Genomic DNA, 70,002 nt, shown 5'->3' with positions numbered 1-70,002 from the left:
TAGAAGCCGTTTTTTATTTTTCTCCTTTTCCTTTAATTACTGCTTCATTCTGAAAAGAGTTATAGATATAAAAATACCACAATATTGTAGCTAAAACACCAGGAAATTTGACAAAATCAGCACTATAAAAATACCGGCAGCAATGAAAACAACAGCATCTGCCTGTAGCGAGTGCAGACGAAACCAAGTATTGTAATTGTAACTGAGTAATAATTTCAGCTCTGACAGGAGCACATTAGAAGATTCAAAAGTAAATTAGCACATAACATGGCACAAATTTGCCACCTTGGACTACAGTCACCAAGGAACACAGACACAGAGTACTAGAAGGTGACTCCACAGAGCTCCCAACAGGAGACAGAATACCCAGGAACCAGGAATACACACTTCCACCCTTCTTCCCTGTAAGTGGCCTCCAACACTTACCAACAGGCCACCGTCTCTCAGCTGGAGAGACATGAGCTCACTACCACCTGGATTTCCCATCTTGGATCTCAGCCACCAAGGACCGTGAACAGGGAGTACAGGAAGGCAACTTCAAGAACCTCCCAACAGGAGACAGTGCACCTGGCCCTCACTGCCTCCGCCACTTCCTGACTGGCTGTGCCTTGCCACATGGTGAGAAAGACATCAGTATGCTCCCACCTCAATTCTACCACATCCCAAACAGCAGGCTCCCCAAACACCATATTTATCTTGTTATTGCTGTTTTTATTTTATTTTTGTTTGTTGATTTCTTCTCTCTCTTTCCCCTCTTGCCTTTCCCAGCCCTTTGAACCATCTACACCCCTTTTTTTTTTATTGAGCTTCAAGTGAATGTTTACAAATCAAGTCAGTCTGTCACATATAAGTTTATATACACCTTACTCCATACTCCCACTTGCTCTCCCCCTAATGAGTCAGCCCTTCCAGTCTCTCCTTTCGTGACAATTTTGCCAGCTTCCAACCCTCTCTACCCACCCATCCCCTCTCCAGACAGGAGATGCCAACACAGTCTCAAGTCTCTATCTGATACAAATAGCTCACTCTTCATCAGCATCTCTCTCCTACCCACTGTCCAATCCCTGCCATGTCTGATGAGTTGTCTTCGGGAATGGTTCCTGTCCTGGGCCAACGGAAGGTTTGGGGACCATGACCGCCGGGATTCCTCTAGTCTCAGTCAGACCATTAAGTATGGTCTTTTTGTGAGAATTTGGGGTGTGCATCTTTTTTATCCCACTGATCTCCTGCTCCCTCAGGGGTTCTCCGTTGTGCTCCCTGTCAGGGCAGTCATCGGTTGTGGCCGGGCACCAACTAGTTCTTCTGGTCTCAGGGTGATGTAAGTCTCTGGTTCATGTAGCCCTTTCTGTCTCTTGGGCTCGTAGTTATCGTGTGACCTTGGAGTTCTTCATTCTCCTTTGATCCAGGTGGGTTGAGACCAATTGATGCATCTTAGATGGTCGCTTGTTAGCATTTAAGACCCCAGACGCCACATTTCAAAGTGGGATCCAGAATGTTTTCATAATAGAATTATTTTGCCAATTGACTTAGAAGTCCCCTCAAATCTTGGTCCCCAAACCCCCGCCCTTGCTCCGCTGACTTTTGAAGCATTCAGTTTATCCCGGAAGCTTCTTTGCTTTTGGTCCAGTCCAGTTGAGCTGACCTTCCGTGTATTGAGTATTGTCCTTCCCTTCACCCAAAGTAGTTCTTATCTACTAACTAATCAGTAAATAACCCTCTCCCACCCTCCCTCCCTTCCCACCTCATAACCACAAAAGTATGTATTCTTCTCAGTTGATACTATTTCTCAAGATCTTATAATAGTGGTCTTATATAATATTTGTCCTTTTGCCTCTAACTAATTTCATTCAGCATAATGCCTTCCAGGTTCCTCCATGTTACGAAATGTTTCACATATTCGTCACTGTTCTTTATTGATGCGTAGTATTCCATTGTGTGAATATACCACAATTTATTTAACCATTCATCCGTTGATGGACACCTTGGTTGCTTCCAGCTTTTTGCTATTGTAAACAGAGCTGCAATAAACACGGGTGTGCATATATCTGTTCGTGTGAAGGCTCTTATTTCTCTAGGGTATATTCCGAGGAGTGGGATTTCTAGGTTGTATGGTAGTTCTATTTCTAACTGTTTAAGATAATGCCAGATAGATTTCCAAAGTGGTTGTACCATTTGACATTCCCACCAACAGTGTATAAGAGTTCCAATCTCTCCACAGCCTCTTCAACATTTATTATTTTGTGGTTTTTGGATTAATGCCAGCCTTGTTGGAGTGAGATGGAATCTCATCATAGTTTTAATTTGCATTTCTCTAATGGCTAATGATCAAGAGCATTTTCTCATGTACTTGTTAGCTGCCTGAATATCTTCTTTAGTGAAGTGTGTGTTCATATCCTTTGCCCACTTCTTGATTGGGTTGTTTGTCTTTTTGTGGTTGAGTTTTGACAGAATCATATAGATTTTAGAGATCAGGTGCTGGTCTGAGATGTCATAGCTGAAAATTCTTTCCCAGTCTGTAGGTGGTCTTTTTACTCTTTTGGTGAAGTCTTTAGATGAGCATAGGTGTTTGATTTTTAGGAGCTCCCAGTTATCTGGTTTCTCTTTGTCATTTTTGGTAATGTTTTGTATTCTGTTTATGCCTTGTATTAGGGCTCCTAACATTGTCCTTATTTTTTCTTCCATGATCTTTATCGTTTTAGTCTTTATGTTTGGGTCTTTGATCCACTTGGAGTTAGTTTTTGTGCATGGTGTGAGGTATGGGTCCTGTTTCATTTTTTTGCAAATGGATATCCAGTTATGCCAGCACCATTTGTTAAAAAGACTATCTTTTCCCCAATTAAATGACCCTGGGCCTTTGTCAAATATCAACTGCTCATATGGGGATGGATTTATATCTGGGTTCTCAATTCTGTTCCATTGGTCTATGTGCCTGTTGTTGTACCAGTACCAGGCTGTTTTGACTACTGTGGCTGTATAATAGGTTCTGAAATCAGGTAGAGTGAGGCCTCCCACTTTCTTCTTCTTTTTCAGTAATGCTTTACTTATCCAAGGCTTCTTTCCCTTCCATATGAAGTTGGTGATTTGTTCCTCCATCACATTAAAAAATTACATTGGAATTTGGATTGGAAGTGCATTGTATGTATAGATCGATTTTGGCAGAATAGATATTTTTACTATGTTAAGTCTTCCTATCCATGAGCAAGGTATGTTTTTCCACTTATGTAGGTCCTTTTTAGTTTCTTGTAGTAGTACTTTGTAGTTTTCTTTGTATAGGTCTTTTACATCTTTGGTAAGATTTATTCCTAAGTATTTTATCTTCTTGGGGGCTACTGTGAATGGTATTGATTTGGTGATTTCCTCTTCGATGTTCTTTTTGTTGATGTAGAGGAATCCAAGTGATTTTCGTGTGTTTATCTTATAACCTGAGACTCTGCCAAACTCTTCTATTAGTATCAGTAGTTTTCTGGAGGATTTCTTAGGGTTTTCTTTGTATAAGATCATGTCATCTGCAAATAGAGATAATTTTACTTCCTCCTTGCCAATCTGGATGCCCTTTTTGCCTAATTGCTCTAGCTAGGACCTCTAGCACAATGTTGAATAAGAGCGGTGATAAAGGGCATCCTTGTCTGGTTCCCGTTCTCAAGGGAAATGCTTTCAGGCTCTCTCCATTTAGAGTGATGTTGGCTGTTGGCTTTCTATAAAAAAGATGCCCTTTATTATGTTGAGGAATTTTCCTTCAATTCCTATTTTGGTGAGAGTTTTTATCATAAATGGGTGTTGGACTTTGTCAAATGCCTTTTCTGCATCTATTGATAAGATCGTGTGGTTTTTGTCTTTTGTTTTATTTATATCGTGGATTACATTAATGGTTTTTCTAATATTAAACCAGCCTTGCATACCTGGTATAAATCCCACTTGATCGTGGTGGATTATTTTTTTGATATGTTGTTGCTGAATTCTATTGGCTAGAATTTTGTTGAGGATTTTTGCATCTAAGTTCATGAGGGATATAGGTCTGTAATTTTCTTTTCTTGTGATATCTTTACCTGGTTTTGGTATCAGGGATATGGTGGCTTCATAGAATGAGTTAGGTAGTATTCCAACATCTTCTATGCTTTGAAATACCTTTAGTAGTAGTGGTGTTAACTCTTCTCTGAAAGTTTGGTAGAACTCTGCAGAAAAGCGATCCGGGCCAGGGCTCTTTTTTTGTTGGGAGTTTTTTGATTACCGTTTCAATCTCTTTTTTTGTTATGGGTCTATTTAGTTGTTCTACTTCTGATTGTGTTAGTTTAGGTAGGTAGTGTTTTTCCAGGAATTCATCCATTTCTTCTAGGTTTTCAAATTTGTTAGAGTACAATTTTTCATAATAATCTGATATGATTCTTTTAATTTCAGTTGGGTTTGTTGTGCTGCAGCCCATCTCGTTTCTTATTCGGGTTATTTGTTTCCTTTCCTGTATTTCTTTAGTCAGTCTGGCCAATGGTTTATCAATTTTGTTAATTTTTTCAAAGAACCAGCTTTTGGCTTTGTAAATTCTTTCAATTGTTTTTCTGTTCTCTATTTCATTTAGTTCAGCTCTAATTTTTATTATTTGTTTTCTTCTGGTGCCTGATGGATTCTTTTGTTGCTCACTTTCTATTTGTTCAAGTTGTAGGGACAGTTCTCTGATTTTCGCTCATTCTTCTTTTTGTGTGTGTGCATTTATCGATATAAATTGGCCTCTGAGCACTGCTTTTGCTGTGTCCCAGAGGTTTTGATAGGAAGTGTTTTCATTCTCACTGCATTCTATGAATTTCTTTATTCCCTCCTTAATGTCTTCTATAACCCAGGCTTTTTTCAGGAGGATATTATTGAGTTTCCAAGTATTTGATTTCTTTTCCCTAGTTTTTCTGTTATTGATCTCTAGTTTTATTGCCTTGTGGTCTGAGAAGATGCTTTGTAATATTTCGATGTTTTGGACTCTGCAAAGGTTTGTTTTATGACCTAATATGTGGTCTATTCTAGAGAATGTTCCATGTGCGCTAGGAAAAAAGTATACTTTGCAGCAGTTGGGTGGAGAGTTCTGTATAAGTCAATGAGGTCAAGTTGGTTGATTGTTGTAAGTAGGTCTTCCGTGTCTCTATTGAGCTTCTTACTGGATGTCCTGTCCTTCTCCGAAAGTGGCGTGTTGAAGTCTCCTACTATAATTGTGGAGGTGTCTATCTCACTTTTCAGTTCTGTTGAAGTTTGTTTTATGTATCTTGCAGCCCTGTCATTGGGTGCATAAATATTTAATATGGTTATATCTTCCTGGTCAATTGTCCCTTTTATCATTATGTAGTGTCCTTCTTTATCTTTTGTGGTGGATTTAACTTTAAAGCCTACTTTGTCAGAAATTAATATTGCTTCTCCTGCTCTTTTTTGCTTATTGTTTGCTTGATATATTTTTTTTCATCCTTTGAGTTTTAGTTTGTTTGTGTCTCTAAGTCTAAGGTGTGTCTCTTGTAGGCAGCCTGTAGACGGATCGCGTTTCTTTATCCAGTCTGAGATTCTCTGTCTCTTTATTGGTGTGTTTAGTCCATTTACATTCAGCGTAATTATAGATAAGTATGAGTTTTTTTATGAGTTTAGTGCTGTCATTTTGATGCCTTTTTATGTGTGTTGTTGACAATTTCATTTTTCCACTTACTTTTTTGTGCTGAGACATTTTTCTTTGTACATTGTGTGTTCCTCATTTTCATAGTATTTGACTTTATGTTTCCTGAGTCATTATGTTTTTCTTGGTTTTTATTTTGAGTTATGGAGTTGTTATACCTCTTTGTGGTTACCTTAATATTAACCCTATTTTTCTAAGTAAAAACCTAACTTGTAATGTCCTATATCGCTTTGTATCCCTCTCCATATGGCAGTTCTATGCCACCTATATTTAGTCCCTCTTTTTGATTATTGTGATCTTTTACCTATTGACTTCAATGATTCCCTGTTTTCAGCTTTTTTTTTTTTTTTAATCTTAATTTGTTTTTGTGATTTCCCTATTTGAGTTGATATCAGGATGTTCTGTTCTGTGACCTTGTGTTGTGCTGGTATCTGATATTATTGGTTTTCTGACCAAACAATTTCCTTTAGTATTTCTTGTAGCTTTGGTTTGGTTTTTGCAAATTTTCTAAGCTTGTGTTTATCTGTAAATATCTTGATTTCGCCTTCATATTTGAGAGAGAGTTTTGCTGGATATATGATCCTTGGTTGGCAGTTTTTCTCCTTCTGTGCTCTGTATATGTCATCCCATTGCCTTCTTGCCTGCATGGTTTCTGCCAAGTAGTCTGAACTTATTCTTATTGATTCTTCTTTGTAGGAGACCTTTCTTTTATCCCTGGATGCTTTTAAAATTTTCTCTTTATCTTTGGTTTTGGCAAGTTTGATGATACTATGTCTTGGTGTTTTTCTTTTTGGATCAATCTTAAATGGGGTTCAATGAGCATCTTGGATAGGTATCCTTTCGTCTTTCATGATGTCAGGGAAGTTTTCTGCCATCAGATCTTCGACTATTCTCTCCGTGTTTTCTGTTATCCCTCCCTGTTCTGGGATTCCAATCACATGCAAGTTATTCTTCTGGATAGAGTCCTACATGATTCTTAGGGTTTCTTCATTTTTTTTAATTCTTTTATCTGATTTTTTTTCAGCTATATTGGTGTTAATTTCCTGGTCCTCCAGATTTCCCACTCTGCATTCTAATTGCTCGAGTCTGCTCCTCTGACTTCCTATTGCATTGTCTAATTCTGTAATTTTATTGTTAATCTTTTGGATTTCTGAATGCTGTCTCTCTATGGATTCTTGCAACTTACTAATTTTTCCACTATTCTCTTGAATAATCTTTTTGATTTCTTCAACTGCTTTATCGGTGTGTTCGGTGGCTTTTTCTGTAGCTTGCCTTATTTCATTTCTGAGATCATCCCTGATGTCTTGAAGCATTCTGTAAATTAGTTTTTTATATTCTGTATCTGGCAATTCCAGGATTGTATCTTCATTTGGGAAAGATTTTGATTCTTTAGTTTGGGGGGTTGTAGAAGCAAACATGGTCTGCTTCTTTATGTGGTTTGATATCGACTGCTGTCTCCAAGCCATCACTAAGATATTGTAGTGATTTATTCTATATTTGCTCACTGAGTCTTATCTTGTTTTGTTTTCTTTCAATATACATAGATGGGCTACTAGATTGCGCTGTCTTGATTGTTGTAGCCCTTGACTCACTTATGACCTATTACCAGCTGGTTTGGGCTGTTACCAGATATATATGCCTGAGTCCATTCACTATTCTTGAGTAGAATCTGATTTTGGGTCATCAAATATGTGATGCAGACTGTCACCTATCCACCTAGAGAAGTAGTGGTGATAGTTGTGTGCACCAGATTCTAGTAGCAGCTGGGGTTCACACTCCGGAGGGGAGGGGTGCAGGATGTTGACAGGCTTCCCCCAAGTGTCAGTGAGGTAGATGTGTCTCTATTCCTAAAGCACCTTGGTGGGTGGGCTCTGCAGCTGTACCTTAGGCCCCCAATGCAAGTACCTCTACAGATTGGTAGGTGTCACCCTCCTTAGACCCCTAAGGCAGGAGGCTAGGTGTTCTGGGGGGAGCTTCAGCCCTCAGTTCCCTGTTGTGGGTCAGTGAGGGCTCTGTTGAATACGCAGAGATAACAGACCTGGGAAACTTGTCTTTCCAGTAAATCTGCTAAAACAATTGCAGTCAGGTCCCTTTCAGAAATGCCTTTGCATTATAATAGCCACCTTGTTCCCTGTAGGGATGAAGCCTGAGACCGTGGATCACATATGCTTGGCTGGAGCTGGTTCTGTGTTTTTAGTCCAATTAGGGAAGGATTCTTGGTCCCTGGGTTTTTTGTGGTTGCTTCTCTCAGGCCAGAAGAATGGGTTAGGAAAAGACCAAAGAAAAATGGAAAAGAAAAACAGCAGAGCAGTTCTCTCTCTGGCTCAGGAAATTCCAATGTTAATGAAGCTGCCTGGGAAGGGGAGGGGAGAGTTCAGATAAACAGGAGAGAGTAGCACCCCTTAATATAGACAAAGTTACTTATCTTGCTTGGGATGATTGTTTTATCTGAGATTCCTGAGGGGCGCGTCATCTGTGTGCACTGGCTGGGTAAAGATTGCCCCCGAGTGTCAGGCCCGTGTCCCGTGCTTGCGCTGTCTCAGGAGCTGAGGTCAGTTCCTCCGCTGCCAGTCCAAAGCCCAGCGTCAAGGTTCCCCAGCTGGGACGCTGTACTCCTGGCTCCAAAACCAGTTGCTGCCTCCCAGTGATTTCTCCTCCCGTCAGCCGTGTCTCTGCGCCGCCTGTGTGCACTGGCTGGGCTTCCCCCGGGGTCAGTTCAGGGGGCTGGGGCTGCACCCTATGTTTGCACCGTCACAGGACGCCATGCTCAGCTCCCCTACACCCAGCCCAAAGCCCTGCACCAAGGTTCCCCAGCTGGGACCCCACACTCCCGGCTCCAACACCAGTCGCTGCTTCCCGGGGACTTCTCCTTCCGCCAGCCACATCACCACGCCACCCACGAGGACCGGCTGGGCCCCCTCCCGAGGTCAGTTCAGGGAGGTAGGGCTAAGCCCCATGTTTGCACCATCACAGGATGCTGTGCTCAGCTCCCCTGCACTCAGTCCAAAGCCCAGCGCCAAGGTTTCCTGACTGGGATGCTAGCTCCAGGCTCTGAAAACAGTCGCTGCTTCCCCGTAGTTGTTCATTCTCGGTCTCTGTCACTCAGGTCAACTCTTTAAATCTGTGTTTGTTGGTAAGGGTTCGTAGATTGTCATGTATGTGATCAATTCACTAGTTTTTCCAAGTGTTGCAAGAGGGATCCGAGGTAGCATCTACCTAGTCAGCCATCTTGGCCCCCTACACCCCTTCTTGACAGGCTGAGCCACACTGCTTGGCTAAAGAGTAACAGGCACATGGCCTCGCTGGGTATCCCCCCCCCCGACCAACCAAATCCTATGGTGCCTTTTTATTTACTTATTATTTTTTCTTTTTCCTTCATTTTTTCTTTTCTTTTTTTTTTCTTGCTCTTATTTCTCTCTCTTCTTTCTCTTCTTTCACTCACTCATGTAACTACACACATCACATCCTCTCCCTTCCCTCCTATCTGCACCATGCTCTGAATGCCATGACCCCAAGTGGCACCAATGTGGTCCCTCCAACCCACCCTGCACTGACCCAAAGCCCAACCTCATCAGACCCAGTTGGTGCCACAAACTACCCAGCCACACCGCTCACCCACAGACAAACTCATCCTACTGCACCATAGTTAAGTGGCCGGTCTTGCCTACCTGGCAAGGTGGTGAGAAGTGTCATGCCCACAGACGAGCAAGCAATAAAACACAACCAACCAACCTGCCCACACATAACCAAATAAAACAAAACTGCAGGATGAAACAAATCTACAAGCAATAAACTAAGAAAATATTTCCTGAATATCCCAGAGATGGCAGACAATATGAAAACAGTAAAAAAAAAAAAAAAAAAAAAAAAAAAGACAGGATGGCTCCAGGAAGCCACCAAAATAAAATACCAGATGACTTTATGGTTGAAGAAAGGGTTCTGGAACTACCTGATAGAGAATTCAAAACTCTAATGTTCAAGTTCTCCAAAAGATGAGGGAAAATGCAGACAAAAATAAGGAAAAAAGTAGACAAAATCATGGAAAATACAGGTAAAATAAGGGAAAACACAACAAAGCAATGGCAGAATTCAGGAAAATAATACAGGAACAAATTGTCAAAATAAACTCACAACTAGAAATCGTTAAAAACAGCAATTAGAAATTCAAAAGATAAATAACAATATTTCAGAAAGGGCCAGTGTAACAGAAGGTTTTAAGAGCAAATTTGAAACAATGGAAGACAGAATCAGCAAAAATGAGGACAAATCCTTAGATACCGCTATGTTTGAGGAAAAATCAGAGAAAAGAATGAAGAAAAATAAAAAAATCCTAAGAACATTATCAAAGTGTTGCATGTGATCAGAGCTACAAAACAGGGGAAGAAAACAGAAAATGTAGAGAGGGTCATTGAAGATTTGCTGACAGAAAGTTTTCCTAATATCATGAAAGATGAAGCTCAAAGAACCTCATATAGAATAGACCCCAAAAGAAAACCACCAAGATATATCATAATCACACTCTCTAAAACCAAAAACAAAGAAAAAATCCCTACAGCAGTTCAAGAAAAATGAAAAGTCATGTACAGAGGGGAAACAATAAGACTAAGCTCTGATTACTCAGCAGAAATCATGCAGGTAAGAAAAAACTGTCAACCAAGAATAATATACCTTATAAAACTCTCACTCAAATATGATGGCGAAATTAGGGCATTTCCAGATGAACAGAAATTGAGGGAATATGTAGAAACCAAACCATGCTTGCAAGAATTATTAAAGAGAGGCCTTCCGTTAGAGAACCAACAACATCAGACAACAACCTGAATCTTGGATGCAAGACAGCATCAGGCAGATACCAACTTAGGTAATGAACTCTCAAGAATAGAACAAAACTAAAATATTTACAACAGGATACCAGAAAGGTCAATCTGTAAATGACAAGAATGTCAGAACAATAAAAGAAGGAATAAAGTGTGTAGGTATAGAACTTTCCCAAAAGGAGAGGAAATCAAGGCAATATCAAGTAATAAAAGACTGGTTTAAACTTAGGAAGATGGTGGTAAATTTCAAGGAAACCAAAAGAAATTTAACAAACCTGCTCATCAAAATAAAGAAGAAAAACAAAGTCTCAGTAAGCACAAAATCTAAAAAAAAGAAAGAATGAAAAAAAAAAGTAATTCAACACAGAAGAGTAGGAGGAAAAAAGAAAACAGCATCACAAAAAAACACACAAAATGACAGCAATAAACTCACACCTACCAATAATCACACCGAATGTAAACAGCTTAAATGCACTCGTAGACAGTGACAGAATGGATGAAAAAAAAAAAAAAAGGGACCCATCAGTATGCTGTCTACAAGAGATACACCTTAGAAACAAACACATGAATATACTAAAAATCAAAGAATGGAAAAAAATATATCAAGCAAACAGCAACCAAAAAGAACAGGAGTGGCAATACTGATCTCAGATAAAGCAGACTTTAAAACAAAATCAACCATAAAAAGGAAGGAAAGGCATTACATAATGATTAAAGGGACAATCCACCATGAGGATATAACAGTAGTAAATATCTACACACCCAGTGAGAGGGCTCTAAAATACATAAAACAAACTCTTAACAGCATTGAAAAGAGAAGTTGACAGTTCCACAATAGTAGCAGGAGATTTCAACACACCACTCTCAGTAAAGGACAGAACATCTAGAAAGAAACTCAACAAAGATACAGAAGATCTAAATGCCACAATCAAGCAACAGGAACTCACAGACATATATAGAACACCCCATTCAACAGCAGCAAAGTACACATTCTTTTCCAACACACATGGAAGGTTCCCCAGACTAGACCACATCTTAGGCCACAAGGAAACCCTCAACAAAATCTAAAACCGTGAGATAATAAAAAGCATCTTCTCTGACTACAACACCATAAAAGTAGAAATTAATAACAGGAAGAGCAGGGAAAAAAATCAAATACATGGAAACTGAATAACACCCAAAGGACTCCACAGAAAAACTACTGGAAAGATTCAGCAGCATAGCAGGATACAAGATAAACAAAAATCGGTTAGATTCCTATACACCAATAAAAAGAACTATGAAAAGGAATTCAGGAAAGCAATACCATTTATAATAGCCCCTAAAAAATAAAATACTTATATATAAATCTAACCAGGGACATAAAAGACCTATACAAAGAAAACTACAAAACACTACTGCAAGGAAACAAATGAGACCTATGTAAATGGAAAAATATACTAGGCCCGTGGATAGCTAGACTCAACACTGTGAAAATGTCCATCCAACCCAAAGCAATCTATAAATGCAATGCAATCCTGATCCAATACCAACAACATTCTTTAAAGAGAAGGAAAAACTAATCATTAACTTTTTATGGAAAGGAAATAGTCACTGGATTAAGTAAAGCACTGTTGAAGAAGAATAAAGTAGGAGAACACCCATTACCTGACCTCAGAACCTACTATACAGCTTCAATAGTCAAAACAGCCTGCTAGCGGTACAACAGACACAGTGACCAATGGAACAGAATCGAGAACCCAGATGCAAATCCATCCACCTACCATCCCCTGATCTTTGACAAAGGCCCAAATTCCATTAAATGGGCAAAGTACAGCCTTTTTAACAAACAGTGCTGGCAAAACTGGATGTTCATCTGGAAAAAAATGAAACAGGACCCATGCCTCACAGCATACACAAAAACTAATTCCAAATGGATCAAAGACCTAAATATAAAACCAAAAACTATAAAGATCACAGAAGAAAAAATAGGATCAATGCTAGAGGCCCTAATACATGGCATTAACAGGATATAAAACATAACTAACAACACATAAACTCCAGAAGATAAGCTAGATAACTAGGGTCTTCTAAAAATTAAACTTTTGCTCATCAAAAGTCTTCAAAAGAGAACCTACAGGCTGGAAAAAAAAAAAAAAATTGGCTATGACGAATTCGATAAAAGTCTGATTTCTAAAATGTATAGGAAAATCCAACACCTCTACAACAAAAAGACAAATAATCCAATTTAAAAAAATGGGCAAAGGATATGAACAGACACTTCACCAAAGAAGCCACATTAGGTGGCTAACAGCCACATAAGAATGTTCACAACCACTAGCCATTAGAGAAACACAAATCAAAACTACAGTGAGATGCCATCTCACCCCAACATTACTAGCACGAATTAAAAAAAAAGCAAAGTAACAAATATTGGAGAGGCTACAGGGAACTTGGAACTCTTATGTACTGCTACTGGAAATAAAAAATAGTATAACCATTTTGGAAAACAATATGATGCTTCCTTAAGAAGCTAGAAATATAAATACCATATGATCCAGCAATCCCAGTCCTAGGAATGTATCTTAGAGAAGTAAAAACCCACACACAAATAGATGTATGCACACCCATGTTCGTTGCAGCATTATTCACAACAGCAAAAGGATGGAAACAACCTATGCGCCCGTCAACAGATGAGTGGATAAACTATGGTGTGCACACACAGGGGAATACTATGCAAGGATAAAGAACATTGATGAATCTGTGAAACATGTCACAACATGGATGAATCTGGAGGGCATTATGCTCAGTGAAATAACAATCACAAAAGGACAAATGCTGTATGAGACCACTATTATAAAAATACATGAAAAGGATTACGTACAGAAATAAACCATCTTTGATGGTTACAAGGGTATGGAGAGTTAGGGAGGGAAAAACACTAACTGGGCGATAGGTAAGTGGTAACTTTGGTGTGGGATAAAACAGTACATAATACTGGGGAAGTCAGCACAACTTGACAAAGGCAAGGTCTTGGAAGCTTCATAGACACCTGAGGGACCAAATTATTGGCCTGAGGGCTGAGGAGTAAGGTCTGGAGGGGACATCTAGCTCAATTTGCATAAGATAGTTTATGAAGAAAGCATTCTACATCCTACTTTGGTGAGTAGCGTCTGGGGTCTTAATAGCTTGTGAGTGGCCATCGAAGATACTCCACTGGTCCCACTCTGTCCAGAGCAAAAGCAAATGAAGAAAGCCAAAGACGTAAGGGAAAGATTAGCCCAAAGGTCTAATGGACCACAACTACCACAGTCTCCACCAGATTGAGTCTAGCACAACTAGATGGCGCCCAGCTACCACTCACTGATTATTTTGACAGGGATCCCAGTAGAGAGTCCCGGACAGAGCTGGAGAAAAATGTAGAACAAAATTCTAACTCACACACACACACACACACACACACAGACAAAAGACCAGATATACTGGTTTGACAGAGACTAGAGAAACCCTGAGAGTATGGCCCCCAGACACTCTTTTAAACCAGTACTGAAGTCACTCCTGAGGTTCACCTCAGGATTAGACAGGCCCATAAAATAAAATAAGGCTAAATGGGCACATCAGCTCAGGGGAAAACAAGAAAGCAGGAAGGGAGAGGAAAGCTGGTAATGGAGTACTCAAGGTCGAGAAGGGAAGAATGTTGACATGTTGTGGGGTTGGCAACCAATGTCACAAAATAATACGTGTATTATTTATTTAGTGAGAAACTGATTTGCTCTGTAAATCTTCACCTAAAGTACAATTAAAAAAAATAAATTAGCATAGAGTTTTAGCCTTGTAGGTATATTGATACAAGTAAGCTGGGCTTACAAAAAATGTTTTTGTTGTTATAACCAACTGCGGGGATATTTTTTATAAAAAATAATAAATTTCTGCTGAAACACTGCGCAAAAATTTTGTAGATAGTCACTTTGGTGTCACCACTTCTGACACTGTCACCTGGTGTGTTCTGCACCCCACACACCTCCATAATGAGGCCACTGGACCTAGTAAGCTAGCCCTAGCTTAATAGCATTATCATTTTATATATTGCTAAAGTTTTTGGTACGTTTTAACTTTTGTTTTCTTTCACCTGGCCCCAAAGCATTTGTGTGTGTGTGTATGTATAAGACAGTGAGGGAGAGAGAGAAACAGAGAGGCAGTGAGAGACATGAACTGGAACTGAACCTGCTGCCATCGAGCCAATTCCGACTCACAGTGACCCTATAGGACAGGACAGAACTGCACCAAGGAGCAGCTGGTGGATTCCAACTGCCGACCTATTAGTTAGCAGTCAAGCTCTTAACCACTGAACCACCATGGCTCCATGAGAGACACAGAGAGAGAGAAAGAGGGAGAAAGAGTAGTTTTTTGTGGTCATTTCTGTAGCTGAAGTTTAAAGTATAGCTTCATTTCATCTCTTTTAAGATGGCTTTTGTTTTCTTAGCACAAGATAATTATGTCCTAATTCTTGGAGCATGAATTTTAATTAATGTCCTTTTCTATGGCTCTGAAAGAATACTAGTGAGGTACCTCTCCTCGGAGGATTAAAAAAAAAACAGTCAGTTGAAGAATTTTGTGTTCTGTAGTTCAGATGAGGATCCCTAGAAGAGAAAATAAGAATATATGCTTGCTCATTCTCATATTTTGGTTGGTATTTTACTGAACTTCCTGCCTTACCATCAAACATTGCTTTTTTTTTTCCCCCCCACAAGAAGAAAACTTGTGGTAAAGTCTGCGTCACGTGATTACGTGTGTATTCAGAAAGGTTGCAGTTTAAAAGCTTGTGTCGCTCTTCTAAAGTTGCATAACTCTAGTTTGGAGCTGCATTGTAAAAACAATAGTAATATTTGCATTCTAAAGTTAAAGAAAGCTAAAACTCTGGAGAATTAATTTGGAAGATATAAATCAAAGTATCCAGTTACCAGCACTGGCTAAAAGGGTGCCAACCACTGATAACAGCAACCAAGGAACAGGTGAAAAGAAGAAAGGTAAGTCCATTTCCAATTCCTCAAAATGAATGTAACTTATCAAATATGTTAAACAAAAGCCTTTGAAGATAACCATTGGGTTTTGTGGTTTCTTCCATCAAGCCAGAAAAAAAAAAATCATTTTTATTTAGGTATCATTCACATAAGAGAAAATTATATCAAAAAAAATTTAATTTATAAATGACTGTTTCACCCTTGAAAATTTAGATTTACTTTATCTTACCTTTAATTATAATGGAGAGAGGCTTAATGTTTAAAAACTTTTAAATTAGCCATTGCTTCTAATATTTTAAAAAATTGTTTTATGGAGTGGCAGTGGAGTAGACTTTAGGGGTAGCTAACTAAGGAAAAAAAAAATTTTTTTTTTTTTTTAACTACGGAAAGCGTATTTCCCTACAACACTCTTACCTAAACAACCTTGCTACCTTGGCTCCCGGAAGATACCTCCCGCAACGCTAAGAAGGGTAGGGTAGCTAATCTCTCTTCTATGTGATGACAGCTGAAACATCTGAAGGTGCAAAATGACCTTAAGTTGGAGGCCTCTGTGGTTGGATGTTAGCTGGAGCACTTTTGGTTATCTTCCACATGATCTCTATCTATCTCTCTCCCTCTGTGTGTGTGTGTGTCTGCTTTGTGCCCCTGTCTCTGTCTCTCTCTCTTTTTCCCTTACTCTCTTTCGCTTTCTCTCTCCAGTAAGTAAGCCTGTATTTCTTTAAATGGTGAAAGTAGAAACTACAAAGCCTCTTCAGGTCCGAGCTGGGAAGTCCAAGAGTGTCATTTCTGCCACATTCTCTTGATCAAAGCAAGGCACAAGGCAAATTCATATTCAAGGATGAGGGAATACAGTATACCTTTTGATGGAAGAAGTCACAGAGTCACAAAGTAGTATCAAAGGGAGGTGTGATTCATTGGGGACCACTTTTAAAAATCTACTACACATGGGAAGAACAAATTATTGATTGAAACATTGAATATAAGACTATATATATATAATGATTATATTAATTTAAAATTATGAGTGTTGGGGGGGTAGGTTATATGTATGAAAATAAGATTAGAGAGATATATGGGTGGAAGGATGTTATCCCAAATGATAAGACTGATTATCTCTGAGTTGTGTACATTTAGATATACTTTAAATTTTATTTTGTTCATTCATCCACTAAGGCCAAAATTTATTTAACAAAAGGATAAGTAGTTCTTCATGAGGTGAAAAAAATAGGAATGCTAAATTCTCTCAAAAGGTTTATGGCCTATCTTGAAATACTTACTACATTTTTTTTAATTTCATAAAATTTTACAATAGTAATGAATATAATCATATAAAATAATAAAAACATTTCACTACAAAATGTGTCCCATATATATATATACTTTTTTTTTTCCTGGATGATTACTAGCAATGAAAAAAACAATGGCTTGTCCAAGTTGTTCCACCCCTTTTTTCTTTTAAATAATATTTTATTGTGTTTTTGGTGGAGGTTTACACTGCAGTTTAGATTCCCATTCAACAATTTCTTCACAAATTGTTCAGTGACACTAGTTACATGCGTCACAATGCGTGAACATTATTTCCATTATGCTCGTTCCAAGCTCCTTTGCTTTAGGTAGCAGAAATCCCAAACCCAACTCTTCTGAATGATTATTCTATGACCTTTTAACTATATTATTTGGTCTCTGTATGAAATAAACTTCATTAGTTACAAAGTAAAAATTCTTAGAAAAATTCAGAGTGTTATGCTGATCTTTTTCTACAGAGGAAAGATACTGAAGAGTAAAATAGGCCAAGGCTCTAGGCCTGAGGTGATATTACCCTAGAGAGGCACACATACCTGATTCCTTGGACTGTGATAGTAAGAGTGATCCAGGGTAACGGCATTTAGCTAAGTGCTTCACTGAGAAATTTCAACCAAAAGAAAAAGCACATTTTTCTACGTGGCAAAGAGAAAAAGTACATAGTGCGTCGTTTCCTTGTGAGAAATCAGAACATAATGCCTAAAGAATTTTGTTAGATACCAGCTATGAATACTAATTTAGTCTTTCTTTTTTCTTGTTTCCTTATTTAAATACATGTATTTTTATTTTTCAGGTTTTATGGACAGAAGGAAGACGCTAACCTATTTAATATGTGCTATTTTTGTCATATCTATTTCTTCCAATATTTATTTTATAACAAGTGAGTAAATTACATCCATTTTTCTCATTTATTTTCTCCTTTAGGTCGTTCTATTATATAATCTTCTTATTATCATTTTCTTTTTCTGTCTCAATTGTGGTCTTTTCTTATTATTCTGATTTTCTTCTCATTATTTATGATATGTTTATGGATATCCGTAATATAACAAGGCTTGTATAAGGCATTAAAAGAAGCAAGAATAATTGAGACAAAGTCCTTTCCTGATAAACTCATAACCCACTTAACACTCCTTCTGACTTATGTTGCCTTATATCAGAGTTACTGGTCAAAATATATATACATACATAGATAAAATCATGCAATTTGCATGTATCCTTTAGTTTCCTTTGTTCAGCATTGTATTTCTGTGATTCTTCCTGCCATGACATGTATCAACAGTTTATTTACTGTCGTTGTTGTAGGAAGTGTTGGAAAACTTTTTATGCAAAGGGCCAGGTTGTTGTTGTTAGGTGCCATTAAGCTGATTGCAGCTCATTGCAACCCTGTGTACAACAGAACAAAATACTGCCTTGTCCTGCACCATCCTCACAAATTGTTGTTATGCTCGAGCCCATTGTTGCAGCCACTGTCAATGCATCTCATTGAGGGTGTGCAGGCTGTCGTAGAAAATAAACAAATGAGCATGACCGTGTTTTCATAAAACAGAAAACTGGTATTTGAATTTTATATAATTTTTACATGTCATAAAATATTCTTTTGATTTTTTTTCAACCATTCAAAAATGTAAAAACCATTCATAACCAGAGACTACATCAGCCTGAGACCAGAAGAACTAGATGGTGCCTGGCTACAACCGATGCCTGCCCTGACAGGGGACACAACAAAGAATCCCTGAGGGAGCAGGAGAGCAGTGGGATACAGACCTCAGATTCTCTTAAAAAGACCAGAATTAATGGTCTGACAGACTAGAAGGACCCCGGTGGTCATGGCCCCCAGACCTTCTCTTGGCCCAGGACAGGAACCATTCCCAAAGCCAACCCTTCAGACAGGGATTGGACTAGACAATGGGTTGGAGAGGGATGCTGGTGAGGAGTGAGCTTCTTGGATCAGGTGGACACTTGAGACTATGTTGGCATCTCCTGTCTGGAGGGGAGATGAGAGGGTAGAGGGGGCTAGAAGCTGGCGAAATGGACATGAAAAGAGAGAGTGGAGGGAGGGAGTGGGCTGTCTCGTTGAGGGAGAGCAACTGGGAGTGTGTAGCAAGGTGTATATAAGTTTTTGTATGAGAGACGGACTTGATTTGTAAACTTTCACTTAAAGCACAATAAAAAAAAATCATAGCTCATGGGCTGTACAAAAACAGAAGGTAGGCTGAATTTGGTTTCCGGCTATAATTTTGGAGCCCTGCTGTAGAGTATTCCATTCTATGTATACAAAAAAAAAAAAATGTATACAGCACAATTAATTAATCATTCTACTTTTGATGGACATTTGGATTGTCCCACATTTTGACTGAAACAAATAGTGCTGCTTTGAACATCCTTATTCATGTATTTTAGTGAATAATGTATGTATAACATTTGAGATATATCTATGAGTGGAATTGTAAGTATAGCCTATGTGTAGATCAACTTTAGCTGAATCTTTCCCATTCCGTCTTGTAGTTGTTGTTTGTTTGCTTTTTATTCACTATACCATCAAAAGTATAAGAATGCCAGTTGCTTCCCATCCTTGTCAAATTTTTGTTGTCAATTTTATTCATTTTGCCATTCTGATGAGTGTGTACTGGGACCTTATTGTGTCTTTAATTGATATTCGCCTGATGACTAACACTGTTAAGTACTTTTTCACATTTCCTGGTCATTGGGTGGCACTATTTTGTGACAGGCATATTCAAATAGTTCATCCATATTTTTATTGAGTTATGCCTCTTTTTTCTATTTGATCCATAAGAGTTATTTACATATTCTAGTCTTTCGAGGAGTCCCTGAGGGGCATAATTGGTTAAGCGCTCAAATACTAGCCAAAAGGTTGGCAGTTCAAACCCACCCAGAGGTGTCTTGGGAGACAACCCTGGCATCTGCTTCTGAAAGGTCACAGCCTTGAAAACCCCGTGGAGCACCTTTACTCTGCACATATGAGGTTGCCATGAGGCAGATTCCACTAGTCAGCAATTAACAACCAAAAAGAGTCTTTTGAAATTTATAGGTATTGCAGATATATTTTCTACTCTGAAGATTAACTTTTAACCTTCTGTATGGTCTTTTGATTAATAGAAATAATTATAAAGTATTGTAAATTTTCTTTTTTCTCTGTTGTTACTACTTTCTCTTGTTTAAGAGATTTACTATACTGAAAAGACGTAAAGGTATTCTCCTAGGGTTTCTAACATACTCCTTATTATGTCTTCTACCTTTCACATTCAGAGCTATAATGCAGACAAAATTTATTTATTTTTATGATTACTGGTAGAGAGTATGCCTTTTTTCTATTCAAATGTTCGTTTGACCTGGAACAATTTATTAGAAACAGCATCGTTTCCCTGTTTAAATGCAATTGGTTCTTTGTCATAAATCTGCTGTGTCAGCGAAGGCCTTTTCTACTGGATTTGCTATTTTGTTCTATTACCTCTATCTTACCTATCCCTGTGTCAGTATCGTACTGTCTTAATACAGTAGCTTCATAATAAATCTTGATACCTGGTATTTAAAATCTTTTAGCTTTGTGTTTCTTCTTCAGGATTGCCTTGGCAATTCTATTGTTGTTGTTGTTGTTAGGTGTCTTCGAGTCACTCCCAACTCATAGTGACTCCTATATACAACAGAACAAAATACTGTCCAGTCCTGCACCATCCACACAATCGTTGCTATGTTTGGGCCCATTGTTGCAACCATTGTGTCAATCCATCTCACTGAGGGACTTCCTCTTTTTCTATGAGCCTCTACTTTACCAAGCATGGTGTCTTTCTCAGGGACTGATACCTCCTGATAATATGGTCAAAGTATGTGAGACGTAGTCTCACCATCCCTGCTTCTAAGGAGCATTCTGGCTGTACTTCTTCCAAGACAGATTTTTTCTTTCTTTTGGCAGTCCATGTTCAATATTCTTTGCCAACACCATAATTCAAAGGCATCAATTCTTGTTCAGTCTTCCTTATTCACTGTCTGGCTTTTGCAAGAATATGTGGCATAGTGGTTAAGTGCTACTACTGCTGACCAAAGGGTCGGCAGTTCGAAGCCACCAGGCACTCCTTGGAAGCTCTATGGGGCAGTTCTACTCTGTCCTATAGGGTCGCTATGTGTCAGAATCAACTCGACAGCACTGGGTTTGGTTCCGTTTTGGAGGCATCTGAAAACACCATGGTTTGGGTAAGGTACACCTTAGTCTTTAAGGTGACTTCTTTGCTTCTCAACACTTTGAAGAGGTCTTTTGTGGCAGATTTGCCCAATGCAATGTGTCTTTTGATTTCTTGACTGCTGCTTGCCTGGGTGTTGATTGTAGATCCAAGTAAAATGAAATCCTTGACAATTTCAGCCTTTTCTCCATTTATCATGATGTTGCTTATTAGTCCAGTTGTGAGAATTTTTATTTTCTTTATGTTGAGGTGCAATCCATATTGAAGGCTGTGGTCTTTGATCTTCATCAGTAAGTCCTTCAAGTGCTCTTCACTTTCAGCAAGCAAGGTTGTGTCATCTGCATAATGCAGGTTGTTAGTGGATCATTCTCTAATACTTATGCCTCATTCTTCTTCATATAGTCCAATTTCTGAGATTATTTGCTCAGCATACAGATTGAATAGGTTTGGTGAAAGGATACAACCCTGACGCACGGCTTTCCTGACTCTAAAAGACGAAGTATTCCCTTGTTCTGTTTGAATGACTGCCTCTTGATCTATGTACAGGTTTCTCATGAGCACAATTAAGTGTTCTGGAATTCCCATTCTTTGTAACGTTATCAATAATTTGTTATGATCCACACATCCAAATGTCTTTGCATAGTCAATAAAACACGGGTAAACAACTTTCTGGTATTCTTTGCTTTCAGCTAGGATCCATCTGACATCAACAATGATATCCCTGGTTCTGCAGCCTCTTCTGAAACCAGCCTGAATTTCTGGCAGTTCCCTGTCAATGTACTGCTGCAACAGATTTTGAATGATCTTCAGCAAAATTTTATTTATGTGTAATATTAATTATATTGTTCAATAATTTCTGCATTTGGTTGGATCATCTTTCTTGGGAATAGACATAAATATGGATCTTTTCCAGTCAGTTGGCCAGGAAGCTGTCTTCCAAATTTCTTGACATAGATGAGTGAGCGCTTCCACCAAAGCATCCACTTGTTGAAACTTCTCAGTTGGTATTCTGTCAACTCCTACAGCCATGTTTTTCCCCAAGACCTTCAGTGCAGCTTGGACTTCTTTCAGTACCATCAGTTCTTGATCATATGCTACCTACGAAATCATTGAATGTTGACCACTTCTTTTTAGTACAGTGACTCTGTGTATTCCTTTCATTTTCTTTTGATGCTTCCTGCATCATTTCATATTTTCCCTGTAGAATCTTCAATATTGCATCTCGGGGTCTGAATTTTTTCTTCAGTCCTTTCAGCTTGAGAAATGCTTAGTGTGTCCTTCCCTTTTTGGTTTTCTAACTCCAGGTCTCTGAACGTGTCATTATAATGCTTTACTTTGTCTTCTTGAGTCACCCTTTGCAATCTTTTCAACTTTTTTACTTCATCATTTCTTCCATTTGCTTTAGCTACTCTGTGTTCAAAAGAAAGTTTCAGAGTCTCTTCTGACAGTTATTTTGGTCTTTTCTTTTTTTCTTATCTTTTTAATGACCTCTTGCTTTCTTCATATATGAAGTCCTTGATGTCATCTCACAACTCGCCTGGTCTTTGGTCATTAGTGTTCAATGTGTCAAATATATTCTTGAGATGTTCCCTAAATTTGGGTGGGGTGTACTCAAGGTCAAGCAGCACTAGTGGTGCAGTGGTTAAGAGTTACGGGTGCTAACCAAAAGGTCCAAAGTTTGAATCCAAAGTTGGAAACCCTATGGGGCAGTTCTACTCTCTGCTACAGGGTCTCTACAAATCAGAATCAACTGGAGGGCACCTAATAACAGCAACATACTTAAGGTCATACTTTGGCTATGGTGTGAAAGTTGGAAACAAAGAAGAAGAATTGGTAGTTGGAAAACATGGCCTTGGTGACAGAAACAATGCCGGAGATCACATGATAGAATTTTGCAAGACCTACAGCTTCTTCAATGCAAATACTCTTTTCAATAACATAAAGGGCCACTATACACGTGGACCTCGCTGGATGGAATATACAGAAAGCAGATCAACTACATCTGTGGAAAGAGATGACAGAAAAGCTCAATATCATCAATCGGAACAAGGCCAGGGGCCTACTGCTGATACTGGCAATTCTAGGTCCTTTAAATTGTCATATAAATTTTAGAATCTGTAATTTTCATTGAGATTGTATTAAATCTACCGTCAATTTTGGGAGAATTGTCTTCTTAACAATATTGAATCATCCATTTGAAACATTTAATTTGGTCATGACTTTGCTCATCAATATTTTATAGCTGTCAGAATGGTGTCTTGCAGATCTTTTTAAAGATTATTCTTAAATACTTGATGTTTTATACTACAATGGTAAGTGGTACCTCCTTTTTAATTTTCTTTTCTATATGTTGTTGGTATAAAGAAATACTGTTTAATAAACTACACATGTATATTTGCATATCTATATGTTTATACACATATGTGTATGTATATATATGTATATATTTCTTATATCTAGCAACCTTGCTATGCTTAATTGTTAATTACTGATAAATTATCTCCAATTTCTTTTGGATGTTTTATGTGAACAATCAGATTGTCTGCAAATAATTATTTGTAGTTCTTATGATTTATTTATTTATTGTCTCAGTTTACTGGCTAGGACTCAATACAACATTGAGTAGAAGTAGTGATAGATGACTTGTCCTTCCTTGTATCTCTCCCAATCTTTGTGAAAAAGTTTTCAATATTTCCCTATTAAGCAAGATTATTTGTGCATACTATTAATCATATTAAGGAAATTTCCTTTAATTCCTAAATGGCTTAGAAATTTTATCCTGAATCTTAACAAATGATTTATATTGACCAATTGAGATATTCACTTAACTTCCCTTCTTTCTGATGTTAATGTGTTGAATTACACAGATTAAAAAAAAAAAAAAGTTAAACCAATCTTTCATTTCTGGAATAAACAATTTGATTATAATGTATTAATCTTTTAATATCCTTTAATAAAATTAAGTAATATTTAAGTTGTACACACATATGTTCATGAGACTTTGACCTATAATTGCCATTTCTATAATACTGTTGTAAAGTATTGGTATCAAGATTATGCCAGCCTCTAAAATTGAGTTGAAAATTTTTCCCTCTTTTTCTATTTTCTGAAAAATTTGCATAATATTTGTGTCATTTCTTTCTTAAATGACTAGGTGTATTCACAAGTAAAGCCACTAGGACTGGGAGATTTTTTTGTGGGTAGTTTTTTAATGAAAGAGCTAATTTCTTTACTAGATAGAGTGTTATTCAGTTTTATCACTTTTTTTGTCAGTTGTTCTAAGTTGTGTTTTCTTAGGAATTCTCTTTCCTTAAGTTTTTAATTTTTATCTTTATCCCTCTCTAATTATTTTTTTGTCCATCAGTCTTGCTAGTGGTCTATCTTATTTTAGATTATTCCCAAAAAGCCAACTGTTGACTTTGTAAATTTTTCATATTAATTTTATATTCAGTTGATTTCTGGTGTTAACATTTTTAATTATGTCTATCTACTTTCTTTGGTTTTAATCCATCATTCTTTTACTAACATTTTGAGATGGATAATTGTCTTACTTATAAAACTTTTCTGGATGTTAAAATCTATATTTGTCTCATTTTCAGAGAAAATGCAAGCTGACATATACAAGGGTCCTCAGTATTTTTGCCCAGATAACTGGATTGGTTACAAAAACAGATGCTATTATTTCTCTGAGGAAGAAGGAGATTGGCATGCAAGTAGCTACAACTGTTCTGCTCTAGGTTCTACACTAACTGCAATTGACACCACAGAAGAAATGGTAATACACACTCCTTTATGAATTATTTTGATTTGGGACATCCCCAATAGCACTGGAAATATTCAAATGTCATTACAGGCTTTTAAAACTTTCTAAACATGTCTGTTTTATGTAGAATATTAAAAAAATATATATTATTCAGAATGTACCATATAAGATAGTGAAAAAACATGGGGATATTTTGTTTGGAGAGCATAAGAGCTGAATGAAGTGGTAGATGTCATAGCTGTCCTTATCAAGAAGTATAAATAGAAGAACTTGGTAGTATTTGGAAACTTTTTTAAAGCCAGTGTTCCACCAAGAGAGAATTGCCTCAGGAAGTTCTCCATTCCACTCTCTCTTCGAGGAACTATCCTTTGACTCTCAGCTTGGCTTTGCTATCTGTCTCTGAGGTACCAGGAAAGCTTCTATCAGAGCATTCTCTAACCAAAAAAAAAAAAAAAAAAACCTATTGCCTTTGAGTTGATTTCGACTCATAGCAAACCCATAGGACAGAGTAGAACTGCCCCATTGTGTTTCCAAGGAGCAGCTGGTAGATTCAAACTGCTGACCTTTCCAGTTAGCAGTCAAGCTCTTAACCACTGCACCACCTGGGCTCCTACCTGTAATTAATGTAATAGTGTGCTAGAAAGTGTTCCCCCAGACCAAGTATGAGCTTCCAGTGAGCAGAGACCTTGTCTTATTTGAAGTTGTATGCTTAGCTGCTGCACAGAGCCAAATACAAAATAAAAGTTTAATGGATCCTTGTTGAATAAATATTGATTTACATAGCAAATATCTTATGAGTAAAGAGAATGCCTAAGAAGTCAAACAAGGGGTTGCAAAACTCTGTATCTCTGGCTTTGTGAAGTCTGTTCTTTCCTCCAGTCCCTCATACAGTAAGCATCAATGTTTTCTTCTCATTAGTCTCTTCAAGGAGAAAGGATAACAGAAGAGGTAATGTAACTTTATTTAAAAAAAAAAAAGAAGAAGAATGTGCACCTGAAACCTGTTTCAAATATAAAGCACATACAGCAGGACACATAGTTAAAAGAACATTGTGTTACTTCTGTGATGAACAAGACGTATTCATGCAATCAGCATGAAGATTGGGTCAAAATAAAAGAATGTGAACCAGGCTACATCAGTTTATAGATCAGTGCAAGGGAACAAAACTATTTGGAAGCAACAAAAAGTATAGAAAGCTGAATTAAATGTGAAAAGCTAGATGGAGAAGCAAATGAAGTAAGTCACAAGTTCAATTTAATAAACAAGGCTTTTGTATTCAGTAGTTTCACTGCTGAATTCTGAAAGACTTTTGAAAATAAACTTTCTAAGAAATTCTTGCATTGATCCTTATAGCTCCTCTTGGGGAAAAAAAAAGATTCCATTAGCAGTAAGACGAAAAATTGAATGTAAATAAAATGTTTAAGGGATTTAAAAAGAGCGAGACTATATTAAAAAAAAAGTTACATACAGAAATCTTATCAGCAAAGATTGGCAAAAATAGCCAAGATCATGGCACGTAGCAATCAGAAATATTCCAAATTAAGAGAAATCATTAAACATATCAAGTAAGAATATTCTGGATCAAGAAAAAAGACTTTGATCATAAAATATTCCCATATATTTTGAAGAGCATAGAAAACTACAAAAACAGGGAAAATTTAAGTGACAAATAGAATGAGGTGTAGCTGCCTGTGAAGGAGTAACGAAAGTAATGTATAGAAGAAATGGATTATTTCTTTCAAATTATTTAATTAAAATATTCTGAATATATCTTTAAATGACAAAGTAATATTTTCCCTCGTAAGATATCAGACAAAACTTGTTTCATGAAATATTTTCCATATTCATTTCCACCTATTTTAAAGTATCTTGCATTTTTAATGAGGGCTATGTGGGTATTATTATTATCATTACTGAGCAAATAATGATTAACATTTTTCATAGGACAATATCTAGGAAACACACTTCCTAATTCCTTGTCACCAAGACTACAAAATCTGAGCCTCATCCAAATTTTCCAATTATTCGATAATATATATCCAGTTGGTTTCCAGCACATGTTACCTTGCCTTTTTTCTGGAAACAAGCTCTTTCCTAAGCCTAGCATATGGATTGCCCTCTTCTCCCTTCCTTTCATAGTCACCTTTCACAGCACACCAGTGTGAAAGAAGCTCTCAGGTGCTCCTCCCTGTAAGCTCCAATTTCACTGTATGTGTTATACTCATTATCTTCTTCTTATCTAGTAGGATATTTTCTAACTCTAAGTCTACATAATTTTCTTCACTACATATGAAGTCCCTTGGGTCCAGGGATAATGTTTTATTAATCTTAACCCTTTGTAAACCCAACACTTAGGTCCAGTAAATCGAAAAATATTTCAAATAAATTTATGAAATGCTGCAGTAGATGGTATGTTAAAATGCCAAAGATTATCAGTGTCACTGTTATTAGGTGGGATTTAACCATATGATATGGTATGGTATAACCCCTTTATATTTATCAGAAAATTGAAACACAGTGATGCACTGTCGAGCTTGTGATTTCTCAGCTGTTTAGTAGTAGACCAGACCCAATGACTTTCTATTCTTGTTGATGTTAGTTGCTGTCAAGTCAATTCCAACTCATGGTGACCCCATGTGTATAGAGTAAAACTGTGCTCAATAGGATTTTCAGTCTGTGATCTTTCAGAAACAGATCACCAGGCCTGTCTCTTGAGGCACCACTGGGTGGGCATGAACTGCCAACCTTTTGGCTAGCAGTTGAGTGCTTAATCATTTGTTCCACCTAAGGACTCCAATAACTTTATGTGTGTGTGTATATATATATATAAATTCTATGGTAAAAGGACTCTAAGGTAGCAAGAGAGTTTCAACATTGAAGGAGGAAGAAGAAAAGAAAAAATGTCAGAAAAAAAAGCATTATATTTATCCCTAAATGATGTTTTTAGAAATCTAAATGGGAGACTAAAATTTGATAACCAGATTCTAAATTAATGAACCGTGTACATGTGTGTCTGTATGCACAAGGGTGTGCATACACAGGCATGCACATTGATAGCTTTGGGGGAGACATAGAGATTTGAAGTAAGATACAACATCAAACTGAATAATTCCCGGAGCCACTGTGGCTGTATGAACCCCAAAACTATTGCCCTGAGATAATCTTTAAACTTTAAACCTTAAACCAGAACTATCGCCTGTAGTCTCCTTTGAATCGAAAAATTGTTGATCTCAATTGGTAAAGTATGTCTGCCTTGAGCATTATACCCTTTTAATAAATGATCTATGTGAGATCAAATTGGCAATGACAACTCAAAAGGTTTGATGAAAAGTTTAGGGGACAGTGAATTTAAGAAAATGGTGTGGGAATAATTTGGAAAAGGATAGTGAGAATAGTAGCACACCTTGAGGAATATAATCAATGTCATTGGATTGTCCATGTAGAAATTGTTGAAATGGTGTCTCTTTGGCTGTGTATGTTTTCGACAAGAACATTTTTTTAGAAAGCATTATAACAAATAATGGATGACTAGAAATACTGCATAAGAGCTCAGTCACAAACTGGCCTTTCAGGAACTTACAGTTTTAAATTTCTGGAGGAATGTATTTCCAAGTTGAATATTTATCAATTTAGAACCAAAAGGTATTTTAAAGAAAATTTGTCTCACATCTTTGTTTTACGAATGAGAAAACTGAGGGTCAGAGAGATTAAGGTACTTTTTCAAGATCACATCGCTATTTTCTGGCGGAGTCAAGAGTTGAACATTTGTTACCTTGCTCCTCGGAACCTGCAAACAAGAGAGACTCAGTGGGATATAGCAAAGGCTGACAAGCAAAATTATCAAATTTCTTTTGTCTTTCCAGAATTTTCTTATGCGCTACAAATGCAGTACTGATCATTGGATTGGACTGACGAGGAAAGAAAATCAAATAGGAGAATGGGTAAATGGTACTATATTTAATATCTGGTGAGTATCTTTCTTTCTTTGAAAAATTAAGATAATGCAACATTTTCTAGGACTTGTGAATTAGACAAATTTCTCCAGGGCTTGAGATTAATGTGCATGTTGGAAACAAGGTTGTGCCATTTTTTGAGATTAGTCCCAAGTGTCAACCCAAACCAAAAAACCAAACCCAATGCCGTTGAGTTGATCCTGACTCATAGTAACCCTATAGGACAGAGTATCCTGCCCCATCGGGTTTCCAAGGCTGCAATCTTTAAAGAAGCAGACTGCCACATCTAACTCTCACAGAGTGGCTGGTGAGTTCCAACTGCCAACCTTTCAGTTAACAGTTAAGCACTTTAACCACTGCACTACCAGGGCTCCTAGGAGTTAACCAGAGAGGTTAAAATAAGACATAAGGGAGAAGATCTCCTATTTGGTGATTTTGAAAATAAAGACATGAGATTCACATGCACAGGGTAAAACAACATTAAATTTTTTGCCTCATTTCTGTCTTCCCCAATTCTGTATACATTCTTCAAGCTTCACATTACCTGTTTGCTGATGTCTTTCTGCAACTCAAGTCCAATTTGATGTTCATTCTAACCTGATTTTAGTACAGTTTGTCTTATCTTGGCTTTGATTTTATAATACAGAAGCCTGGTTATAAAGCTCTGGGTTGAATGCACACATGACCTCAGTGAAACCTCCCCCATGGTGACACCAGACACTTATTGGAGTTTCTGTATTGGAGTTTCTCAACAGCAACACTACTGACATTTTGGGCTGAATAGTTCTTTGCTGTTGGGAGGAGGTTTTCCTGTGCATTACAGGATGTTAGCAGCATTCCTGGGCTCTATTCACTAGATAACATAGCACCTTCTCTGCAGTCTTGACACTCAAAAATGTATCCAGATATTCCAAGTGTCCTGGAGGAGGATGGGGGCAAAATCACACCTAGTTGAGGATCACTGGTTTATACAAATGACCAATCATATGTCATTAACTTAATGTCAGTGTAACAAATACGAATTCTTGGAAGAGGGACCTTTTTGGATATCTCAACCCCAGCAAGAAAGGACTGTGTCCAGAACACCCTTTCAGTACTCTGGACAGATACGATTTTTTTTTTTTAAGGTGTCATTGGAGAAGTGAGAAATGACAGGCCTTCCGAATACATATTATTTAATCTTTTTCTTGTAGGTTTCTTGTGAAAGGGACTGAAAGATGTGCTTACCTCAGTGACGATAGTGTGGCGACAGCTAGATGCTACACAGAAAGAAAATGGATTTGCAAGAAAAATATGCACCATTTAATTTGATATTTCTGATGATGGACTTACACACCTTTCCTTTTATTGGCTTCCGATAGTAGTTGAAATAAAAACTGAAATACTTGCATGGCACGTAAGGCACATCATATTTTCCAGTCATATTTCACCCCAATTTCTCCTTTTCTGACCCCCAGAAACACTAGATTAATTATTTTTTTTGTGTATAACATACTAGATTCAAAGGTTTTTTTTTTCAGAGAGTGTTCCTTTTTTTATTAGGCCCCCTGGAGTATTTTCTTATTCTTCTATATAATGCTACTCACTTCAGATCTCAATTCATTTGTCAAATGTTTAGAGGAGGATTACCTGAATTCAGTGACGAGGTCAGACCACCTCCTTTACATTTGCGTAAGCACCTTACCATTTCCTTTTTATCACTGATCAAAACAAGGCTGAGGAACTCTTTCAGACTGAAAAAGGTTAAAAAGTCATGATAATTAAACACAGAAATTGCTTCCACTCTGGATATTTTTATTCTAAAGAACATTTTTTATGACTGTCAGTAAACAAAGAGAGTCTGAGACATAGTTGTTAGTATTGCATCAAGGTGAATGTCCCAATTTTGGTAACTGTATTGTGGTTATGTAGGAGAAGGTCTTTGTAGGGAGTACACACTAAAGTATCCAGGGGTGATGGTGCATCAATTTGGCAACTTATTCTCAATAGTTTCAGAAGAAAAAAAAAAGTTATTTGTTCTAGACCTGCCATCTTTTTATGAGTCTTTGATAATTTCTGATTTTTTTTTTAAAAAGTGCTCTGTATAAAAAAAATTGGTAAAACCTAAAACAAACAACACATTTAACACTTTTACCCAGAATATTCATTTTTAGGATTTATATCATTGAAATAAAAGCACCACTACTTAAGACAATATATTTGGGATGTTTACTGTAGCATAATTTATAGTAGCAAAGCCTAAAAACAAACACCCATTAATAAAGAGGTTATTACTTCAGTGAAGATAGTGTGGCAGTAGCTAGATGCTACACAGAAAGAAAAATGTGAAAATTGATTTGCTAAAATATATATGTATATATAAGTCCACACTATTATGCTACCCTTAGAACTATAAGACATTTTCATAAGATCCTAAAAGCAGAAAAATCAAGACACAGAAAAGCAGACATTATTTCATCATATTTGTTATAAAATAAACAACAACTAAATTCCAGATATAAAAGCATGGACTCACACTGGATTATATTATGATATAAAACATTTGGAACGGTACATACTAGATTATTAGCGTGAGCTACTCTGAAGCTAAGACCAACAGAAATGACAGAGGGAAAAGCGATTTTGGCATTTAATTTCATTTTTAAAGGCTTACTCCTAAAAGATTAACAATTAGAATATTATATCAAAATCTTTGCTAATTATCCCACTATCGTTTTTTTTTTAAACCCTAATATTGGCAAATCCATTTGAAAACGCTGCTACAGGTTTCAGAGTAAATTTTGTTTTCTTTGGTGGCAGCACAGCTGTTCTCTTCAGCTGGTCCCTTTATGACGAATCTGCAGAAGAGAATAAATGCATTGTTAATCATTGATGCTAAAGATGTTCATTTGTGTTGTTCAGCTAATACTCTCCCTTAAGTCAAAAAAGTAATCCAAAGTTTCAAAACATTTCAAATACCTTGACTCATTAACCATTGCATTAACCATTATCTCAGCAATGTGGCATTGTATTCTGTGACTGGCAGAGTCCCAGAAAATCTGTTCATGAATGACAACACTAAGAATGAATTTTCCCCCATATTCCTGTTCTAGGACTCCTTCCATTGCTCCCTGTGGTTCAATTGGATTAAAAAGTAAGGTTAAGTCTATACAGACTGCTCACGTAACCTCTGTTGGTCTCATGTCAAATTGTGCAAAGGAGATAATAATACCTAACTTATGATATTGTTATAAAAATTAAATTAATTGATGTTTTTAAAGAATTCAATATACAAACTGACCCATGAAAAGGGTAAAGAAATTATACTGTCATTATAAAATATTGTCATGATAAAATATATACTATAACGTATTATAAAATATCACATATGTTAAATATAATAATAAAGTTATTCATGAAATACTGTAGTATTGGTGATTTTTTCTACGAGAGATTTATTCAGAATGCTATAAAAGCTCAAGCAAGAATTGTGAAAGAAGTGCACATAACCTCACAATTGATATGGAGCAAATAAGTACTCAATTTTCATATTAGGGAATACATTTTTCTCAACTTAATTATATTAGAATTTTGTATTGAACATATTTTGAACAAAATTCCTAGGAATGATCTAGACTGTAATGTTAAAACAACCCTAAAGGTAGTGCTGAGTAGACTTGCCATGAGTGAAAAAAAATTTAGCAACTTCATAAGTAATTGATCATGTAACGTTCAGTGACAAAATTCTACCTTCTGACACAGATCTTTCATTATATCCTCTATTCCAAATAAGGTCTGGAATCAATATACATAGATTCCTTAAGTTAGAGCAATAAGATAGACAATAAATAATATTTAATAACAAAATAAGGGTAAAGGGAAAATAGCACAAAAGCATCTTTAAGATGGTTACCACAGTGTATTAGTTTCCTAATGCTGCTGTAACAAATTACCACAAACTTAGTGGCTTAAAACAATGCAAATTTATCATCTTACACTTATGGATGCAAGAACCGAAATGAGATTTACAGGGCTAAAATCAAGGAGCACACGGTTCTGTGTTCCTTCTGGAGATAGTAGCAAAGAATGAGTTTCTTGAATTTTCTAGCTTCTAGAGGCCACCTGCATTTCTTGGCTCATGGTCGTATCACTCTGATCTCTAATTCTGTCTTTACAGAAAACTTTCTTTCTTTGACCATCCTCTTCTGACTTGGTCATCTAAAGATGTTTGTGATTACACTAGGTGCATCTGAATACTCCAGGGTAATATCTCTACCTCAAGATCCTTAGTTAATTACGTCTTTTGCTATATGGTCACAGGTTTTGGGGATTAGGAGGTGATAGTTTGGGGACCATTACTCTGCTTACTACACAGAAGAATAAGATTTTAATTTGCCTGTTTAATTATTTGTATAGCTATTTGAATATTTTCTTATAAAATAAATATGAACACATGAAATATGTTGATGAAAATTTTTTAAATTCTTAATTTCAAGCAAACACCAAGAGAATTTTGGATTATTTTGTTCAGTTTTATATTTATTGTCTTTTCTTTTAACATTATGAAATGTTATAAAAAATTATACACTGCTTTTTTAATCAATAATGATAACTAAAATAAGTATTGGGAATGTTGAAAATAGAAGACCACATTGGTTCAGTCCAATTTTCCATATAAAGTGTGAATAATATTTGAACAATAAACAACTACTATTCTTTCAAATCCTTTTGCTTTGAAAACCAAATCAAAATATCCATCATGAATCCTAGTTTTACCAGTTGCTGTCAAGTAGGTTCCAACTGATGGCAACCCCATGTGTATCAGAATAGAACTGTGCTTCACAGGGTTTCCAATCATCACCAGGCCTTCCTTTCCAAGAATCTCCAACTTTTCAGTTAGAAGCCAAGTTCTTTATCTGTTTGAGCCATGCAGGGACTTCATCATTAATCCAGTGGACATTAAATTACTTTTCATTGTTCTGAGTGCTATAGGACTGCGAATTATTTCAGAGTCCAATGTGGTGAATTTAAAGGCATTTTAGGTAGACAAATCCTACAATACAAAAATAATCAAATTAGATCGCCTTTAGGAAAAACTCACAGCTTTGGATCTAATGGAGAACCATCCACCCAGGTCCATGTCTTCTTCAGGGAGGTAACATTAAGTCCAATCCACACATAGTTTGATTGCCTCAGATTTTTCTGTATAAAAGCCTAAAAAGGGGGTGATGAATAACTAAATGAATAGAATATTTTAAAAATTCAGATACATCAAGATTTTAGAATTTTATTGAAAAACTAGCATTCTCCCTGGGAATTCTTATAGCAATCAACTCATATCTTACTAAAAACAAATATAAGCATACAGTATTTGCAAACCGACTACAAGTTATTGAGAGTCAAGACTAACCTGAGTCAGCGCTCACTATGAGTACAAGACTTGGAGTCCTGGTGGTGCAGTGGTTAAAGCAATCGGCTGCTAACGAAAATCTCAGCGTTCACTTTGAGTACAAAATTTAAAGGGTACCAAAACTCAGTAATCAAGATAAATGATCATTTAAACCCAGATGGGAAGAAATGTGAGGAACGCCATTTTTAATTGAAAGGAAGCTAATGCCCTTACCATGATACTAAGCCACGTACCATTTCAAGTTGGTCCTGTATTATTAGTAGGTGAGATTTTCTGTCAGAGCAATACCCATAACTGTCACTCCAACTTTTCAATTCATTAGAGAACCAGTAACATTTCTCTTGATATTTTAGCCATTCTGATGGGCACAATCCTATAAGGAAACAGTGGGGGGGGGAGTGGGAGGTGAGGAACAAAAATTATATATAAACCAAAACCCATTGCCATTAATTCCGACTCATTGTGACCCTGTAGGACAGAGTAAAACTGCCCCACAGAGTTTCCAAGGACCACCTGGTGGATTTAAACTGCCAATCTTTTGATGAGCAGCCATAGCACTTAACCACTATGCCACCAGACTTTCCATATTATATATGCATTTCTAAAAATTGGCAGAAAGAACAGATCTTATGTGTTATATAAATAAGTGTGGATCTGTGATAAAATCATTCCTTAAAAGGTGTTGAATCTCATTAGATGCCCCAAATACAAATGATAATTCATGAGAATTAAGAAAATTAGTAAAAAGAAACAAAACTCAGACATAAAGGTTTTTTTTTTTTTTTTTAGGCCATGAAATACAGTGACTAAAATAATGTGAACCATTTAAGGTTTTTTTTTTTTTATTACATTAAGGCTACTTAGGAAATTAGATGAAATATTATCTATACCACTTAGAATTTTTTTCCATATAAATTTGTAGAATCTCCCTTTTTATTTTTTGTATGTATCTGCTTCTCCCCCTTGATATCAAAAAATATTAAGGTTAATAAGGCTTTTTTTAAGCCTCTTTCTAGTTGCAAGAGACTCAAGTCATTTAATTTTCTTAAATTAAAATCATGTCTTTTCAAATTGAAAATACCTGAGATTTTTGGTATAATACTGAAAGAAACTGAGGTATATATATATTAATTGAGGTAAAATTCACATCGCATAAAATTCACCGTTTGTATCATTTTTTTTTTCTTTATAATTGTAATTGACTTTCCATATATATGGAAACTTGATTTTAAATTCCATGAGGGAAAAGGCTATTTCTTAAGTTCTTTTTTATAGCTCCACTCCCCATTGCAAAAATTTAAAAAAAGTAAAAAAATCAGTCATGTTTTTGGTACAAAGTGGATGTATATCAAATCTTTATTGGTTATTTTGAGCTGTTGCCTATCTATTGCACATCTGTTCACTGGGGTCTTAGAGAATCCATACTATTAAACCTAGTGTAGAACAAAGCCTGGAGAGATACCTGTTTGGCCTGTAGTTCTTGAAACACAGGGGTCTGTGTCCTTATTACTTATATTTCTTCTTGCTTCACTATTCACTTTCAGGTTTCCAATTTCCTCTTCATGGGTGATATTTGGACTATTTTCTTTTGGGCATTGTAGCAACACTCCCTGAAAAGCTTGGAAACAGGATTATTTATCATTGGGGAAATATCTCCTCTGCGCAACATCTCAGTGACACATTCTTTGGGATGATTCTGATGATATGGGCCAGAAATAACTGAAGGGATAACTATACTTACTGGAAAATAATTTCAAATCATATATGGTTAATTCATTTAGTGGACACATATCTGTTGAGGGCCTACTCTGTGCCAGGCATTGTCCTAAGAACTGGTGATACAGCAGCAAGTAAAGCAAACTTCCTGGTCTCAGAAGTACAAATGGTCTTTCCATGCTTTCTTAATGTTTTATAGAAATGTCTGAGGCTGTATTTAGCACACTGTACCATATAGCTCAATGCGTATTTATCCCACTAGAATATGAGAGTCTTCACCATGACTTTTTTTTTTTTTAATTTAGGGAATTTGTAATAATACTGCTCTGTAAACATTTGTTGGACATAAGGAAGAGTAACTAAATATACCCTTAGATAAAGTGTATAAACATATTTCAGAAAAACCATGAAATTCTACCTATTCATAAACATTTAAGAAATTCAGAAAGATGGTTTTCAAATATACCTGCTTACGGGACATGCACACACACATTATTATTGTCATCATCTTTATCATCACGAACCAACACACAAAGTCTTTATATATCTGTTTCCTGTTTTTAATTACACTTCTACATACACATATACACATATACACACACACGTTTTTCCCCCATTAGACTCTGCACCACTTGAGGATAAGATTCTCATATCATCACTTTGGAGTATAATATAGAGTCTGAGATACTGTAAGGTATAGTATTTTATTAAATCTTCGTTAATGTAATGAAGAACAAATGAATGAATATGAAGAGTCACAAGAGGAAAATAAATTTTTTTTCCTTCGTATTTTTAGTTAATTAAGACCTTCTAACTTACCCAAACGAGTCAGAGTGATCAAAGTCAAGGTCAGAATACAATTTACTATTCCAGATATTCCCAATAAAGTTTTATACCAGTGCAACATCACCAAACAATCTGGGAGATTAAACACATGGATTAGCTTTAAAAAGTACATTTCCAAGAACTTATAACAATTTAAGGGTAGGATATAGTGTTTTTGTTTTTCAATGGATATTAAGCAATCAAGGCATAAAGGCTAAGTAAATAGAAAAATACAAATACACACACTTGTTTTATTTAATGATGATAATACTCTGGATGGTAAGCTCTGATACACTGTGTATTACATCATAGAAATTGCTAAGTGTTTGAGGGTTTTGATCTGTGAAAACCTTATCAACCTGATGCACCTAATAATTCTCCCAGGTATTAACACAAATATGCAATTTTTAATTAATCATTTGTTTTAATGTAATATTCACCCGTTATTCAAATTCATTTCATTTTCAAAGGACATAATACAAATCGGAGCTAAGGATGGCTTCAGATGTCTTACTACTTTAATCTTAAAAAAAAAAAAAAAAAATCCTAAAATCTTCCCTAATGCATGAAATGGAGCCCCGATGGTGCAGAGCTCGGCTGTTAACAAAAAGGTTGGCAGCTCGAATCCACCAGCCGCTCCTTGGAAACCCTATGAGGCAGTTCTACTCTGTCCTATAGGGTCGCTGTGAATTGGAATCCACTGGAAGGCAATGGGATAGGAGAAGGGAGGCAACAGGGTGGGAAGGAGCTGGATTTCTCTGAAAGTACCTTGGTACATAGGTTTGATTTTGAAAACATAGATGTTTGACATAATTATAAAATAAATTAAGCCAAATTAAAAAACAAACAAAACAAAAGCATGATCCATAACAATAGAATGCAAAATGAAGGAAAAGAATCTAACTGGGTATTGAGTTAGTGATTTCAATATACATAAAGGCATTATTTCAAATGATTCTCAAACAGTCATTTGACTGGGTTATCTAGTGGGATACAGACTGAGGACAAAATAACCGCAAAAGCATTTGCATCCACTTTAAGTAATCATATTATTGGTAATGCTATTTTATGGTGATTCTTAAATTATAATACAAAACAGATTTTCAACGTATAAGAAAAGAAACACAAATATACAATCACAAAGTTAATCTAATACCATATTTGTTATTTGAAAAATTTTCTCCTGTTATAACCCTAAAGTCAAAAGAATTGAAATTGTTCTCATTCAGGGTAAATGACATGTAGCTGTCTTTTGTTTTTTTAATTGTTACTTGAATTTTGAATCATACTCCCTAACACAGGCGTATTTCATTTAATATAGTAACTTGCCATTGCCTAACAGTTAAAGTATTTCCTGATCCTGCCAACTATAAGAGAAATCAGTGAAATATGCTCTCATAGAAATTCAAGTGAAGGGATGGCATCGGTAAGAACAAATGTTTCTCTAAGGAAATTCATGGATTTTAATGATGGAAATGATATTTGAGCAAGGACTCAAAATTTAAGCAGGATTTTCATAAATGTAGAAGTAGGGAAGTGTATTCTTAAGGGTACTACATCAACAAAGATCTGAAGATCAAAAGAGAAATATTTAAAAAGGAAAAGTCTTGCTATAGCACAGGACATGTCATCTCTATACGTGAGACTGTTTATTTGGGCCTTTCATTTCTGTTTACCTCTTTTTGCCAAATCACATAAAAGTGGCAGGATGGATTCTCGTTGTGTATGAAGGGTATGCTTTAGGGTTAAATTAAAATGTAGGTTGGTGGTGGACAAACTTTATTTTTTGAGGCAAGCTGGTGAAGACATGGTTTAAAAGCTTTGAAAAGTTGAGGTAAAAAATTAGCATTAAAAATTGCCATGTTTATGAATGATGACCTAAATATTCATTAATATTAAATTATTAATTTTAATTGAAAGTACATAATTCCTCAGCATATGCTTAAGACATTATACCAGACAAAATATTATTTTAAAGCAAAGAAGTATTAGTCCCACATTGATATAGATGATAAATTCTAAAAAGAAAGAAAGCCAATCTCATGGGAATTTTGTAAGATTAAGTAAAAGAACACAGAAAAAGCCTGCAGTTTGTGCTACCTAAATGGTTATAGGGCTTGCCATTCTTAAACCATCATTATTATTATTATTAAAAGAGAAGGAAGGGAGAAAGGGAGAGCAAGAAGGAGAGAGAGAGAGAGAAACAGTCCAGAAACAGAATAGAACAGAATGTTAGAAATGGATAATCTGTAACAACTAGAAAAACAAAAACAAAACTGAATTCCATACCTTTAAATTTAAGTTGGGATGTTTGAACGGAACTCCTTTCCTTGGGTTGTACATTCTGTGTCACGTATCTTTCTTCATCTGACATCTCTGACCTCTTCATGTGTGTGTATATATGTATGTGTTCTCTTTTCTAAAGTATGACATGGAATAAGTAAAAAAATAATACAGCTGCTGCTAGTCAGAGATTGTCTTCAAGATGTCCTCTCAAGATACATACAAAGGTTCACAGTTTGACCTATTGGTGAAAACCTCAGAGGAAATAGGTTTTTGTTTTTTTTTTATTTCCTATGGCCTCAATAACACATGAATTTTCAACTCTCTTCCACACATACAATCTAAGATCATATTTGGTATTTTTAAAATTTTCTCTTGATACAACCCTAAAGTCAAGGGAATTGAAATTGCTAATAATTCAATAATATAATTTGAAAAGGAAAAAAAATTAACAAATTTTTGGCATTCTAAAGACTCATCCCAAATAGAAAAAAATAAATAAATAAAAAGATTGAATGTACAATGTAGAGTTTAGGAAGAAATCATATTTTCCAATTACCTTCTCTGTTACTTGAAGGCAATGCCCAATATCTATGAGGCAGGGCAGAAAACCGAGTTTTATTTTTAGTCAGATTTATTAAGGTATGATTTACATACTATAAAATTCACCTATTGTGAGTAAGCAATTTGATAAATTCTAGCAAATTTATAAAACTGTGTAACTATCACCACAGGCTAGTTTTAGAACTTTTCTATCACCTCTTGATACCAGGCTAAAAGAGAAATGTAATTCTGGAAATACGATTTTATAAGTTGAAAGAAAACAGTTTAAAACTTTGGCAACTAAATCCCAAATTCCTGGCCATTGTGACAAATCTAGAATAGAAACCCTATTCCTTTAGCCTTTGCCCCATGGACTTCACTGATGTGGAAAATCCTGAAGGAGAAGAGGCTGGACAGAGCACGCAGCCCTGAGAGTAACTCAGCCAATCCAGGCTTACAGGCAGGGGCTCAGGCTCCTCAGCCCTGACCTCTGATCTCCTGCCAAGCACCAACTGGCCAAAGACAAGTAAAAGCCAAAGGGCAAAGTTATTCCAACAGACTAGTGTTCCAGGGTAGAATAGGATATAGATGGTGGGCAGCAGATCTGGAGAGGCAAATCAATAATATTTGCACAATCACCCTTTTAATTTTGTGGTAACCTAGATTATTGTATCTAGATGGTCACAGATAATAGTTACTACTATTTTAGTTACTACTACCCTGCTATAAATTTTACCACCATGTATCTCCAACTTTTTTGTGTATTTATCGATAATCATGTGGGCAAAATGACCTTTTTTCTCACATCACAGGCAATTCCTGCCCCTGCCTTTTTTCTCACAACACAAGAAGTACCTATAGTTGTTTCATTCTCTCTCAGGTAGCAAATATTGTTCTGTCTATTTAGGCTAATGAAAAGTCCAATCTAATATCTAACTTCCAAATTTACCTAATTTAACACATCTCCCCTCCCCAAGGTTGGGTCTGTTTGGGGTTTGGAAGCCTGCAAGAGGGCCAGCAAGTTTGATGGGTTTGATATGAGCTCCTCCTTCCCTCTCCAGTAGCACTTTCTGCCTCCTAAACCCACCCTCAGGAATGAGTAAAGGTGGAATGGAATAGACATAAACATGTAGAAAAGGTCTTCCTACCTGGATAGTTTTAATTAGTGTATTGACACTCCAGATGCTCTCTTTTTCTCTTGAACTACTTCAGTGGGTTTTTTGGAAATTCTGTTGCAGAGAAATTCTATGTTTGCATGATGAAGGTAATCCTCCTTACAAAACCCCACACACTGTTTTCTGCCAGTCTGTTTTCACTGGGGTTGACTTGCAGGAAGTACATGTAGGCAGGTTTCTTTTCTAAGTGGTTCATGGCTAGCTCCTTTTCATGGAATCAACTCCTGGCCCAAGGGATACATTCACTTCAGCCACGTCATTCTTACTCCTATCACTTCCACTTTTACTCTGTGATTAGATGTGGTTCTAACCATAGCTTCTCATATTGAAGGTATCATCTCCTATATGTGTCAAATCCTAGAGGGCACTTAACCACTCTCAGAGTTCTAACTTGGTTTAAGGAAACACAGAAGTTCCTCTCCTGCTATTCACCACAGAACAATGTACACTGACAGATCTTTTCAGGAAAGTCTCACTTCCTAATCTCCAAACACTCATGTTGTTGTTAGGTGTTGCGGAGTCAGCAACCCTATGTACCACAAAACAAAATACTGCTGGGTTGTACATCATCATGACAACCATTGTTATGTTTGAGCCAATTGTTGCAGCCACTGTGTCAATCCACCTTGTCGATGATCTTCGTCTTTTTCCCTGACCCTCTACTTTACCAAGCATGATGTCCTTCTCCAGGGACTGGTCCCTCCTGATAACATGTCCAAAGTACACGAGGTGTAATCTATACTGAAGGCTGTGGTATTTGATCTTCGTTGGTAAGTGCTTCAAGTCCTCTTCACTTTCAGCAAGCAAGTTTGTGTTATCTGTACATTGCATGTTGCTAATGAGTCTTCCACCAAACCTGATGGTACATTCTTCTTCATATAGTTCAGCTTCTTGGATTATTTGCTTAGCATACAGATTGAATAAGTATGATGAAAGGGTACAACCCTGACCCACAACTTTCTTGACTTTAAACTATGCAGTATCCCCATGCTCTGTTCAAATGAATGCCTCTTCGTTTGTGTATAGGTTCCCCATGAGCACAATTAAGTGTTCTGGAATTCCTCATTCTTTGCACTGTTACCCATAATTTGTTATGACCCACACAGTCGAATGCCTTTGCATAGTCAATAAACCACGGGTAAACATCTTTCCGGTATTCTCTGCTTTCAGCCAGGATCTATCTGACATCAGCAATGACATCCCTCAGTCTACATCCTTTTCAGAATCCGGCTTGAATTTCTGACAGTTCCCTGTCGATGTACTGCTGCAACTGCTTTTCAATTATCTTCAGCAAAATTTTACTCATGTGTGATATTAATTATATTGTTCGATAATTTCCGCATTCTGTTGGATCATCTTTTCTTGGAACGGGCACAAATATGGATATTTTCCAGTCAGCTGGCCAGGTAGCTGTCTTCCAAATTTCTGGGCATAGATGAATGAGCACCGCTATGCTGCATCCCTTTGTTGAAACATCTCAACTGGTATTGCATCAATTCCTGGAGCCTTGTTTTTCACCAATGTCTCCAGTGCAACTTGAACTTCCTTCTATACCATCAGTTCTTGATCATATGTTACCTCCTGAAATGGTTGAACGTCAACCAAATCTTTTTGGTACAGTGACTCTGTGTACTCTTTCCATCTTCTTTTGATGCTTCTTGTATCATTCAATATTTTGCCTATGGAATTCTTCAAAATTGCAATTCAAGGCAATTTATTCTTCAGTTCTTTCAGCTTGAGGAATGCTGATCATATTCTTCCCTTTTGGTTTTCAAACTCCAGGTCTTTGCACATTTCATTATAATATTTCACTTTGTCTTCTTGTGCTGCCCTTTGAAACCTTCTGTCCAGATCTTTTATTTCATCATTTCATTCATTCGCTTAGCTACTCTATATTCAAGAGCATGTTTCATAGTCTCTTCTGACATCCATTTTGGTTTTTCTTTTATAAAACTCTTCATATACTCATAAACTCTTAATATACTATGGAAGCCAATGATGGATTAAAGATTGAAAATCAATTTTGTAAATTATTAACATGTTCTGTACAGATTATCTAGCATCTGTGGTATTCCTTTTGACATTTATGACTTCAAATAAAATTGAACAAAAGGAATGGTCACATTTTAACATCCTACTAGTCATGCAATATTTACCAAACATTATTTTGTTCCAGGCAGTATTCGGAAATTCTTTTCAGACAAAAATTTTAAAGTATAATCATTTCATAAAAATACAGTTGAAAAAATTTAAGCATATAGTCTTTAAGTTTGTGAATCAGACTCATTGTTGGAGGTAATTTGATCTGTTTAAATTAATTAAAGAACACATGAAGGAGAAACCATATACTTATTCCAAATATTTGTTAACACAGATCCTTGAGATTTCTGAGAACTTGACCTCTGTTCAGGTCCAGGAATCCTGAATTTGTGAATATACTTAGACAAGGCTGTTAACCTGGGAAGGCTCTGGTGAAGCACAAGAATTATATACATGTTTGATTATATTATCATCAAGTCATATTGTATAACTGCAAGACCAATGAGGCCCAAAGAGGAGGTCCCTGGCATATAACCAGACTCAACTATAAGCAGAATTGTTCCTAGAGAAGAATACTCATGTTTGTAGAAAGTTTATCTTGACATTCACTCATTTATATGGTATCATTCCCAGCTCTGGGTTCATTGGTAAAATTTAGGACCAAGAAATTTGTCCCTCAATCTGGCATAAAATAAAAATACTGCTGATTGGTCTTTACTTCACTCTTCTTCTGTATACACTTTAAATAAATAAATCCTGTTTGATTTACTCATGGGGTATCTTTGCCTGGTTCTTACGTCAAAACATAGCTATTTTCAATACAGGGGTCTTACAATAAATAACAGTGAGTAGTACTGTAAGTAAGGGCAGCTCAAGAAGACAAAGTATTATATCGTCAGTCAGAACAAGGCCAGGGGCCAATAGTGGAACAGACCATAAATTGCTCATATGCAAATTCAAGTTGAAGCTGAAGAAAATTAGGGCAAGTCCACAAGAGCCAAATTACAACTTTGAGTATATTCTACCTGAATTTAGAGACCATCTCAGTAATAGATTTGACACATCGAACACTAACGACTGAAGACCAGACAAGTTGTGGAATGACATCAAGGCCATTATACGTGAAGAAAGTAAAAGTCATTAAAAAGGCAGGAAAGAAAGAAAGACCTAAATGGGTGTCAGAAGAAACTCTGACAGTTGCTCTTGAATATAGGGTAGCTAAAGTGAACAGAAGAAATGATGAAATAACAGAGCTGACCAGAAGATTTTGAAGTGTGGCTCAAGAATACAAAGTATTATAATGAAATATGCAAAGACCTGGAGATAGGAAACCAAAAGGGAAGAACATGTTCGGCATTTCTCAAGCTGACAGAACTGAAGAAAAAATTCAAACCTTGAGTTGCAACATTGAAGGATTCGACTCAAGGGCACTGGGTTTTTGCTGGGTTATGGGCAAGATACTGAGTGATACAGGAGGTATCAAAAGACAATGGAAGACAGAATCATTGTAGCAACAAGAATTGGTCAATGGTCAACCATTTCAGAAGGTAGCGTATGATCAAGAACTGATGGTATAGAAGGAAGTTTAAGCTGTACTGGGGGCATTGGTGAAAAACAAGCCTTCAGGAATTGATAGAATACCAATTAAGATGTTTCAAAAAAGGGACTCAGTGCTGGAAGTGCTCATTCATCTATGCCAAGCAATTTGGAAGACAGCTACCTGGCCAACTGACTAGAAGAAATCCATATGCGTGCCCATTTCAAAGATGCCTATCCAACAGAATGCAGAAATGATCAAACAATATAATTAATATCACACACGAGTAAACTTTTGCTGAAGATAATTGAAAAGCAGTTGCAGCAGTATATGAGCAGGGAACTGCCAGAAATTCAAGCCAGACTCAGAAGAGGATATGGACTGAGGGATATCACTGTTGATTTCGGATGGACCTTGGCTGAAAGCAGAGAATACCAGAAAGATGTTTACCCGTGTTTTATTGACTATGCAAAGGCATTCAAATGTGTGGATCATAACAAATTATGGATAACATTGTGAAGAATGAGAATTCCAGAACTCTTAATTGTGCTCATGTGGAACCTCTACACAGACCAAGAAGTAGTCGTTCAAACAGAGCTAGGGGATACTGCATGATTTAAAATCAGGAAAGGTGTGCATCAGGGTTGTATTCTTTCATCATCCTTATTCAATCTGTATGCTGAGCAAATAACCTGGAAAAATGGACTAAATAAAGAATGTTTATCAGGATTGGAGGAAGATCCATTATCAACCTGCGATATGTATATCACACAACCTTGCTTGCTGAAAGCAAAAAGGACTTAAAGCACTTACTGATGAAAATCAAAGGCTACAGCCTTCAGTATGAATTACATCTTGACATAAAACAAAAATCTTCACAACTAGATCAATAAAAAGGGAGAAAATACTGAAGCTGTCAAGGATTTCATTTTACTTGAATCCACAATCAAAGTCCATAGAAGCAGCAGGTAAGAAATCAAACATGCACTTCATTGGGCAAAGCTGCTGCAGAAGACCTCTTTACAGTGTTGAAAAGCAAAGATGTCACTTTGAGGACTAAGGTGTGCCTGACCCAAGCCACAGTATTTTCAATTGCCTCACATGCATGCCAAAAACAGACAATGACTAAGGAAGATCTAAGAAGAATTGAAACCTTTGAATTATGGTGTCGTTGAAGAATACTGAATACACTATGGCCTACCAGAAATAATGAACAAGCTTGTTTTGGAAGAAGCACAGCCAGAATGCTCCTTAAAAGTGAGGATGGAAAGGCTTCATCTCACCTACTTTGGACATGTTATCAGGAGGGGCCAGTACCTGGAGAAGAATATCACACTTGGTAAAGTAAAGAGTCAGCAAAAGAGAGGAAGACCCTCAATGAGATGGGTTGATACAATGGCTGCAACAATGGGCTCAAACATAACAATGATTGTGAGGATGGTGCAAGACCGGGCAGTATCTCATTCTATTTATGTAGGGTCGCTGTGAGTCAGAACTGACTCAATGGCACTTAACATCAACAACAATATTATTCCAGAAACATCAGATTTATGGATAGATAGTAAATTTTGAAAGGGGAACTGGAATTCTTTTAAATCTAGTTTTTCTAACTTTATCTTAAATCCAAGTAACCATAAATAATTATTTCAAATACCCAGTGCTGTCAAGTCGATTCCAACTCATAGCGACCTTATAGGACAGGGTGTAACAACTATAAAAAACCTGTTTTGAACACTATGAAAACACTCACTGACATAATTATGATTACTTGGATTACATTTCACCAAGAGGAAATTCACATGGACACCAAAAAAGTTACTTAATGTCATTAGCCTTCGGAGAGATGCAAATCAAAACCACAATGAGCACAAGGAAATATGCTTTCACTTCCACTAGATTGGCTAATATTAAAAAAAAAAAAAAAAAAGGCAGAAAAAGATGTGGGGAAATTGGAACGTTCTTAACCATTGCTGGTGGGAATGCAAAATGTTTCAGGTGGTTCCTCAAAACACTGAAAATAGAACTACCATAAAACTAAAAAACCAAACCGGTTGCCATAGAGTCGATTCTGACTCACAGCAACCCTATAGGACAGAGTAGAACTGCCCCATATGGCTTCCAAGGAGCGCCTGGTGCATTTGAACTGCTGACCTTTTGGTTAGCAGCCGTATCTCTTAACCACTACGCCACCAGTGTTTCCAGAACTACTGTACGACCCAGAAATTTCACTTCTAGGTGCAGATCCAAAAGACTTGAAAGCCGAGATTCAAACAGAAACTTATATACCAATGTTAGTTTCAGCACTATTCACAATTGCTAAAATGTGGAAACAACCTAAATGATAGATGGATAAACAAAATGTGGTACATGCATACAATGGAATATACTCAGCCAGTAGGAGAAATGAAATCTTAATGCATGCTACAACATGGATGGAGCTTGAAGACTTTATAGTGAGTGAAGTTAAGTCAATCACAAAAGGACAAATATTGTATCACTTCACTTATGTAAAAAGACAAAAAAAAAAAAAAGGCAAATGTATAGAGACCAATTTTTATTAGTGATTACCAGGGGTGGGAGGAAGGGAGTTGGGGGGGATGGTTAGCAGTGACGGAAAAACTTCATTGATTAAGGTAGGATTGCACAGACAATTATTGCCATTTCTGTCAAGAAGTTGTACAACTGTAAAAGTTTGAATTGGCAAAAGCTATGTGATATACTTACAACAACGACAAAAAAAAAGAGTAGCTGCTAAGCCTGCTTATGTACAACAAAACATCTCATGGGACTTGGTTTCTTGTTTGGAGGTTTAGAGTCATGGTTTCATGGGACAGTCCAGTTAATTGGCCTAATAACATGTTTAGTGCTTCTGTTCCACTTCCTAGTTCCTTGCGTAGTGCCTGGAGTCTTAAAGGCTTGCAAGCAGCTATCTAAGGTACAACAATTAATCACTACTCACCTGGAACAACAGAGGAAGAAGGAGAGTCAGGAATAGGAGGAGGATACGGAATGTGTGGCTAATTGCTCTATGAACATCTGCCTCTTTGCCATGAGACCAGAAAAACTGGATGGTGCCTTGCTACCACAATTAAACATTTTGATCCAAGATTCTGTAGAGGCATCCTGACCAAAAGCAGGAAAATGCAAAACAGAATTTCAAATTCTCATGAACTCCGGACTTTCTAGAGCCATGGAGGCTGGATAAACCCCTGAAACTATTGCTCTGAGATAATCTTTAAACCTTAAACCAAAAATATTCCCTGAAGTCTTCTTAAAACCAAACAATAGTTTAGCTTAACTAGTAAAGAATGTTTGCCTTGAGCATTGTGCTCTTTCATGATCTATCTATATGTGATCAAATAGCGAACATCAACCCAAAAGATTATATAGGAAAGTTAGGGAACAATGAATTTATGTTATGGGGGAGGAACAACTCAGAAAAGGAGGGTAAGAATGGTTGCACAACTCAAAGAATGTGGTCAATGTCACTGAACTGTACATGTAGAAATTGTTGAATTGGTGTACGTTTTGCTGTGTGTATTCTCAGTAACAACAACAAAATAAATAAAAAATTTTAAAAAAAGATTACTTGGTGTGTATGGATAGAGCTTTTCAATCAACTTAGTATATATACCCTTTTCATATTCTCTGGGACATATATGTCCCAGTTAAATTTCCCAGCCCTGGAGGTTTATTGGCAGACATTTGAGCCACTCGAGTACATTCTGGCATCATGGGGGATACTGGTTCAACCACCTCAAAGCAAGGAAGTTCATCTTCACCATATTTGAATGTTGAAAGCCATTAATATGAGGGGATGATTCCAGAATGCTTCCTGGAGGAGTGATTGTGTAAAACGTTTGTCTTTTGTCTTCTATACAGCGAGATAAGCTTTTCAAGTATGTTTACTGTTTCCTTTGTGTTATTGGGAAGGTACAAGTTACCAGTATTCAGAAATATTAAAGTAAATGAGTTATTCTGGGAGTGAAAACAGTTTGTGATTCACTTCCTAGGCCATGGGACTAATATGTCCCATGAATGTGATGTGTTTCATGGAATATGGTACCAATATAAAAATTTCTAAATCAAACTGATAACAATATTCTGCAGTAAGTACAATGTTTATTTAGTATTTCGTGTGTATTTTTGGAAAGTTGAGTAAGATATTTTACGGCTCAAGTATAACCAGGAAGTATGATGTACTTCCTGGGCCATGGGACCAATATGCCCTGCTTGCAATTGGTACCTCATTTTTTTCAAATAATAAAAAACTACCAACAATGAATCAGCATCCAGGCCAAAAATCACCAAAAATTCCTGCTAAAGAATAATAATTCATCCATGAAAAGGATACCTACTAATCAGATGATTTAAATTTAGCTAAATTCTCCATGAATAGATGTACAGTTTGTAGAAAAGCCCCAGTGGTAAGGAAGTCACCAGATGCTAAGGCATGCTTCTTCCAGCTGTTTGTATCAAGTCTCCCTTTGGGGCCAGTAATCAAGTGTTAACATCATTTTAACATGACAGCTTTTGAACAACTGAAAATAGCAAACTTATTCCCAGTACTCCATTTCCTTATTCTGGCTAAGTAGTCTCAGTTCTTTGAAAAAAAATAAAAATGAATTTGTGACTTTAAGTAACTCAGCTTCCCCTTTGTTCCCCCTCTGAACTCATAAAGCAGGCATTTAGAGACCCGAGTATATTGTACAGAGCAAAAAGGAAGTTCTGTTGGTGTGAAAACAATCACGTGAAAATCATTTCAAGGAACTGGGCCAGTGGCAGAGAGTAAAGTGAAACTATCACTGCCCTGGTTATAAATACTGTACTTGTTATCTCGATACAGTCTCATCTCATATTGAACTTGTAGCCACGGAGCTTCTCCTAGTGTGTGTTTGAGGGGTTTTTTTGTGTGTGTGTTTGCTTGTTTGTTCTTGTAGTTCTATAAATTAAACTAATGCCTCCCACCCTGTTACTTTTTCAGTTAAGATTTTAGTACCTAATAGATTTATCTTGTTAAATTCTTTATTCTCTCTGAACTTCAACTGTTTGCAGTTTATGATTTTATCATTTAATGTGTTAGCTATTCAAGTTGTGTGTTATCTATGAATTGGACATATTAATCAAAGCATGAATAAAAGGTCGAACAATATAGGATCAAAGGCAAGCCTTTTGACATATAGCAAATGATTTCTCTCCTGACCAACAGCACCTAATATAAATAACGCTGTTTTACCTTGTGTAGAGTAATATTATGGTAGACTGAGTCAAATATCTCAATGACACCTCTATCTACAGTATCTTCAGTATTTTCCTGAACCATCAATGTAACTACCCATTTAATACTAAGCCAATGAGGTTATTCTGGTGTTACTTATCTACTTATTTTTACTATACACATGGTACTTTATTTACTAAGATTTAAACTATATTTTAATAATATAACATGTTCATTGTTGCCTTAAGCTCTCAGCTTAACGAATTTCTGATACATTTTCTATCTCCTGTAGAGAGTATTTTATCAGATGGATACCAGCTTTATCTGATTTTTAAGTTTCCTTCAAAGCCTGAGATCTTATACCTGTATTATTTTCTCTAGGCTTTCAGCCCTTTGCTTCCTTACTTTATGTTTTCTTCTGAATCAAACTCATTTGCACAGTTCTACCCAGGTTCTATCCCCAACTTCACAGAGAATCCCTCCTGGAACTTGTAGTAACAGGCACCTCTAGCTACAGATGCATGATTCAGCTTTAAGTTCCCCTTCAAGAAATTCCAGGATGCTCTTCCTCCCTGCATTTGAAAGGCATACTCTTGAGTGTAATAGAGTCAGCCTTTTACTCCTTCTGCTTACTGTCTGCATTCTCCCCCACCCAGATAGTCCCCTTTCTGGTGGTAGAGTCAAGGAATACAGCTCTTGGTCAAAAACCTATCTGTGATTTTTCAGATTCAACCACAGGCAATTACCTCGTGGGCCTCCCATGGAAAATCTGCCCTATTCATTCCAGACTTGGTGCACAGCCAACACACTGCAGTCTCTGAAAGAAGTTGCAGTCAAATACTCAGATCCTTTTGGCAGGCTATACTCATAGCTACATTCCAAGTCGAGGTGTTGCCATTTTGAGAAGCTTCTTAATGGAGGGTCTTTGGAAGAGGCCTGGGTCCCTGGGTGGTGCAAAAAGTTAAAAGCTGCTAACCAAAAAGTTGGAAGTTCAAGTCAGCCCAAGAGATGCCTCAGAAGAAAGGTGATCTACTTCCAAAAATTCAGCCACTGAAAACCCTGTGGAGCACAGCTCTACTCTGACACACAAGGTCCCCGTGAGTTGTAATGTACTCGACAGCAACTGGTTTGGGTGCTTCTGCTGAAACCTCCTTTTGGGGAGAGGATAGAGGGTAGAGGAAGGAGCCTTGAAAACACTTTCTCCACCCTGATTTACTCAGTACTTTTCCACTCCTAGCCTCCTCCCACTTCCGTAAAAATGCAGAATTTAAATGCTCCCTAAGCAGTTAGCCCCAAACCTTTGCTGATCCACCTGACCTTCCCCAGAGCTGCTACCTAAAAAATTTAAAATAAAAAAACAAACCCATTGCCTTTGAGTAGATCCGGACTCATAGCGACCCTATACCTGGTTGGCAGAAATCTGTGATTGAGTTTTTTGCTTATACTTTTACAGTAAGTGATCAAAGGCTTGACTGTTGCTTTCATTCTGACTTGTCTTAATTGACTTCAGATGCCTGGCAGCTCGGCTCCCTGACAAATTAGGACAATAAACTAGATAGCCTATTAACCACAAGACCAACTACAATGCCATTCTGAAAGACCAAAAAGCCTGAAGAGTCCTTGGGGTATTCTTGGAGGATGTTAATGAATTATTTGCAAGAATTCAAGGTTTCACAGGACACTTTACCAATGGATCTTAGTAGGTGTTAGTGGATCCCATGGAGCACTTTGCCAGCCATGCCAATGGGCCAATGGGCTTTGGGAAGTGCCAGTGGACGCTGCAGGGCTTGCTTGGAAAATGCTAGGGGATTGTTTATACAGTAAAACCTGCGAAGTCCAGAACCTGTGTAAAGCAGAAATCTGTCAGAGAAGGAAAACTCAAATATTTCCCTCTAAAACAAATGATAGAAAAGTATGCTGCACCCTGTCAAAGGCTGAACACTTGAAAGACCCAGAAAAACAAAGCAGTCCTGTAGAGTTCCTGTATAAGCTTGTTTGGTCTGAGAGGGACCACTGGTCCTTCTCTTTAGCCCCTGACTCCTCAGCTGAGCCCACCTGGTGTGTCAGATTAGAGACCCAACATAGGGGTTCAGAGAGAGCTAGGGAAGCAACTCCTTACCCACTTCTTAGGGCCCCCTGAATACAGACTAGAGACAGCGGGGAAGCCCCAGAGCTGAGTAAGCAGATCCCTGGTGCTGTTGAACACCTTGGATGCATCAAATTGTTAAATTCCAATAAAAAGAATATAGAGCCATTCAGTATCGCTGTGCCCAATGGTCCTGAAAAGACTTTTATAGGCTTATATTCCCTCTGGAGGTAATCTCATTCAAGTTAGTAAGGGACAGAGACTCTGTGTGTGTGTATGTTGGGGGGGATTACTACAGACCCCCTCTGCCTTCCTTCAGGATGTCCTGACTGCAGCCCCCACAAAACTGAGCAGCAGCAGTAACCTGGCTGCAACTGGTGAGGCTGCTCTGTGTGCACTTGGGCTTCCTGGAGAGGCAGCTGCTGGTGCCTCTGGCCTCAAAGATTGACCAGTAGAGGAAGAACTTCATAAGGGTGACAACAGGGCTTCTCCCCTCCTCTACCTCCAACCCCACTGGCTTGCCCTGGCACACAGATTCAGGCAGAGGAGAGTCTTGACCACAATACAAGTTAAACCTTTCCTGGGCACAGTTCCTCCCTGCACACAATCTCGGGCTCCACTGAACTCGCCCTGCTGGAGCCAGTAGTCCAGGCCTGCTACTCCATCCGGCTCTCAGCCCTCCTATCTCCCTCCACAAAGCATGTGGCCAGATCCCTGGACAGCCCTGCTGTCTTCTATGGTGTCAACCCCTGCGGCTTACATGGGTGCTCTTCCCTACACCACTCCCAGTTGGCTTGGGAATGAGTCAGAGTGTTCTATGGCATTTGCCTGTCAGAAATAAACAAGACTTGGTGTTAAAAAAGGCAGAGGTAATTCTGTAATTCTGTGTGTGTGGATGGGACAGGGGAAACAGCGGCCCTCTGCCAACGTTAGAGTTAAATGGAGAGATGGAAAAGAATTACACTTCTTGGGCCTTTTGATCTTGGCGCACAGCTGACCGTGGTTCCCACAACCCCTGGCACCTAGATGAGGGGAAATGCTGTCTGGTTTTGGGTCCGAGGCCACCACCATCAGGACCCTTGCCAAAGCCAGACTACAGGTGGGTCCCTTTGAGTCCCTATAAAATTTGAATGGCTCCTACTATTAAATATGTTATTGGTATTGTCTTAGGCTGGGTTCTTTAGAGAAGCAAAACCAGTGACGCATAGAGAAAGAGAGAGATTTATTTCAAGGAAATGGCTCATGCACTTGTAGAGGTTGGCACGTCCCAAATCTGTGGGTCAGGCATCAGGCAGGAGGCTTTTCCTGACTCATGTGGTTGCAGGGGCTGAGGAACCCAAAATGGGTGGGTCAGATGTCAGGCTGCTGGCTCACGGTGCAGCCGGAGCTGGCAAATACCAAAACCTGCAGGTCAGAGGGCAAGCACTGGCTCATGTCCCAAGAACTAGGAGTCAGAAGATTGACCGGTGGATGCAATATCGAGAGCGAATGAGTTTTGTCAGAACATCCATCTATATTGGATGCAGGCCACACCCTCAAGGAAACTCCCCTTACATCAGATCACAAAATTAAGGATAATTACATAGTACTGAGAATCACAGCCTAGCCAAGTTGACACGTGACATTAACCATCACTTTTGTGCACTCTGCCAGCCTTCACCCCAAGCCATAGTTAGGACCATCTTAGTGAGGCACGTGGAAGACTGTGAACTTACCCAATTGAGACTATAGCTAATGGCCTGGCTGTTTGACTGGCTCATTGGCAACCTGCAGACTAACATATAAAGCGAGCCTCCCTCTGTGGGGGTGACATTTGAGTAAAAATCAGTTCTGCTCCTAATAAACTTTTTGTTGTCCACATGGATGATCACCAGGAAGTCACCTATGCTGATAAGCATAAACAACGCACTATGAGTCAGAATCGACTTGACAACAATGGACTTTTTTTTTTTTTTAAGCAAATTGTGCTTGTCAACTAAACATGGAGACTAAAGGATCCTCTGCCCCAGAACAAGCAGATGTGAGTTGATTTACTTCTGGGTCCATGAGAAGATGGCCCATGGGAATTCAGACACCATTCTAGACAGCACCTATAAGCATGGACTGCCACTGTAGTCACAAGAGGCAGAAAGAGCATGGAAAAGCTGTCCTGCCTGCCAGACCCTGGCAAGGCTAAAAACACTGCCCAGGAACAGAACCCCAATCCAATGGGCCAGGATGTTCTTGGCAGGTAGATTACATTGGGCCTGTCATCCCGTCCAGAGGATTTTGTTGGATCCTGACACTTTCTCCTCTGTGATACAGGGTCACTACAAGTCAGAATCGACTAGGTGGCAGTGGGTTTATTATCCCTAGGATCACACCCAACAGCCTTGATTATGAAACAGCAGGAGATTGCTTCAGCTCCTGCATGGTCACCACACAACACCAGATGTTGTCCACACTCCTGAGACTGATGAGCTGATTTCATGGACAAACAAAACTATTTCAGACAGACTGCCTTGACAGTTCCTCTGAAATCAAGGAATTAACTGAATTATTTGAACTGGACTGGGGATCCCAGGACAGCAGGCCACACAATGGGAAGCCACATTGGGATTCCATTAACCTGACTGCCTGATTAATATAGGTGCTGCTTGGGTACAGTAACATTTAAACACTTTGTTTTCAGGGAGGTCACACATGCTGTTTGTGCTTATATTCTCAGTGTGTGTACCCTGACCATCAGGACACTGCTTCAGGTGTGGCATTAAGGTCAGCTTCAACTTATTGGCCAGAGTTGCACCTTGGCTAAACTGATGTCTTCAGCCAGAAAGAATGTATATATAAACTTTAGGAAAAACTCTCCTGGATCTCTAAACTAGACCCAGAGAGACTATGGGACACCTTTTCCTGCCAATGGTGGCACTCATGGATATGTTCAATCCTCCAGACAGGCCTGATCATCCTGCTTGGAGTAATTTTAGTCATAGGCCCTGGTCCACTGTTGGTCAGACTAATTTCCTGGTTATTGTCACAGCCCCTCAACGTCCAACCTATTCGGGTCCATGAAGACGTAGCCTATGTTTCTTGCTCAGGTCCTGAAAAATCAAGGGTTGGAGCTGAGGAGTATGCTCCTGGCTAAAAACCTATGTGTGATTTTTCAGGCCTGACTATAGGTAATTACAAAGGTTTTATCTGGCAGGCCTCAGGGGGAAAGCAGCCCTCCGTACTTCAGACTTGGTGCACAGTCAATACACTGCAGCCTCGGAAGGAAGTTGCAGCTTTGGCTTTGACAGAGGCCTTCCTCAGGTGTCTCTGCTGAAACCGCATTATCTGGGGTGGGGGTTGGGGAGAGCCTTGAAGAAGGCACCTTTCTCCACTCTACCTCAGTGTTCAGTACTTTTCTACTCCTAGCCCTTCAGGTCCCCCCTGCTTTCCCCCATAAAACTGCAGGAGTGAGCTAGGTCCCCACATCTGTGCTGATCCACCTGACCCTTGCCTGGTGCCTTTCCATGGGGAAACATGGAACAGGAGGAGTCAGCATTTTCTCTGGGTTAGCCTGTTGCTTATACTATCACAGTGATTAAAGGCTTGACTAGTTCATTTTGGCTTATTGTCTTTACCAGCTACTCAGACACCTGACAGCTCAGCTCAGCTCACTCCAGCTCAATTCAGCTTTTGACAGTACTTATCTAGCCTTCTTGTCCACTCTTATTTTTCCTAATGACTATGTTAGTAATTTCCTCAATCACTAAGCTCCGCTGCCTCCCTGAATTTGATTTCTAAAATGCAGTAATATATTTTATTTTATCAGGTCACACCTGATAAACTATACAACAAAGAGAAAACTAGAAAGAGAGAAACAGTAATAATTAACAATGTGAATATGCCATACATTTTCCTATACCCAAATGTTATTTGAGAAAGGAAACTTTGATAATTGTGTCCTATTATTTAATGAAATACCTCTGAGAAATAAATTTTTTTAAGTTAGTCAAAGAAATGTAAAACACTTTTATCTATTAGAAAAAAAAATTGTGGCCTTTGCCTTTAATGTGTGTCCAAGGACACTCAAGGGAACCAAAGCCTTTAAAATAGCATGTAATTTACCGCAATTTTTCAGCACAGAGTCTTAATAGCACTGCTATAAAGGGTCTCAGGAATGAAAGGTACAGAAAAAAAATTAGAAAACAATGGGACAAAAGTCAAGTTTTTAAGCCCTGAAAATCAGAGGAGGGGAAATAAATGTTATCTTCTATTCTGTCTTCCTAAGCACAAACAAATTGGCAAATTCAACAAAGTACGGTATCATGTCTGTTTTATCGTTTCTGATAAAAAAAAAAAAACCTCCGTATTAGACATTTTACAACAGGGAAGATGAGCTACCAACCTTTTTTCTTCCTACCCAGTGGCCCCAGAGGAACTAGACTACTATACTATTTTATTTAAGAACAGCTGACAAACAAAAAGCAAGCAACCAAAAATCATGGAGTTGCAAGATGTTCTTCAGAAAAAAATGCCTGTTGTTTATATCTACATCATAACCTCTGATCATACTTAATGTTTTGAGCTACTCTACACAAATAATAAATATGGAAAATGGAATGTGAATAGAAGGGAAGAAGAAAAAAATCTGGAGTTTTAATTTCAGGTTATTGATGACAAACATCTATGAAATAGATTAGCCAGTTCAAAACAGGTACTTCTTAAACATCTAATTGTGAGACCTAAAGCTATACCGAAGCCCAGGAGACATGGTGGTTGCCCTCTGGTAGAGGGGGAAATTAACAACGATAATCACATCTGCTTTTGAGGTTGATGCAACTCTTTTGTGAACCTATTGTATTCTTGCTGTTCTCTCATTGATCTTTTACCTACTGAACTTTAAGTGAATATATTTTACAACATCTGAAGACATATGGGATTATAAACATGAACTCTCGTTATGTTACACAACCATAAGTCCTAATTATTTGAAAACATAATTATTCTGCAAAAGAATTAGTAAACCAAAAAAAAAAAAAAAAGCACATTTAATTCAAAGAAACAAGCAAAGTGAAATATTTCTCTTAGAGCATTACTCCTTCGTATTGTTATATATTTAGTGAAAGGGATTAATTGGGAAGGGGCATCAACTAATCTGTGACGCTGGGCATGTCCCACTAATTCATCAGCATGGTGGTTATACGGTTTAATGCATATGTTAAAATTTACTTAACCACACAATTCAGACTGCTACACTTTACACACTGATCTGCATTCATGCTATAACTTAAGTATAAACTACACACGCAGTGTACCAATAATAAAAAAAAAAAAATGATCAGAGGTGAAAAAGAATGATCCCTTTGAGTCCCCATAAATGCATTCCAGTTCCTCATGAGGAATTATTGCTACAAATTGACATGTGCCAAGGCATCTCCACTGTTTCTTTTGTTGGTTGCTCTTAACAGATAACATAGGGATGACACATTCAAAGTGCTTAAAAAAAACAAGACCAAACACACACACACAAAAACTGTTAACCAAGATTGTTATATCCAGCAACACTGTCTGCACTATCTTTCAAAAATGAAGGTGAAATAAACATGTGCAGATAAACAGAAACTGAGAAAAGGTGTTATTAGCAGACTGGCCCTAAAAGAAATACTAAAGGAAGTCCTTAAGGCTGAAAGCAAATGACACACGACAATAATTCAAATTCACACAACTAAAGATTTCTGGCAAAGGTAATTATGAAGATGAGTACACAGGACAGTATAATCGTATATTTCTTCTCTTATTTGAAAAGCAATTGCATAAAGCAATATGTATGGCAATAGTAGCATGGAAGGGCCAAATGAGAACAAACTTACGTTGGAGTAATGAAGTGACACCAGATGGTAACTCAAAAAAAGAGCAGATGAAGATGGTAGCTTAAAGAAAGGAAGAAGTAAAGAGAACCAGATATGGTAAATAAGAAGCTTAATATGATAAGTTTTATACACATATACATGCTCTCCTTTCTTTCTCGGCTTCTTTAAAGACATAACATTTCTGTTATGACTGGTACTAAGTTAGTACGAATCTGAAGTAGTTTCTTAAAATTAAGATGTATTTAGATCATAAGATCTAGAGCAATCACTGGAGCCCTGGTGGCACAGTGGTTAAGCACTATGGCCTTTAACCAACGGTCAGCAGTTTGAATCCACCAGCTGCTTCCTGGAAACTCTGTGGGCAGCTCTACTCTGTCCTTGTAGGGTTGCTATGAGTTGCAATCAACTCAGCAGCAATGGGTTTATTTATTTATTTTGGTTTAGAGCAATCACTCAGAAAATCAATTTAAAAATAGTAAAAAAAAGAGAATTAAAATTTTAGACTAGAAAATACTAAATTAATGCAAAAGAAAATAAACAAGAAACAGAGAAACAAAAAATATGAGACATACAGGGATAAAAAGTAAAAGGGCAGATGTAAATGCAATTATACCAATAATACTATTAAATGGGAATGATTTACTATTCAATCAAAAAAGTAGACATTGTCAGAATGGGTTAAAATAAAAGGATACCACTATATGCTGTCTACAAGAAACAATTTTAGATTCAACTAAAAACAGATAGAAAGTAAAAGGATGGAAAAATTATACCACGCAAACATAACCTACAAGCAGTTTGAGTGGCCTCAAAATATTTGAAAGGATTGAAATCATACAAAGTATATTCTCCCACTATAATGCACTAAAGTAGATATTAAAAAAAATACAGAATTTAGGAAATTAACAAATGGCGTGTAAATAACCTACTCCTAGGTACTCAATGGGTCAAGGAAGATATGACTAAAGTAGTCAAAAAATACTTTTAGGTGAATGAAAAGAAAACACAACGTACCAAAAATTATCCTGTACAGATAAAGCAGTTCTTACAGTTTTTTATAGCTGTATATGCCTATATTAAAATAGAATAAAGATCTCCAACAATAGCATATGAACTGAAAAAATAGAACAGAGAAATAAACTTTATATAAAGTAAGTAGAAAAAAGGAAACAGAGAATAGAAAAACAATAAAGAAAATCAATACACCAGAAAGTTGATTCTTTGAAAATTTCAACAAAATTGACAAAACTTTATCTAGACTAAAAAACACAGAAGACTCAAATGACTAAAATCAGGAATGTAAGAGAAAAGCTACCAATCTTACAGCAATAAAAAAATAAGATAAAGGATATAAGAGAATAGTATAAACATCCGTGTGCCACAAATAAGCTAACTTAGATGAAACGGGAAAATTTCTAGAATGATTCGACTACTGAAAATGACTCAAGAAAAAATAAAAAGACCGAATAGAATTATAAAAATCGAAGAGATTGAATTAGTAATTAAAAAACTTCCCACAAAGAAAAGCCCAGGCTCAGATAGTTACAATAGTGAATTCTACCAAATATTTGAAGAAGAATTCATAGCAGTGTTTCACAAATTATTCCAAAAAATAGAAGAGAACATTTCCCAAATTATTCTATGATTTTAGCCATATACTTTAACACCAGAACCATATAAAGACAGTATGAGAAAGGAACACATGTACCAATAATGCTTATGAATATATAGGTACAATAATTCTTAACAAGACATTGGCAAACTGAATCGAGCAACATATAAAAAGGATTATTACACTACGGCCACGTGGGATTTATCCCGGGAACGAAAGATAGGTTTATCACCCCAAAATCAATTGTTTTACTATACCATAGCAATATAATAAAAGACAAAAACCACAGAATCATCTCAACAGATGCAGAAAAAGTATTTAACAAAATCCAACACTATTTCCTGACAGAAACACTTAATGAACAAACAATAGAAGGGACTTCCTTAACCTGATAAAGAGCATTTACCAAAAAAAAAAAAGCTAAAAATCATTTTGGTGGTGAAAGTCTGAATGTTTTCCCCTAAGAAAATTTACAAGATAAAAACATCCTTTCTTACCACTTCTTTTTTTTTATTAACTTTTATTAAGCTTCAAGTGAACGTTTACAAATCCAATCAGTCTGTCACATATAAGTTTACATACATCTTACTCCATACTCCCACCTGCTCTTCCCCTGTTGAGTCAGCCCTTTCAGTCTCTCCTTTAGTGACAATTTTGCCAGCTTCCCTCTCTCTCTATCCTCCCATCCCCCCTCCAGACAAGAGCTGCCAACACACTCTCTCCAGTGTCCACCTGATATAATTAGCTCACTCTTCATCAGCATCTCTCTCCCACCCGCTGACCAGTCCCTTTCATGTCTGATGAGTTGTCTTCGGGGATGGTTCCTGTCCTGTGCCGACAGAAGGTCTGGGGACCATGGCCGCCGGGATTCCTCTAGTCTCAGTCAGACCATTAAGTATGGTCTTTTTATGAGAATTTGAGGTCTGCATCCCACTGATCTCCTGCTCCCTCAGGAGTTCTCTGTTGTGCTCCCTGACAGGGCAGTCATCCATTGTGGCCGGGCACCAGCTAGTTTTTCTGGTCGCAGGATGATGTAGGACTCTGGTTCATGTGGCCCTTTCTGTCTCTTGGGCTCCTAGTTGTCATGTGACCTTGGTGTTCTTCATTTTCCTTTGCTTCAGGTGGGTTGAGACCAATTGATGCATCTTAGATGGCCGCTTGTTAGCATTTAAGACCCCAGACGCCACATTTCAAAGTGGGATGCAGAATGTTTTCATAATAGAATTATTTTGCCAATTGACTTAGAAGTCCCCTCAAACCATGTTCCCCAGACCCCCGCCCCGCTCCGCTGACCTTTGAAGCATTCATTTTATCCTGGAAACTTCTTTGCTTTTGGTCCAGTCCAATTGAGCTGACCTTTCATGTATTGAGTGCTGTCTCTCCCTTCACCCAAAGCAGTTCTTATCTACTGATTGATCAATAAAAAACCCTCTCCCTCCCTCCCTCCCCCCTTCGTAACCACAAAAGTATGTGTTCTTCTCAGTTTTTACTATTTCTCAAGATCTTATAATAGTGGTCTTATACAATATTTGTCCTTTTGCATCTGACTAATTTCGCTCAGCATAATGCCTTCCAGGTTCCTCCATGTTATGAAATGTTTCACAGATTCATCACTGTTCTTTATCGATGCGTAGTATTCCATTGTGTGAATATACCACAATTTATTTACCCATTCATCCGTTGATGGACACCTTGGTTGCTTCCAGCTTTTTGCTATTGTAAACAGTGCTGCAACAAACATGGGTGTGCATATATCTGTTTGTGTGAAGGCTCTTGTATCTCTAGGGTATATTCCGAGGAGTTACCACTTCTTATTATTTACTTATTGTGTGTGTGTGTGTGTGTGTGTGTGTGTTTTAAGTGAAAGCTTACAATGCAAGTCAGTTTCTCATATAAAATCATATGCACACATTGTCATGACACCCTAGTGGCTCACCCTGCAACGTGACAGCACACACCTTCTCTCCACCCTGTACTCCCTGTGTCCATTCAACCAGTTCCTGCCTTCTCATTCCCCGTTTCCATTCAAAAAGTTCCTGCCTTCTCATCTCACCTCCAGACGGGGGCTGCCCACATAGTCTCATGTGTCTACTTCAGCTAAGAAGCATACTCCTCACCAGTATCAATTTAATCAGTCTAATCTTTATCTGAACAGTTGGCATCAGGAATGGTTTTAGTTTTGGGCAAAAAGAGAGTCCGGGGACCACGACCTTTGGGATCCCTCCAGTCTTAGCCATACCATTAAGTCTAGCCTTTTTACTAGAATATCTCACTTTTCTCCTGTTCCATCATGGATTCCCTTTGTGTTCTCTGTCAGGGCGGTCATTGGTGGTAGCCAAGCACCATCTAGTTCCTCAGGTCCCAGGCTGATGGAGTCTCTGGTTTATGTGGCCCTTTCTGCCTCTTAGGCTCATTTTTTCCTTGTGTCTTTGGTGTTCTTCATTCTCCTTTGCTCCAAGTGGGTTGAGACAAATTAGTGTATCTTAGATGGCCACTTGGTAGTTTTTAAGACCCCAGACACCACTCACCAAAGTGGGATGCAGAACGTTTTCTTAATACACTTTGTTATGCCAATTGACCTAGATGTCCCCTGAAACCATGGTCCCCAGATGCCCGCCACTGCTACTCTGTCCCTCAAGGTGTTTGATTGTATTCAGTAAACTTCTTAGGTTTTGGTTTAGTCCAGTTGTGCTGACTTCTCCTGTGTTGTGTATTGTCCTTCCCTTCACCTAAAATAATTCTTATCTACTGTTTTTTTTACTGTCTAGTTAGTGAGTACCCATCTCCCTCACTCCCCACCCTCATAACCATCAAAGAATGTTTTCTTCTGTGTTTAAACCTTTTCTTGAGTTCTTATAATAGTGATCTTATACGTGTCCTTTTGTGACTAATTTCACTCAGCATAATGCCTTCCAGATTCCTCCGTGTTGTAAGAAGTTTCATGGATTCATCATTGTTCTTTATTGCTGGATAGTAGTCTATTGTGTGAATATACCATGATTTGTTTATACATTCATCCACTGACGGGCACCTTAGTTGTTTCCATCTTTTTGCTATTGTAAACAGTGCTGCAATGTACATGGGTGTGCATATATCTATTTGTGTAAGCGCTCTTATTTCTCTAGGATATATTCCAAGGAGTTGGATTGCTGGATCACATGGTATTTCTAAAGCTCCAAATAAATTTCCAATGTGGCTGTACCATTTTGTATTCCCACCAGCAATGTAGAAGTATTCCAGTCTCTCCACAACCTCTCCAACATTTATTACTTCATGTTTTTAGGATTAATGCCAGCCTTTTTTGTTAGAGGGAGATTCTAACTCATTGTAGTTTTGATTTGCATTTCTTTAATGGCTAATCATCCTGAGCATTTCCTCATGTGCCTGTTAGCTGCCTGAATGTCTTTTTGGTGAAGTGCCTGTTTATATCCTTTGCCCATTTTTTAATTGGGTTATTTGTCTTTTTGTTGTTAAGGTTTTGCACTATCTTGTAGATTTTAGAGATTAGACCCGGATCAGATTTGTCATAGGCAAAATTTTTTTCCCACTTCATAGGCTGTCTTTTTACTCTTTTTTTGAGGTCTTCAGATGAGCCGTACGTGTTTGATTTTTAGGAGCTTCTCATCTCCTAGTTTCTCTTCTGGTGTTTTTCATTGTTAGTAATGTTTTGTATTCTTTTCATGCCATGTATTAGGACTTCTAGCATTGTTCCTATTTTTTCTTCCATGATCTTTATCGTTTTAGATTTTATAATTAGGTCTTTGATCCATTTTGAGTTAGTTTTTGTGCATGGTGTGAGGTATGGGTATCATTTCATTTTTTTACAGATGGATATCCAGTTATGCCAGCACCATTTGTTAAAAAGACTGTCTTTTCCCCAATTAATGGACTTTGGGCCTTTGTCACATATCAGCTGCTCATAAGTGGATGAATTTATGCCTGAATTCTCAATTCTTTTCCATTGGTCTATGTATCTGTTGTTGTACCAGTACCAGGCTATTTTGACTACTGTGGAGGTAAAATAGGTTCTAAAATCAGGTAGTATGAGGCCTCCCACTTTGTTCTTTTCAGTGATGATTTACTTATCTGAGGTCTCTTCCATTTCCATATGAAGTTGGTAATTTGTTTCTCCGTCTCATTAAAAAATGCCCTTGGAATTGGATCAGAATTGCATCATATCTATAGATTGCTCTGGGTAGAACAGACATTTTTACAATGTTGAGTCTTCCTATCCATGAGCAAGGCAGGTTTTTCCACTTACGTAGGTATCTTTTGTTTTCCTGAAGCAGCGTCTTCTAGCTTTCTTTGTATAGGTCTTTTACTTGTCTGGTTAGACTTATCCCCAAGTATTTTATCTTCTTGGGGATTGTTGTAAATAGCATTGATTTGGTGATTTCCTCTTCAACGTTCTCTTTGCTGGTGTAGAGGAATCCAACTGATTTTTGTATGTTTCTCTTGTATCCTGATATTTTGCTGAACTCTTCTATTAGTTCCAGTACTTTTCTTGTGGATTCTTTAGGGTTTTCTGTGTATAAGATCATATCATCTGCAAATAGAGACACGTTTACTTCCTTCCTTGACAACCTAGATGCCCTTTATTTCTTTATCTAACCTAACTGCTCTGGCTAAGACCTCCAACTCAATGTTGAATAAGAGTGGTGATAAAGGGCATCCTTGTCTCGTTCTGGATCTCAAGGGAAACGCTTTCAGAATCTCTTCATTTAGGATGATGTTGGCTGTTGACTTTGTAGAAATGCCCTTTATCATGTTGAGGAATTTTCCTTCTATTCCTATTTTGCTGAGAGTTTTTATCATGATGGGTGTTGAACTTTGTCAAATGCCTTTTCTGCCGGCATGTGGTTCTTGTGTTTTGTTTTATGTATGTAATGGATTACATTGATTGTTTTTTCTAATGTTAAACTATCCCTGCATACCTGGTATGAATCCCACTTGGTCATGGTGAATTATTTTTTTTGATGTGTTTTGAATTCTATTGGCTGGAATTTTGTCGAGGATTTTTGCATCTAAGTTCATGAGGGATATTTGTCTGTAACTTTCTTTTTTTGTGGTGTCTTTACCTGGTTTTGGTATCAGGGCTATGCTCGTTTCATAGAACGAGGTGTTTGGGAGTATTCCACCATTTTCCATGCTTTGAAATACCTTTAGTAGTATTAACTCTTTTCTGAAAGTTTGGTAGAACTCTCCTTTGAAGCCCTCAGGCTCAGGGCTTTCTTTTGTTGGGAGTGTTTTAATTACCTTCTCAATCTCTCCTTTTGTTTTATGTCTATTTAGTTGTTCTATCTCTGTTTGTGTTAATTTAGGAGGTAGTGTGTTTCTGAAATTTGTCCATTTCCTCTAGGTTTTCAAATTTGTTAGAGTACAATTTTTCATAGTATTCAGTTATGATTCTTTTAATGTCTGTTGGATTTGTTGTGATATTGCATGTCTTGTTTCTTATCCAGGTTATTTGCTTCCTCTCCTGTTTTTCTTTTGTCACTGTGGCCAGTGCTTTACTGATTCTGTTGATGTCTTCAAAGAACCAGTTTTGGTCTTGTTAACTCTATCAGTTGTCTTTCTGTTCTCTATTTCATTTAATTCTGCTCTGATTTTTATTATCTGCTTTCTTCTTGTGCCCAGGGCTTCTTTCGCGGCTTTCTATTTGTTGGAGTTGTAGAGATACTCCTTTAATTTTGGCCCTTTTCTTCTTTTTGGATGTGTGCATTTGTTGCTATAATTTGACCTCTAAGCACTGCTTTTGCTATGCCACAAAGGCTCTGGTAGAAAGTGTTTTCATTCTCATTTAATTCTATGAATTTCTTTATTCCATCCTTAATTTCTTCTATAACCCAATAGTTTTTGAGCAAGCTGTAGTTCTATTTACATATGTTTGATTTTTTTTTTTTCCTTGCTTTTTCTGTTATTGATTTCTACTTTTATGGCTTTATGGCCAGAAAAGATGCTTCATAATATTTCAACGTTTAGGGTTCTGTTAAGGCTTGCTCTGTGACCTAATATGTGATCTATTCTGGAGAATGTTCCACGTGTGCTGGAAGAGAACGCATAAGTGGCTGCTGCTGAGTAGAGTGTTCTGTATATATCTATGAGGTCAAGATAGTTGATTGTGGCATTTAGATTTTCCGTGTCTCTATTGAGCTTCTTTCTGGATGTCCTGTCTTTCACTGAAAGTGGTGTGCTGAAGTTTCCTACTATAATTGTGGAGCTATCTATCTCTCTTTTCAGTGCTGTTACAGTTTTTATTTTTTTAATAATTTTTTTTGTGCTTTAAGTGAAAGTTTACAAATCAAGTCAGTCTGTCACATGTAAGCTTATATACACCTTACTACATACTCCCATTTACTCTCCCCCTAATGAGTCAGCCCGCTCCCTTCTTCCAGTCTCTCCTTTCGTGACAATTTTGCCAGTTTCTAACTCTCTCTACTCTCCCATCTCCCCTCCAGACAGGAGATGCCAATACAGTCTCAAGTGTCCACCTACTACAAGTAGCTCACTCTTCATCAGCATCTCTCTCCAGCCCGTTGTCCAGTCCCTTCCATGTCTGATGAGTAGTCTTCGGGAATGGTTCCTGTCCTGGGCCAACAGAAGGTTTGGGGACCATGACTGCGGGGATTCTTCTAGTCTCAGTCAGACCATTAAGTCTTGTCTTTTTACGAGAATTTGGTGTCTGCATCCCACTGTTCTCCTACTCCCTCAGGAGTTCTCTGTTGCGTTCCCTAACAGGGCAGTCATCAGTTGTGGCCAGGCACCATCTAGTTCCTCTGGTCTCAGGATGATGTACGTCTCTAGTTCACGTGGCCCTTTCTGTCTTGGGCTCATAGTGATTGTGTGACTTTGGTGTTCTTCAATTTCCTTTGATCCAGACAGGTTGAGACCAATTGATGCACCTTAGATGGCCACTTGTTAGCATTTAAGACCCCAGATGCCACACTTCTAAGTGGGATGCAGAATGTTATCATAATAGAGTTTATTATGCCAATTGACTTAGAAGTCCCCTTAAGCCATGGTCCCCAAACCCCTGCCCTTGCCCGGCTGACCTTCAAAACATTCAGTTTATCCCGGAAACTTCTTTGCTTTTGGTCCAGTCCAATTGAGCTGACCTTCCCTGTATTGAATATCGCCCTTCCCTTCACCTAAAGTAGTTCTTATCTACTAAGTAATCAGTAAATAACCCTCTCCCACGCTCCCTCCCCCCTCTCGTAACCACAAAAGAATGTGTTCTTCTCAGTTTTTACTATTTCTCAAGAACTTATAATAGTGGTCTTATACAGTATTTGTCCTTTTGCATCTGACTAATTTCGCTCAGCATAATGCCTTCCAGGTTCCTCCATGTGATGAAATGTTTCACCGATTCATCACTGTTCTTTATCGATACGTAGTATTCCATTGTGTGAATATACCACAATTTATTTACCCATTCATCCGTTGATGGACACCTTGGTTGCTTCCAGCTTTTTGCTATTGTAAACAGTGCTGCAATAAACATGGGTGTGCATATATCTGTTCGTGTAAAGGCTCTTATTTCTCTAGGGTATATTCCGAGGAGTGGGATTTCTGGGTTGTATGGTAGTTCTATTTCGACCTTTTTAAGAAAATGCCATATAGATTTCCAAAGTGGTTGTACCATTTTACATTCCCACCAGCAGTGTATAAGAGTTCCAATCTCTCCGCAGCCTCTCCAACATTTATTATTTCGTGTTTTTTGGATTAAAGTCAGCCTTGTTGGAGTGAAATGGAATCTCATCGTAGTTTTAATTTGCATTTCTCTAACGGCTAATGATCGAGAGCATTTTCTCAAATGTCTGTTAGCTGCCTGAATATCTTCTTTAGTGAAGTGCGTGTTCATATCCTTTGCCCACTTTTTGATTGGGTTGTTTGTCTTTGTGTGGTTGAGTTTTAACAAAATCATATAGATTTTAGAGATCAGGTGCTGGTCGGAGATGTCATAGCTGAAAATTTTTTCCCAATCTGTAGGCGGTCTTTTTACTCTTTTGGTGAAGTCTTTAGATGAGCATAGGTGTTTGATTTTAGGAGCTCCCAGTTATCTAGTTTCTGTTCATCATTTTTAGTAATGTTTTGTATTCTGTTTATGCCTTGTATTAGGGCTCCTAGGGTTGTCCCAATTTTTTCTTCCATGATCTTTATCGTTTTAGTCTTTATGTTTAGGTCTTTGATCCACTTGGAGTTAGTTTTTATGCATGGTGGAAGGTATGGGTCCTGTTTCTTTTTTTTTGCAAATGGATATCCAGTTACGCCAGCACCGTTTTTTAAAAAGACTATCTTCTCCCCAGTTAACTGACACTGGGCCTTTGTCAAATATCAGCTGCTCATATGTGGATGGATTTATATCCGGGTTCGCAATTCTGTTCCATTGGTCTATGTGCCTGTTGTTGTACCAGTACCAGGCTGTTTTGACTACTGTGGTTGTGCAATATGTTCTAAAATCAGGTAGAGTGAGGCCTCCCACTTTCTTCTTCTTTTTTAGTAATGCTTTACTTTGCGGGACTTCTTTCCCTTCCATATGAAGTTGGTGATTTGTTTCTCCATCACATTAAAAAATGTCTTTGGAATTTGGATCGGAAGTGCATTGTATGTATAGATGGCTTTTGGTAGAATAGACATTTTTACTATGTTAAGTCTTCCTATCCATGAGCAAGGTATGTTTTTCCACTTATGTAGGTCCTTTTTAGTTTCTTGCACTAGTACTTTGTAGTTTTCTTTGTATAGGTCTTTTACATCTTTGGTAAGATTTATTCCTAAGTATTTTATCTTCTTGGGGGCTACTGTGAATGGTATTGATTTGGTGATTTCCTCTTCGATGTTCTTTTTGTTGATGTAGAGGAATTCAAGTGATTTTTGTATGTTTATCTTGTAACCTGAGACTCTGCCAAACTCTTCTATTAGTTTCAGTAGTTTTCTGGAGGATTCCTTAGGGTTTTCTGTGTATAAGATCATGTCATCTGCAAATAGAGATAATTTTAACTCTTCCTTGCCAATCTGAATGCCCTTTATTTCTTTGTCTAGCCTAATTGCTCTGGCTAGGACCTCTAGCACAATGTTGAATAAGAGCAGTGATAAAGGGCTTCCTTGTCTGGTTCCTGTTCTCAACGGAAATGCTTTCAGGCTCTCTCCATTTAGAATGATGTTGGCTGTTGGCTTTGTATAGATGCCCTTTATTATGTTGAGGAATTTTCCTTCAATTCCTATTTTGCTGAGAGTTTTTATCACGAATGGGTGTTGGACTTTGTCAAATGCCTTTTCTGCATCAATTGATAAGATCGTGTGGTTTTTGTCTTTTGTTTTATTTGTATGGTGGATTACATTAATGGTTTTTCTAATATTAAACCAGCCTTGCATACCTGGTATAAATCCCACTTGGTCGTGGTGGATTATTTTTTTGATATGTTGTTGAATTCTATTGGCTAGAATTTTGTTGAGGATTTTTGCATCTATGTTCATGAGGGATATAGGTCTGTAATTTTCTTTTTTTGTGGCGTCTTTACCTGGTTTTGGTGTCAGGTATATGCTGGCTTCATAGAATGAGTTAGGTAGTATTCCGTCATTTTCTATGGTTTGAAATGCCTTTACTAGTAGTGGTGTTAACTCGTCTCTGAAAGTTTGGTAGAACTCTGCAGTGAAGCCGTCTGGGCCCGGAATTTTTTTTGTTGGGAGTTTTTTGATTACCTTTTCAATCTCTTTTTTTGTTATGGGTCTATTTAGTTGTTCTACTTCTGATTGTGTTAGTTTAGGTAGGTAGTGTTTTTCTAGGAATTCATCCATTTCTTCTAGGTTTGCAAATTTGTTAGAGTACAATTTTTCATAATAATCTGAAAAGATTCTTTTAATTTCAGTTGAGTCTGTTGTGATATGGCCCATCTCGTCTCTTATTTGGGTTATTTGTTCCCTATATTTCTTTAGTCACTCTGGCCAATGGTTTATCAATTTTGTTAATTTTTTCAAAGAACCAGCTTTTAACTTTGTTAATTCTTTCAATTGTTTTTCTGTTCTCTAATTCATTTAGTTCAGCTCTAATTTTTATTATTTGTTTTCTTCTGGTGCCTGATGGATTCTTTTGTTGCTCACTTTCTATTTGTTCAAGTTGTAGGGACAGTTCTCTGATTTTGGCTCTTCTTTTTGTATGTGTGCATTTATCGATATAAATTGACCTCTGAGGACTGCTTTTACTGTGCCCCAGAGGTTTTGATAGGAAGTGTTTTCATTCTCGTTGCATTCCATGAATTTCTTTATTCCCTCCTTTATGTCTTCTATAACCCAGTGTTTTTTGAGCAGGGTATTGTTCAGTTTCCAAGTATTTGATTTCTTTTCCCTGATTTTTCTGTTATTGATTTCTACTTTAATGGCCTTGTGGTCTGAGAAGATACTTTGTAATATTTCGATGTTTTCGATTCTGCAAAGGTTTGTTTTATGACCTAATATGTGGTCTATTCTAGAGAATCTTCCATGTGCATTAGAAAAAAAGTATATTTTGCAGCTGTTGGGTGGAGTGTTCTGTATAGGTCTATGAAGTCAAGTTGGTTGATTGCAGCAATTAGGTCTTCCGTGTCTCTATTGAGCTTCTTCCTGGATTCCTGTCCTTCTCTGAAAGTGGTGTGTTGAAGTCTCCTACTATACTTGTGGAGGTGTCTATCTCACTTTTCAGTTCTGCTAAAGTTTGTTTTATGTATCTTGCAGCCCTGTCGTTGGGTGCATAAATATTTAATATGGTTATATCTTCCTGGTCAATTGTCCCTTTAATCATTATGTAGTGTCCTTCTTTATCCTTTGTGGTGGATTTAACTTTGAAGTCTATTTTGTCAGAAATTAATATTGCTACTCCTGCTCTTTTTTGCTTGTTGTTTGCTTGATATATTTTTTTCCATCCTTTGAGTTTTAGTTTGTTTGTGTCTCTAAGTCTAAGGTGTGTCTCTTGTAGGCAGCATATAGACGGATTGTGTTTCTTTATCCAGTCTGAGACTCTCTGTCTCTTTATTGGTACATTTAGTCCATTTACATTCAGCATAATTAAAGATAAGTATGTGTTTTGTGCTGTCATTTTGATG

General features: G+C 37.5%; 2 protein-coding genes across 3 annotated transcripts; one reads left to right on the top strand and one right to left on the bottom strand.

Annotated features, from left to right (window-relative positions):
• The first annotated feature begins 15,239 nt into the window (after window positions 1-15,239).
• On the top strand, window positions 15,240-30,915 carry CLEC2B (C-type lectin domain family 2 member B). Its single transcript, XM_049882423.1, has 5 exons — window positions 15,240-15,458; window positions 17,548-17,634; window positions 24,550-24,725; window positions 28,577-28,680; window positions 29,860-30,915. The coding sequence occupies exons 2-5, from the start codon at window positions 17,553-17,555 to the stop codon at window positions 29,975-29,977; spliced, it is 480 nt and encodes a 159-aa protein (XP_049738380.1). The 5' UTR covers window positions 15,240-15,458; window positions 17,548-17,552; the 3' UTR covers window positions 29,978-30,915.
• Window positions 30,916-31,003: 88 nt separating this feature from the next.
• Window positions 31,004-50,684, bottom strand: LOC126075152 (killer cell lectin-like receptor subfamily F member 1). 2 transcript variants are annotated; one of them, XM_049882407.1, is made up of 7 exons: window positions 50,139-50,684; window positions 38,886-39,015; window positions 36,591-36,689; window positions 35,518-35,673; window positions 34,289-34,428; window positions 33,747-33,859; window positions 31,004-31,503 (listed from the first exon to the last, which is right to left on the bottom strand). In XM_049882407.1, exons 1-7 carry the CDS (start codon window positions 50,172-50,174, stop codon window positions 31,395-31,397), a joined length of 783 nt encoding a protein of 260 aa, XP_049738364.1. In that variant the 5' UTR covers window positions 50,175-50,684; the 3' UTR covers window positions 31,004-31,394. The 2 variants fall into 2 exon arrangements, with proteins under 2 accessions (XP_049738364.1, XP_049738365.1); XM_049882408.1 differs by lacking the exon at window positions 50,139-50,684 and adding an exon at window positions 40,571-41,043.
• Between the last annotated feature and the right edge of the window lie 19,318 nt (window positions 50,685-70,002).

The sequence above is a fragment of the Elephas maximus genome, chromosome 4, assembly GCF_024166365.1.
Source record: "Elephas maximus indicus isolate mEleMax1 chromosome 4, mEleMax1 primary haplotype, whole genome shotgun sequence".
Lineage (NCBI taxonomy): Eukaryota > Metazoa > Chordata > Mammalia > Proboscidea > Elephantidae > Elephas > Elephas maximus.
Note: the sequence above shows the minus strand (reverse complement) of the source record. Positions and strands in the feature narration are given on the sequence as shown.

Coding starts and splice junctions, on each gene's coding strand:
- CLEC2B (XM_049882423.1), top strand. CDS start 17,553: ATGGACAGAAGGAAGACGCTAACCTATTTAATATGTGCTATTTTTGTC. Junction 17,635..24,549: donor CAATATTTATTTTATAACAA/GTGAGTAAATTA, acceptor TCTCATTTTCAG/AGAAAATGCAAGCTGACATA. Junction 28,681..29,859: donor GGTACTATATTTAATATCTG/GTGAGTATCTTT, acceptor TTTTTCTTGTAG/GTTTCTTGTGAAAGGGACTG.
- LOC126075152 (XM_049882407.1), bottom strand. CDS start 50,174: ATGAATAGGGCAGATTTTCCATGGGAGGCCCACGAG. Junction 33,860..34,288: donor TACAGGACCAACTTGAAATG/GTACGTGGCTTA, acceptor CCCCCTTTTTAG/GCTTTTATACAGAAAAATCT. Junction 31,504..33,746: donor TCTCCATTAGATCCAAAGCT/GTGAGTTTTTCC, acceptor TCTCTTCTGCAG/ATTCGTCATAAAGGGACCAG.